Here is a 72,089-nt window from a genome sequence, read left to right as displayed (position 1 = left end):
AAAAGAATAGCCATGTGATGTCTCCTGCTCCTTTCCCCCACCTCACCTCTGAGTGGTGGAAAGTCACCTAGGGATATTTTGCTCAATAAACCTGGTCTTTTTAATTTGGCTTGATCTGGCTTACTGTGTCAGCAGAGAAATCTGTTATCAGGGTATGAAAACCTATTTTCTTGGTGGCAAGCCTGGGTAGAGTTGAGCATTACCCATTGGTCCCTCGGCATGGCGTGGGAAGCCACTCGTCTTTAATACCTACCCCAAACCTCCCCGCCATACCAGATCAACTCTTAGGCACAGGTAAGTCACTCATTCCCAAACCAAAAGCCTATAAGAGGTCCGGGATCTTTTCTGAGTCTAGACTTCCTCTGGGTTAAAGACCTCCAGAGTTCCTGCCACACTGCTGCAGCGCCCAACAACCCAGGCACGTTTCCAGAGCAGAGACAGTCTCTGTTCCACGTGGTCCTTTGTACAGGAGACATTCTGCACAGAGGCAGCTCCCACACCCACCCCCTCGGTCCTAGATAGACTATAGCACTGGTCACAGTCCTATAGCCTTCAGTCTCCAGAAAGAGGCTTATAAATGGGTAACTGCAGGTCCATGCCCGATCTTCAGTTACCCCTGGGGTGTTTGCTGCAAAATTTATCCAAATTGGGGCTGTCTCACACCATACCATGGCTTGAACTCCCTCATCGAGGATTTCGAGCTTTACACTCCCGTGCCTTCCCTGTTCAGCGTTTGTCTGCTCCACCCTCCCCCGCCCCATTCTCCATTTGTCTGTCTACCTGCCTCTCGTGTCTTCCCTCCCAGATGGCCTTCTGCTCTTTCACTCTCCCCATCTCCCGATAAACCTCTTGCACTAACTCTGTAGCTCCTGATGCATTCTTTTAATGGCACACCTGGCAGCGCCCACCAGAAGGTACCCAGTTTTCCTTTTTCAATGGATCCATTCTCTTTGCCTGTTTCTGCTGCTCTCCCACCCTAAACTGCGTAAATGTTCCATCCTTGGGTTTGTGTTCCCCTTTACAGCATCTGCTGATATGGCCCTCAGTAGGGTATGTATGGATCTGCGACTGAATCTAATTCCAAATTTTAGAGTCCAATTCTTCCTACATTACTTTCCACATGGATACATGTGTGCTCATCTGTCTCCTGCAGCCTACTGCACCCATGTGAACATTTCTCGTGCTTGCTCCCCTCTCTCAACAGCCTGGGAGACCCAGAGCTTAAACCCTAGCCCGCTGGATTCTCCACATGACTCTGGATCTTTTGGCCTGCAGACCCACACTCCCAAGTCTCTACAGCTCTACTTACTCACTCCTAAAAAATCTTTTATTCCTAAGATTCCTTGCATGCTATTCTATACTGTAAACTCTTATTTCAGGATTTATTTATAAGTTGCTAATCTGGCATGGTTTAAAAATCTATATAATTTGTAACAAAGTCTGTTTCCCCCAGAAAATTTTGTTTATTTTGCTGTTAGAGAAGTCCTGTCTTTCTATGTATGTATGGATCTGTGCCTGTCTGTTTTCATGTGGACATGGGAGCCACGCAGGATTACTTCAGGCTCAGTTGGGTGTGTGAGCGTATGTGGCCACTGCATGCTTGTTTCTGACTGGTCTCGGAGGCCTGAGTTTACCTGTTCCATGTGTCTTGGTAATAGCTCAGCAGTTACTATTACACCTAACTGCCGGGTCTCAGAATTTGCCTCTGTGATTCCTGGCCACTGAATCTGATGTAATGACAGAGATTCTTATGTCATTTGGGTATAAATAATATTAAAGTTATTTTATGCTCTTCTGTCTTGTTAAAAAAAAAAACAGCTAAGGAATTGGGTGTGGTTAAAATCTGTAACAAAAAGTTAACTTAAAATTTGTAACTCTAATTGTAACTGCTCTGGAAAAAAACACATGGTTTGCTACCACCATAAGCACGGCCATGTGGACAGCCACCATTTTGACTAAGGATGGAGAAGAGGGAGGTCATATGACTTCATAGCCATCTTGATTAAAGGTGACCACATGGAGTGGTCCCACCAAGGAGACAACAGGTCTCCAAGATATTTTGGATTAGAATGAATTTCTGTATGTTAATTCCTGTCCTGTCTGGAAAACAAGGTTTATAGAAATTGGATTTAAAACAATGCTGGTTTACTGAAGTATTAAAGCTGCACCTCATGCATTCACATACAGGGGCATATCTTGCTGGCAGCCAGATTCTGTAATGTAAGTGTAATCCATTTGGTGTTGATTTTAGAGACACTAAATTGTTTACACTGTTAAAATTTGGTTTTACCTTCTACAAATTATGGTTATGCTCTAAGTCTTTATTCTTGAAATAAAAATGTAGAACCACAGCTGAAAACCAGAGATTAAAGCATTCTCATCTCATGATGCAGTAAAATGGTGACCTAAGCAGCCTGGCAAAGGGTCTCTCCTCACCTAAGGTCTATTCAGGCTAACAGAGACTAATTTGAGAATGTATGTCTAACTTCCTTGCTTTTCAGAAATTGTTATGTTCTTAAGGCTAAACTTAACAGGGATAAAGTTATAAAATCCTAATCTTACAAGACATACAAGTTAACTGTCAGTCACCTCACAAAGGATAAACTTCTTTAATATGTTCATATTTAACTTATATATGTACTCAAAGTTAAGCCTAAGACAAGTAACTAAATAAACATTTTTAGTTTATTTTCATTCAGATATACCTAACATCCCCTTATAATGATCCTCTGATCCTCAAATGCTTCAGAGATCTAAGAATATGGCATTTAATAAGAAAGCTTTGCATGATAGAGACCTGCCAGCTCCTGGGAAATACCCCTATCTCCTCCAAGAAAGATGGATGGGAACAGAAGAACTTTTGGAGCCTGTTTTAAATATAGCAAAGCCAGTTATGGAGTGAAAAAAACTGACTTTCACCTCAACTGCTGCCAAGATCCTGTCCAGACTGTGGACAAACAGGACACTGGGGACTTGATTGCCCTGTTTTGCAAAGACAAGGAAGGCTGGTCTCCCCAAATTCCTACTCCACAGGAAAGTCTGTCAGATATTCTGGGCTTAGCAGCTGAAGACTGATACTGCTCTGGGACCTCTGTTCCCAACGACCATGGAGGAATGGGGGGTAGCTGTCTAGGTAACCAGTAACCCCCTGTTATTTTAATAAGCTGTTTCATTTCTGCTTCCATAGGTGAAATTTATCTTTCTCTGATTTCATGGTATTTGATGACTAGGGTACTGGTAGCTTTATCAGTTTAACAGCTCTCTCCCAACCCCCAAGACTACAACTCCAGCTCTAAGAGATGTGAGGCCCTCTTCTGGCCTCCATGAGCACCTGTGCTCACATGCAACATACTTACACACAGACACAGATAATAAACTGAATCTTAAAATACATAGTTTATTCTAAGAGAGACATGAGAGACCCTGGAGTAGGAAAATAGATTCAATTATGCTGAATTATATATTTCACTTTGGAAATTTTATATAAACTTTTATAATGACAAAACATGAGGAAGCCTTAAACTGATAAATATAATTACTTTTACCTTAAATTGATAAATATAATTACTTTTACCTTAAATTGATAAATATAATTACTTATTACTTTGATGGTAGCATCAGGTAGGTGGGCTACAGCAGAGCAGGGACCCACATCTGCAGGCTTTAGATAACAAGTTACACCATTGTCAACTCTAGGGTTGTAGAGCCAGAAAAGACAACTGCTTCCTAGAAGTCACTTCCCTTGCTCTCCCTCTAAAGGTTGCCCAGTGGCATGGCGTACCCAGAGTCTGACAGATCCTACCCTGCTTCTAGGAGTCTCCAACTTGAGAACTGTTCTCGTATGATTAAACTCAGCTATATTCAAGTTTGTCTAAAAGAAACAGCAAAGAAAAAAACAAGAATAACAAAGTGGGGTGGAGAGGGTGGGAAGAAAAGGGAAACTGAGGCGAGAGGAATGGGAGGCCTCGGGTATTTTGTGACTTTGTGAAGTAGACTATGCAAAACTCAGCACCTCTGAGCTCAGTTGTTTGCTCTGCAGAAGCAGTAAACAGTTTCATCCTTTGGAGGGGGCCCTTAGAGGTCATTAGAGGTCAGCTCAGCTTAAGGCTATATTCTAAGAGCTCTGTCTGGCAGTCACAAGGACGTTGAGTCAGATCCTGAGGTGGACAGTAAATGGTCATTAAGAGAGACTAAAGATAGCCCAAGACAATTCTGGCTCTTGATCTTCAGCATTTCCTCTCACCACAATCATGATGATTTGGTTTTCCAAGGTCAGTGTTCAGGCTCTTCTACCAAGCTGTGGCTTCCCCAGAGAGATTCAGCTCACAAGAAGATTTCTATAATCATATTGTTTTCAAAAATTAAAAAGAAGTGTTAAATAAAACTGAATTTGGCCCAAAAGAGCTTCCATACAAATGTAATCATGTCCTTGCTTGGCTCACTGCAACTTAACTCTGTATATAAATAAATATGGATCCTAACAGGAACTTGTCTGTCTAGCAGATGGCTGAGTCTCAGCCAATCACAGCAGCAAGGCTTCGGCAAACCAAAATTGAATAAAGCAGCCATCATATTTTAATTTTTATTTCATTGCTCATGTGTATGTATGTGCATGTGTGTGTGTGCATTCATGTGCACATGCATTTGGGTACCTGTAGAGGCTAGAAGAGGGCATTGGATTCCCCTTGGAGCTGGAGTTACAGCTAGTTATGAACCACCCAGTGTGGGTGTTAGGAATTGAATTCAGGTAACTAAGACAGAATTTGGTGCCAGGAATGGATATTGTGACAGGTCTAGCCATGATGGTTTTGTTTGTTTGTTTGTTTGTTTGAGTAATGCCAAAGACATTGGGACTTTAGATTGGGAATTTGGTTGAATGCTGTGAGTTGGGCTTAATAGGCCATTCTAGAAGGAGCTTGGAAGGAAATAGTGCTGAGAGCAATGTGGATTCTAGAGGCCAGCTTAAGAGGTTTCAAAGGGGAACAATATTAATAACTGAGCAAAAGAATATTCCTGTGAAATTTTGGCAAAGAATGTGGTTGCTTTTTGCCCTTGCCTGAAGAATCGGCTTGAGGCTAAGTTGAAGAGTTTTAGACTAATTTCACTGACAGAGGAGAATTCAAGACAGCCTCAGATTAACTCTATGGTGTGGTTATTAGTGATCACTCTTACGCAGATCTACAATGAAAAGGAGCAAGTAAGGCAAAAAGAAATATAAAATGTACAGTTTGAGGAAAAAATGAGCACCAGAAAATTTAATGTTGGAGCCAAGGCTTGTGCTGAAGGAGATGAGAGGCCTGATTCATAATGAAATAAAAGGATTGATGCCTTCAAGGCAAGACCTCACCCAGATAAGCTTCTAACTTATAAAAGGAAAAGGTCTCAGGCATTATCTCTTCCTATAAAGCAGCAAAATATCATTATATTACTTATGCAAATGTAATTCAAGGAGGGCCAATCTCCATCCCAAGCAGTCAGCTGGACCTAGCAGCAACGGCCACATAGCTATGTCTTTAGAATGATGAAAGATACAGGAATAAAGTGGCTGTGGCATCTTCCTCCATGATTAAGGCTGAGGCCAGCCGTGTGGCAGGAAAGTCCCTTCTTAGAGACCTGGGGATGCCATTGCATCGAGTTGTAAAAGCGAAGCCTGGAACGCACTGAACTCCCCAGGAGGTTGGAGATGCCAGAGTCTGTCTCCAGAAGACATGGAGACAGGAAGTGTAATCAGCCCAAGACAGAGAAGTGTGTTGCAGTCAGCAGCTGAAGAGGAAGAACCTTCTAAGCCCTTTGACATCAGACATGGAGCTACAGAATTTGTATTTTTCCCTGCGGGTTTCTCCCTCTTGCTTTGATCCAGTGATTCCTCACTATGTCTCCCTTCTTCCCTTTGAGAACAGTAATATATTTTCTGTGTCATTGTGTGTTGGAAGTATGTCATTTCCTTTTTGATTTTATAGGAGGTTATAATTAAGAGATTGACTTAAATCTCAGAAGAGACTTGGAATTTTCAGAGACTTTGAACTTTTAAACCGTGTTGAGACTGAAGGACTACAGGACTTCTGAAGTTCAACTCAACACATTTTGATTATGGTATGGCCAGGAGCCTATGAGGAGCAAGAAGTGGAATGTGGTGGTTTGAATTAGACTAGCCACTATAGGCTCATAGATTTGAATGCTTAGTCTTAGGTTGGTGGAATTGTTTGAGAAGGATTAGCAGGTGTGGCCTTGTCAGAGGAGGTGTGTCACTGGGAGTAGGCTTTGAGGTTTCAAAAGCCCACACCATTTCTAGTTAGCTCTTTCTCTCTCTCTGCCTCCTATTTTCAGATAAAGATGTAAGCTTTGAGAAGCTGCTCATGCCTGCCTGTTGACATGCTCCCTGCCACGATAGTCATGAATTCACCTTATGAAACTAAGCCCCAGACAAATTCTTTCTTCTATAAATTGCCCCGGGCATGATGTCTTATCATAGCAATAGAAAAAGATATTGGTCAAACTTACCCTTTCCTCCCTTCCATTCCCTGAAGGTGACTTCTCATTCTCTGTTTCTCTAAGCATTATCTAGCCATGGAGCTAGCCTAGAGTCTTACAAATCCTACACTGCTTCTAGGGGCTACCCAGTGTGAGAACTGTTCTTTGTCTCAGTTAAAGACAGTTATATTTAATTTACCTAAAGTTGATGTGTGTGTGTGCGCGTGTGTGCACGTGCACTATATGTGTATGAGTGCATATGCATATGCATGTATTTAGAGGTCAGAAGTTGATATGGGTGTCTTTCTCAATTACTCTCCACCTTGTTTTTTTAGATGGGTTCACTCACTGAGCCTGGCCAGAGATCATAGGTTTGCCTCATTGTCCAGTAAGCCTCTGGGATGTTTGTTTTCATATCCACAGCAGTGGGTTTGCAGACATGTTGCCATGCCTGGCTTTTTTGTGGGTTCTGGGGGTGCTCTTGGGTCTTCATGCTTGAGCAGCGAGCGCTTCACTCCCTGAGACATCTCATCAACACTCTAAAGTTTTTTTTTAATAGCAAGAAAGGGGTATAAAAGAAAAAGAAGGAAGAGATTGGGAAGCACAAGAAACCATCTGAGCAGGGGATGGGAGGTCTATGACAATGTGTATAGCTTGAACAAATATGTCATTTCCTCTTCAGAAGGTCAATTAGGGGTCATCCATCATTCCTTGACATTGTGCAGGTAACAGTGACTTTATTTTTGCAATAGCTATCCCTTTAGTGAAGCAATTGGTACCATTAATTTTGTAGTCAGAAACCAAGACCTTGTTAATAACTTCACAATATGCTCTTTTTTTTTTTTTTTTTTTGCTCTGGCAAAAAATAAAATATCTAAATCCTTTCCTATAATTACATGGATTAAATCACAAAATAATAGGTTGTGAAATGAATCATTGTCTCTGAGCGAGGACTTCTTTGTGGTGGCACAAATCTGTAATCCCAGGATTTGGGAAGACTGGAGCAGAAGGATACTGAATTTAACCCTAGCCTAGGTTACACAATGACTGGGAAGACAGACTAGACTGCTGTGTCCCAGCAGCTCCTCCTAAAAGTGGCCAGCTCCATCAGCAGTCTTGGGTTCAACTACAAGGAACAGATATTCCATTCCATTTCTTTTGAGACTGGCTCTCACTATGTAACCAGGCTAGCCTTGAACCCTCATCCTTCTGCCTTATCCTTGCCCCCTCCCAGTGGTGGGATTGCAGACATGATCCACTATGCCTGGATACTTCATTCCATTTAATAAACAAACAACAACAAAAACAGAGCCCAGGGTTGGGTAGATAGCTCAGTCTGCAAAATGTCTGTCACAAGGACCTGAGTTCAATCCTCAGAATCCACACTGAAAGAAGCTGCACATGTTTGTCCTTGGTTTTCCAATATGTCTGTATACACTAAGACTGTATTGCTGAAGACACCCCACCCTATAGCTGCAGAATATAGGGGAACCTATCTCAAACCAACCAGGAAAACCCCCTACTGCTGGTCAGCTGTCACAGCGCTTGGTGGGGGCGGTGCTATGAAGGATACTGGGAGAGAAAATACAGCAGTGGTCTTACCCAGCACTGGACTCTGCACTCTGCAATACTGACTTGCCAGGCAAGATACGCCCACTCACACAGTAGTGGCATGAATGTTATAAGGGTAACTAACAACTAATCACTTTCTGGTTGGATTTCAGACCTCCAGAGCAGGGAATTTCGTGCCTGGTTCTATAATCTTGGTCATGACCATGGTAATCATAGGCCCTAGGGTAGAACCCACCTGTTGTTATTTTCCTGAACGGTGATGATGTCAAATTATCTTCTAAACATTTATGTGTATACCAATAGACTGGGCTATTGTCAACCTTGGTCAGAGAAGCTTCTTTCCATGTGGGCAGCAGCCAATGCCGACATGTGCAAGCGGTCCAAGTGCTGGGAATAGGAGACTGAGTGCTCAGCCCTGAGTGGGACAATTTCATTGACATTCCCATCACCACCTGGGCTCAGAAAAAAAATCATAGAAGAAGAGGCAGAAAGACTGTAAGAACAGGGGGACAGGAAGGAATGTATGAAATACTGTCTTATGCACCTGACATGACTGTTGTCTGCACAAACTCACAGTAGCTGGGGTCACCTGCACAAGACCTGCTCAAGATCAGTCCTGCCAAAATTCTAGCATAGATGGGAAAGGCTCTCTCTAGGCTCCACCCCTTACAGGGGAGATATTGGCAGTTGATAGGTACTGGAGGAGGAAGAATCACCCACTTTTGGATGTGTGGCTACTGGTAGATTTCCATGCTTCAGGGGTGACCTCAAATCCACACATATATGGACAGTACTGATTGGACTTAGAGGGTTATAAAAATAAAAAGGGTATGAATTTTGGAGGGAGTCTTGTTGGAGGGAATTTGGGGGTCATTGGAGGGGGGAATGGAGACAGATACAATCATGCTTCACTGTTACACATGATTCTCAAGACAAAAATGTGTGTATATATTTAAAAATAGGTTTGGGCAAGTCAGGTGACTTAATGGGTAAAGGCAATTGCCCCCAAAACTGATGGCCTGAGTTTGATTCTCAGAACCCATATGGTAGAAGGAGAGAATTGACTCACACAAGTTGTTGTCTGATCTATACACACACACACACACACACACACACACACACACACACACACAGCAGAACCTGCTAAATAGAGCCTGTGGCAGCTGTTATATCTCTTCCAAACCTTGAGTGATGCTCCTGATTATTATGACTGCCTTGATTTTTCATTCTGGCTTGACAGCAGGTTTAAATGTCAGAGGAAAACAACAGATTGGAAGGTTGAATCACAACAGCTGAGGAGTGAGGAAAAAATATTAACAACTACAAAACCAAATCCCCACATCCCTGCCATGCCTCCTCTACCTCAATAGAGCAAAGCAGGTGTGGGGGTTTGTTTGGAAAACAACCCAAGAGCTGGGATCCCTGGCAGGAGACTGGGCAGGAGTGGGGTGGGCTGGGGGGATGGGAATAGATGGAGATGAACCCTGCCTGTGACATGCCCACAGCCATTACACTCTCTTCCAGGTTGCTCACGCAAGCTGAGGACCACTGTATATCAAATAATACCCAAGTCATGTTCATTTCCAGTGATAAGTTCACGTTTCACAGGTTTTTTAAGTGTTTCAGAGCAGGTTGTCCAGGTGAGGAGGGAAGCCAGAGTGTATGTAGTCAGTCTTTCTTATTGGACTTTCTTTGGGACCACTAGCCCCCAAATAATGACATGGATACTTATTATTAATTATGAAAGCTTGGCCTTTAGCTTAGGCTTGTTCCCAACTAGCTCTTATAACTTAAATTAACCTGTTTCTATTCATCTATGTTCTGCCACAGGGATTTTTATTTCTCCTTCATTCTATATGTCTGGCTTCCTCTATATCTAGCTAGTGTCTCCCACATGCCTAGATTCATCTCTAGTTCCTCTCTCTCTCTCCCAGGAAGTCCCGCCTATTCTCTCCTGCATAGCTATTGGCCATTCAGCTCTTTATTACATCAATCAGAAGGTGCCTTAGGCAGAGACACATCTTTACAGTGTACAAAAAGATTATCCCATAATAGGTGACCATGTGGCTTTGTGACGTTAGTAGCCTGCTGTGGCCAGAATGCTTTGTGTGCTGCTCATTGGAAAGAGTCCTCTGCTGTGTGGAGAAGGCTGAAGGCCGATACCTCACCGACCAACAAAGCATCAAGGAGTAACACAAGTATGACCTGGTCTCTACGGGGTGCTACCATCCATTATTCATTCTAATGAATTTAGAAACAGATATGTGGGGCAGTGGGCTGGATTCTCATGTGTCCTGTAGGAAGGTGTTTCAAAGCAACTCACACACATGCTACTGGCACACCAACAGATAAGGGAATGGTAGGAGTGATCTGGCTTATAAAGCAGCCTGGCTCCCACTGTGTAACTCTCTCTACCTCTGCAGGCACAGTAAGGGCCCACCCCACACCATCACCCAGCTTCTCTAGCATCAGCCCAGATACAGTCCTTTAGCCGCTGAGGCCACAGTGTCTGCAGTGCCCTCTTCCTGGGCTAACTGACACTAATATCTCATGGACAGCACTGTGAGACTCTAGCTAACAGACTTCTCACATAAGGAAGAGAGGGTGTTTCTACTTGTGGATGCTGGTGGCCTTGCATTCCTTCCCCATCCCCTTCCCTGCAGCCTCTTGAGGACTCAGTCTGACTATAGGCTCCTTATGAACCCTCCCAGACACCTATAAAAAGGGACCCCCAACTCTACCATGTGGGTCTGATTCCTCTTCAGAACCCCCTCCATGCTATTTATCTGTGGCTTTAGGCCTGAACTCCCCTCAGAGCCCTAGTCATGCTGCTGCCTGTCTGTCCATGGCTTCAGTCAATCTTCTAAATAGACCCCTTAACCTCAATAACCCTTCTCAGTGTTTCTTTTGAGCCCGACATCTAAGATCTTTCAGCCTGCACAATGGATGATCCCATTTCGTGTGTCTAGACACTTTCTCCTGTAAGTCACCTTCATCCATGCTGTAAAGGAGACAGATAAATTTGCACTGAATCGCTGCTTTGGTCTGTCCTTGGTGCCAAATCTATGGCAAATACACATTTGGTTGCATCTCCCAAGGAAAGTTAATGCAACAGTGAATGAAGGTTGAGAATGAGTGGCCAGAGGAAGGGCACGGGAGGACAAGAAGACGCTGTCATTTGCCTTTGGTTTTTCTGGATTGAGGACAGCACTGTGGACCCTCTAGCATAACACCGCAATTACTTTTGTAAGTTGCCGTCCATTATAAAACACCTTTTGATTAGAGTGCTGCTAAAACGTGTTAAGATGCAGGCTTTAACACCATGTAATTAATAGTTCAGAAGCCTGGGTGTTTAACAAAAGAAAAGAAGAGCAAGCTTGGTTTTTCTGGGCGACCCAAATGAGTCCATTGTTTGTAGCCAGTGGATGAAAGAGAAAAGGATGTGAGGTTCCAAGAGGTCAGAGGATAGATCCTGTGTTTGGAGCTTAAAGAAGAGAGATGACAACAGTCTACTGAGCAGCCTAGAGAGCTTCAGAGTGGGCAGGATGTCAGTGTCAGACATACTTACATAATTATGTACCAATTAAGAGAAGGTAAGTTAAATCCAGACAATGAGGCATATACTTGTAACCCAGCACTCCAGGCCAGCCTGGGATACACAGAGTTCAGGTCTATCTTGGGTTTGCGCAGTAAGATGCTGTCTCAGATTCACCCTCTGCTGCCACAACACACAAAAGAGACCATTAATCATTGTACACTGAGGTTCCTGCTGTTTGTTGCTCGTCGTGATGGCTAGCTATAATTGTCAGCTTGACACAGTCTACAGTCAACCTGGGAAGGGAGTCCTCAATGAGGGACTGTCTAGATCAGGCTGACCTGATCTAGGCAACGATGGTGGAGGATTGTCTTGATTATATTAAGTGAGGCGAGACCCACTGTGGGTAGCACCATTCCCTAGCCAGAGGACATGAAGCTGAGTGCAAATACACATGCAACCATTGCTTTGATCTGATCCTGAATGCCAAGTCGCCAGTCCTTTCATGCACATCCTCAGTGTCTTCCTCCACTGTGATAGACTATAACCTGGACCTATGAACTGAAATTCACTCTTTTTCCCATAAGTTGCTTTTGTCAGGATATTTTATCTCAGCAATATGGAAAAAATGAAGACACTTATCTGTGGGGAAAACAGGATCCTTGAAAGTGTCAGTGGTAGAAACAGCAAGGCTGGTGTTACCAATTGATACATATTTTGTTTATATGTGTATTAAGTCACCTCAATCAGTAAACTGCTCAAGTGGTAGGAGATGTGTTTCCATTATTTTTTTCTTTTGATAGTAGATGGAATCAACACCCTGTCTAAAGCCTAATCCTCCAAGACTCACAACCCAATAAAATTATAAAGGATGTTAAGTTTCTCATTGAGGCTGTTGGCTGATAAAGTAACTGTGCCCTATATGGTATATTTATGCCAGTTGCTGCTGCCTAAATGTTACCATCCTAATGCCACAGCCCTCCCCAAAGGAAGTCTAGGTAGATAGAACTGTTGCCCACAACGGGATTGACCAGATGTCTGCACCGGTAGCCAAGCTGCATGCAGAGCCAGGCCTCTGCCATGGCAGCCTGAGACTTGGCCCAGTGGAAGCCCTTGGCTCTTTACCTTCCCTGCCATCTTTCTTTCTCCCAGGCTTTATCTGTGAGTCTACAGTCCACATGGGATAAGACCAGCCCATGTTCTGATCACATAAACAACAAGATGGGGGCATGCTCAAAATTTTCTCAAGGTCACTGGTGCCCCTGGTAATGAAATCTGTTTCTCTGTTTAGAGATGTATCGGTTGTGGTCTTTGAATGTTTGTTTGGCTGGTTCCTTTGTTTGTTTATAAAGGTTTTGTGTTTCAATGATGGGCGTATGGACATGTGAGCCCAGGTGCCCACAAAAGCCAGAAGAGGGCGTCAGATCCCCTGGAGCTGGCTGCTGCCTGCAGCACTGAGCTGCCCAGCGGTCGTTTGGAAATAATCTTGGGTTATCTGAAGAGCAGGACGCTGTGAACTGACTAGCTATCTCTCCAGTCCCTTGAGTGATTATAGAAGGTTAATTGGGCCTGCTATTTTGTTGCAAGTTTTCAAGCCAGAGAAATATTTCTTTCACCCCAAGGACACACTTACAGATTTGCCTTTTGAAAAGCCTGAAGTGCTTTCTGTGAATTTAATGTTTGCAGCAGAGTTCACTGGAGGACTTTTTAAACACTGTAAGTTTCTATATTATATTAAAAATCTCCAATTTTTGTGACTAGAATCTTCAAGGGCTGGAGACAAGGAGAGATTTCATTTTCCTAAGCTTCCTGGTGATTCTGATGAGCACTCATTTGGGAGCACGGTGCTTTGAAGAGCCCTCTTCAGTACTTCCATCCTCCCCATCTCTCAGCTCTTCAAAAATGCCGATCAGTCAAAGACTGTGTTGTCTAAATGCTCCATGCATTATAATACCTTTCTCTGTGGGAGTCCTTCTTAAGCATTTGCCACGTGCAAGAATCTTCCGTTTTCAGAACAGTCAAGGGCTGGGGCATGGCTCAGTCAGTAACATGCTTGCCACACAAGCATGAGGACCCGAGTTCAAGCCACAGACCCCATCTGAGCAACGCTGAGCATGGCAGTGTGTTTGTAATTCATGAACTATGGTGGAAGACACAGTTGAATTCCTGGGACTTACTGGCTAGTCACCTTTGGCTATTTGGCAAACTCTGGGTCAGGAGAGACTCTGTCTCAAAAAAAAAAAAAAAAAAAAAAAAAAAAGGTGGGTACCTTCTGAGTATGACATCTGGCCTCCACAAGCATGCATACACATATATACATGTGCATTTTGTATGTGCGCACACACACACACACACACACACACACACACATACACACACACACACACCTGGACCCCGTTGATCCAACAAGGCCGATCTGATCACAGGCAGATGGCTTTCCAAGCTCCCTCCTTCCCAGCTCAGCCCTCTACCTCCTCGCTCTGCACTTCCCAAGTGCACTCTGCCCTGGCTTCTTGGTGGCATTGCCTCCAGCCTTTTCTGTCCTCTTGGGACCCTATTTCCATGGCCTTTGGGATACCATGACCTTTCATGAACACTCAAGAATTATCTCTCAAGAATTACCCTTCTCCTTTTCCCAGCTCACTCTTAGGGTTTTTTTTTTTTATTATTTGTTTGTTTTGTTTTGTTTTTGTTGCTGTTGTTGTTTTAAGTGCCTTTGCTTTTTATTTTTAACATTTTCAAGTACATTTAAAAGTAAAGAGAACGGTATAATTGAGACAGGAGTTAGTTCCCTTAGGCTGAGCCCATAGCGGGTCATGGGCTGTTTTCTTAGCACAAGTTACCCCTCTCGTGAACGGAAGAGTAACCCTTCCTCTCACTGGTCGGTGTTGGTTCAAGGGAGCATGTATAGGGTATGTGAACTCTTTGCTGGCTTGACCCATGATGTGGTCAAACACAACCAATTCCAATAAAGATCACTACAGTCTCCACCTTGTTCTCTCCATAGGATCCGTAAAACCCCACTGAGGTCGGACAAGGAGGTACAATTCCTCCCTGGACACCCCTCCCACTCTCCAGAGTTCTTCCTCACTTTTCTTAATGGATCTAGGTTTGTTCTGCCCACTCAAGAAAGGCTCCACACGTTATACTAAATGAATAACCATGCGACCCCGTGGGGGGAGATGATGACCCCTTAGACCACCATATTGTTAATCTCTATCTCATTTGTTTCCTCCCCAATGCCTGAATTGTTCTGAAACACTTCCCAGACATCCTTTCACTTGTGTTTAGTTTCATAATTGCTTATAAAATACGTGTGGGACTCTTTCAAAGTAAAACCTAACACAGTCTCATCTCATATCACCAAATACAACTGCTACAATCTCTTAGAACAGACTGTTTTCACCGTTTCCTCTGCGGTAGTTCTCTTTGGCAAGTGGAATTAAAATCTAATAAGGACCAGAGCCTGAGATTCACCATGTTCCCCTCCATCTATTCAGTTCTTATTATAGTATTTCCACTCTTCCTTGTATTTATTCTGAATTTCCCCAAAACCATCATGAGACCTACAGGCTGGTGAGGGCATCACTGGGGTCTCATAAGTCTCTAAGTCTCCTGGAAGTGATTGGCTCCATCTCCAGAGAGTTGTTCAGATAACAGTGGCATCTGAATTCTCCAGGGGAGCATGTCTGCTCTGCTCTGCCTTTGGTGACGATAACAGCCAGCCAGCCACTGAATTCAGTGGATGGCTCTTGTCACCTATGATTTTTATAATTATTCTCAATTAAGAAATTTCTTAATTTCTTACAGAATGGGTTTAGTCATATGACTACATAGGAAAAGTAGGTTGGTGCTGGAGGGATGGCTTAGGGGTGATGAGAGCTTGAGGTTCTTACAGAGGTCCTCAGTTCAGTTTCCCGTGCCCATGCTAAGAGGTTTATAATCACCTGTAGCTCCAGCTCCAGGGGACCTGACATCCCTATCTGACCTCTATAGCTAACTACATTCATGTGCACACACACACACACACACACACACACACACACACACCTAAAAATAAAATAAAACTTTTTATAAAAAAGAAAAAAGGATAGTTATTTTTATTTTCTTTTTTCTCAGAATTCAAATAGTAGAACAGTTTTCTGCTATTTTCTGAAGATTAAAAATGAACTTCAAAAATTGTCAATAATTTTAAGAGCTCAGGACTAAGCATGGCTGGCATTTATTAGTCCCCAAGATTGTCTGGATTAATGGACTCATCAATCTGCTCTGGCTTGTGGTATGTCTTCACATTGGCAGGAGGGTCATTCTGACATAACTCCAGGAGTCTTGGACAGTCTCCTTTACTTAGAATCTGACAAAGTGTTCCAGGACCACAGTTTCCTGCCCCATACTGAGGACCAGGCTGTTCTCCAGAGAACTATGAAAACAGGGAAGGCAGATGAATTTAGATCCAACGCTCCCAGTGCTGAGGACATTCATCAGCCACATCCATCTTGAATCTATACCTTCCAGCATTTGCAGAAGTCTCGTTTTGACCGCGTTGCAGTGACCCCTTGGTGAGCCCCCCCAAACACATGGGAGTCTCATAAAAACAGCACCGTCGGCACCCACACCTTTGTGACACTGCGCACATTCCCTCCTTGCTGCAGACTGTATCCCACTAGGAAAGAACCACAAGGGTAGTATGATTTAAGGTCACTTGGATCCATGAGGCTCTGTGCCAACTAGCTCTACAGTGGCATTGTTTTCTTACTGAGGACTCTTTTAAACTTTTGAGTGGGCGTAGGCATGTGCAAGGTCATGTGTGTGAGAGTTCGCCTGTGCATGTACAAGCCGGAAGACAGACTTGATCGTCATTCCTTAAGTGATTTCCATCTTTTTTTCCCCCCTGGACAGGGTCTCCCACTAGCCTGGAGCTCATCCAACATGCTGGGCCGGCTGGCCAATGAGCTCTAAAGATTCTGCTGTCTTTTCCTTCCCAGTGCTAGGATTGCCCGGATACACTGCTACTCCAAGTGTTTTGTTGTTTTTGTTTTTGTTTTATGTTTTTTTGTTTTTTAAACTTGGATCCTGGGGAATTGAACTGAAGCCCTTATGCTTGCAAGGCAAGCATTTTGCAACCCAGCTATCTCCTCAGCCTGGGATTACTTTTTTAAATTTTAATTCTGTTTTCTAAATTGAGTTTCTTAATGAAGACCCTCAATTCTCCTGTTTTGGTATCAGGGCCGCATATCACACAACTGGCTCTCTGGGTCTGCTAAACAGGAATCTGGAGGGAGAAGGGCTTGGGATCTGGGTCCCAACATTGGGTTTAGATCAGAACATCCCAATGAGCTGACCATGAAAGGATTACATGAGGAACACAGGCCCTTGGACTTCTAGTGGCAAGTAACAAAGTGAGTCACAGGTCCTGGCTGTCTTCCTGCATGAATAGCCTCATCCACTCATCACAGGTGTCTCACCAACAGGGCCTTATTCATATTGTCGTGAGCTGAAAACATTGGGGTGAATTGTCCTAGGCAACTGAGATGGTTGATCTCGAGTGACAAATTGCTGGGCACCTAGAATTTCCCATGGAACAAACCTCTAGGCGTGCCTGTGAGGCAGTTTCTACATTGAGTTGATTGAGGTGGGAAGACTCATCCCAAATGTGGGTGACACCATTCCATGGGCCAGCAACTCAAAACCGACATCCCTCTTGCTTTGTTTCTTGACCTCAGATGTGATGTGATCAGCCACCTCATGCTCTCACCATCATGCCTTCTTCCATAATGTTCTGTAACGCCTCAGAATTGTGAGCCAAAACAAACCCTTCCTTTCTTAGGTGGTTTTAGTCAGATATTTGTCACAACAAGCAGAAAAGCAACTCATAAAACAAGTTGTTCCTGAGTGGAGTTTGGGGACCATCTCCTTCAGTGTTGGTCGGCCCTTGTCTCATGACCCTACTACAGTGCCATCCAGGATAGCGGCATCTGCTCCCGGGCCCCAACACACATGACTGCAGATCCTCTTGATCTCATGACTGACATCCACAATCACGTCCAGAAGTTCAGTCGATAATCATGTCTTGGCCATCGGCTTTGATTTGCTCCAGAGGCTCTGCAAACCAGCACGCATTAGTTCCAGAGCTGAGGACAAATCTCCCTACTTCTTGCATCAACTCATCATTTACTGCCCCCTCTCTAAACCATGTGGAATCTACCAGATCTCTAGATTTAATAGAGAAGTGGCAAGGACTTCATTTCCTTTAGTTCGAATGTCTCTCAGTACTGTCAAATAAGGTCTTTACAAGGAAAACACAGAAGGGAACGATGATTCTTGTCTGAAATCATTCCTGAGCCTGTTGCTGTCCAGCTAGGGGAAAGAACATTCTAAAGAGACACTTGTGCTCTCCTTTAGGCAACAGACTACCTAAAGAGGGCCTCCAAGAAATTGGAATTCCCCAGGAATCTTAAGCTGTGAGAAGGAAAAGGCCTGGTGCTAGCCAGAAGTGGGACTGAGATGTAACACAATTCTGACAACTGGCAACCCGTGAAACAGACTGGAGCTGAGACAATGATGGGCTGGTGATGGGCAGGACCATACCTTGAGCTGGACTGCTTGATTCATACCTCTTGCCCTCTATTTAAACATAAACTTTAGGATTGGGCATGGTGGTGCACACCTTTAATTCCAGCACTTGGAAGTCAGAAGCAGGTGCAGATCTCTGCATTTGAAGCCAGCCTGGTCTACAGAGCAAGTTCCAGGACAGCCAGAGCTACACAGAGAAATCTTGTTTTTGAAGAAAAGAGGAAGAGGAAGAAGAAGAAAGAAGAAGAAGAAGAAGAAGAAGAAGAAGAAGAAGAAGAAGAAGAAGAAGAAGAAGAAGAAGAAGAAGAAGAAAAAGGAAAGGGGAGGAGGAGGAGGAACAAAACAAATAAACATAAACCTCACGTCAGGACCCTGAAGGTAGACTGGGGAGCAGGGGTGGGGTGGGGTGGGGAGGTGTCACCAGATCACTTTGTTTGTCTCTCTACTTGGGGTAGCCACAATGCAGAATCTTCTTTCTCTGCTCTTCAGTTCCTTGTCTCTTTAATTGTCCCCTTGGGAAATGATACAGAGTCTAGTTTGTTGGGACTGCGCATTCCCAGGCTATGACCCTAACAACTCCAGTAACATGCTCTGCCATTAGGTGGTCATGTGACTTTCATTATTCTACTTTGCTACTTAGAGGCATTTGACTTTCACCAACTTGCTCTGCTAGTCTGACAATTTGTTTTTTCATCTGAAAATCGAGACCAAGCAATTCACTTCACAGGCCTGTCTGTGAAGATAAGCTTACAAATCACCTAGTAAAAATGCCAGGCAGAGAAAAGGCACCCACCAATTATCAGTGCTCTCCCCTGACACCTAAAAGGCAGACAGCTCTCACAAATGAGAGAATGCGGACTCAAATGGGCAAAAGAATATCCCCAATTCCACATGGGAATGTACCTGCCTTGTGCAGGACATGAGAGGATGAAATAAGATTTATAAAATATCTAAACTGGGCCAGGCATGTAGAGTAATAACCTTTTTTAAAAAGGTTGATTTATTTTTATTTCATGAGTATGAATACTTTGCCTGTATTTATGTCTTTGTCACATGCATGCCTTGTGTCCAAGAAGACCAGAAGTGGATGTTAGACTCCATGGAACCAGAGTTACAGATAGTGTAGGTGCTGGGAATTGAACCTTGGTTGTCTGGAAGAGCAGCTAATTCTCTTAACTGTTGATCCATCTCTATAGCTCCACTTAGAGCCTTTTAAATCAAGCTGTTGGGCTTGGGATGTCACCCAACTAAGAGAGTACTTGCCTAGCATACACAAAGCCTAGATATGATCCCAGCACCACATAAACCAGAGAAGGTGGTGCATGCCTGCAATCCCAGCCCTCAGGAGGTGGAGGATGGAAGGTCAGAAGTTTAGGGTCATCCTCTGTTTCATAGCAGGTGCAAGGCCAGCCCAGGGCTACATAAGACCATATCAGAGTAAAATAAACTAAGATAACCAAATACTAAAGCTGTGTAAGGGCAAGCAATAACTTCTGTCTTTGTGTTCACTGGTATATTTCACATATCTGGAATAATGTCTGCTGTCTCATGGAAACACATATTTTTGGTAAAATAAATACTCATTTCCTATCTTCATCTGCAGTATTTCTTTTACCTTGGCCTAATATTAAGAAAAGTTTGCTTTCCAAACACCTTCCTATCTTATATGTATACTGAGCTTAATTTCATCAAGAAATAAAATTAATTTCATACAAGAACTTTTTCAAGCACACTTAGACATGGCTCCTGTCCAGTGTACTGACAGACTCATTCAATGGCAAATGCAAAACTCCATCCGGATTAAAACAAGAAATCTCAGGAGGGATGTGACTAAGCCTGTACAGGAAGGGGCTGGGAGGAAATTGGGTTTGTTTAGCGTCATTTAAAATGACATCTTTGCATGGACAACAGAAGGATCTAGAAATGAACGTCATGTTGAGACATAGCAGGTGGGAGGCAGAAAGGAGGGAGGACAAGAAAATTGGACACAGTGGGGACAGAGCTGCAGCTGCCACAAAGCAGATACTGTGGCGCAGGCTGGCACAGGGACAGAGCTAGGCTGTCAGAACACCAGCTAATGGCGGGCAGAAGAAATGGGCATCAAGCTGGTGCCAGTGATGGCAGGGAATGAAGAAGAAGGTGAATGGAAGCTGAGAGGCAGTTTACAAAGCGTGTGTGTGTGTGTGTGTGTGTGTGTGTGTGTGTGTGAGAGAGAGAGAGAGAGAGAGAGAGAGAGAGAGAGAGAGAGAGAGAGAGAGAATTTGTGTGTATAGGTACACATGGAGACCAGAAATCAATATCAGGTGTCTTTTTCTGTCACTCTCCACTTAATTTTTTGAGACAGGATTTGTCACTGATTCTGCTAGGTAGGTGGACCAGAGAGCCTCTGAGATCCTCCAGTCTCTATCTCCCTAACATTCAGAATACAGGTTCATGACACTTCATCTTACTTAAAAATGCAAACAAACAAAAAACTTTGTATGTTTCGGGAATTCAAACTCAGGTCCATAGACTTGCATGGAAAGTAGGAATTTACCTTTAGGTAGGTGAGCATGCTCTCAGCCCTGTTCACATGACCGTGCACACTCATCAGCAGCGGCATATCTTGCTGTGTGCTCAGTGGTGCAGGGCGTGGCACCCGGGCCTTCATCACCATGAAGCACTGTTGCGGAATACTTGTTTATGCTGTGCAAAGATGTGTCATTGAGGTTGGTTTAATAAAGAGCTGAATGGCTAATAGCCAGGCAGGAAAGATGGGCGGGATTTCCAGGGAGAGAGAGGAACTGGAGATGAATCTAGGTGTGTGGATTATGAAAGAGACACCCATGAGACTCTGAAGAAGTAGGGTATATGGTACAGAGCAGAGGTAACCGAGCCATGTGGCAGCATGTAGAGTAATAGAAACAGGCTAATTTGAGTTATTAGAGCTAACTGGGGACAAGCCTAGGCTAAAGGCCAAACTTTCATGATTCGTAGTAAGTCTTCAAGTCATTATCGGCAGGCTGGTGGCCCTAAGACAGCCTGACAAGAAAGCTTGCTACAATGCCATGAACAATTGACAGAGTGTGCTCTTCTTACTTCCTCAGCACGCTAATTCCCCTAGATACCTTAGAGGAACAGAGAAGTCATAGGTTATCGCACTGGTGAGATGCCCAACTCTAGGCAGCCTCTCAGGACCCCAGGCCCCTCAGGAAGCATGCACAGTGTCAGTAACAGGACCCACTGAGGAAAAGATCTGCTGTGCAGGTGAATGAAGAGGGGTGTGTCAAGTCTAGAGAGAAGAGCCAAGAAAGACCACTGTCATGAGCTCAGCACGGGACGGTACGTGATCGGTGGGAACCTTCAGCCCGTCAAAAGTTGAAAGAAAATGAAGCATGTGTATAACTGTCTAAACTAAGGCCTGCCTGGTGGAAGAGCCTCTCTTAGCTACATTAGCTACATTTGTATATTCATTTAGGAAGGAAACTTGCAGTGTCTGGATCAAAGAGCAGACCATTGGTCACAGCACTTGGTTCAGCTGCTCCGGGTTCCCAGTTCGTGTGCACCTGTAAGACACTGTGGTGGTTCATAGGGACTGTCACCCAGATAGGATCTAGTCTCACCTAACAGACAAGCCTCTGAGCATGCCTGTGAGGGAGTTAATTGAGATAGGGAAACCCACCCTAACTGTGGGTCGCACTATGCCATGGGCTAGGGTCCTGAGATGAATAAAAGAGAAAGTGAGCTGAGCACCAGCGTTCATCTCTGCTTCCTGACTGCAGATGCACTGTGCTTCTGCCGCCATGCCTTCGGGACATGCACTTGAGCCAAACAAACCCTTCCTTGAGTGGCTTTTGACAGGTATTTTATCATAGCTCCAAGACAAGGGACGAACACAGGAGCTCACCCAGGGAAGGAGCTCACACTTGAGACCCTAAGTTTATGCAGGCGACTATCACCTTCACCCCCCCCCTTTCCTGTATGGTACAGAGGGAAGCAAGGGTGAGAGAGATGGACAGTAGGTCTCTATCTTCCAGGATCCTGGCCATTAAGTCTTGCTTTAGTCCAGGATGCCAGGGTCCCCCACTAAGATGATTGAGCAGGTGTATTAAGATATAAATGGAGAGGGATTTCCTAGCAAGAAATGGCTGGCATGTTTGAATAGTTGACGTTATATTGATTTTTCTGTGCTCACACCTTTCTTGAAATATCTCAGTTCCTGTTGTGTTTGTACCACCTCGACTCTCCCACACTTGATTTTCTTTGCCATCCTCTGCTTGTTCTTACAAGGGACCTGAGTCTCTGCAAAGGCCCTTCCTGGAATTCCAAGGGCCTACGGGGTGCCAAAGAAATCATTCCATTTTTCTATCTTCCAAATCCTTAAGACTGTCTGATGTATGCTCTGCTAATTTGAACAGACAATGCCCTTCCTGAGTGTGGAGATGGGTGGTGTCTTTCCACTCTGAGGAAGAATAAACTAAAATCCTGAACAGGTAGACAGATCCTCAGCTATCACCCAGAACCAGATTTAGAACTGTTGAAAGGAACATGTGCAGACTTTGGCTCAGCTATGCGTAGAAGCATGGGTCTCCCTCTTAGGACTGCCCTCCAACAGGGATGCAAGGCCAGGAAGAAAATCTGAGACGTGAGGGTTCTTCAGCAGCAGCAGCAGCAGCAGCAGCAGCAGCAGCAGCAGCAGCCGCATAAAGTAATTGGGAGTAGTATTCCCCACGGTTTCTTTTCATACTGTCATTTTAGGGACGCAGTGCTGAGGAATGGTGTGAAAATTTAATGAAGCAACTGGGACTATTATCAAAGAATCAGTAGGCAGTGTGGATTATGCACAACTCCAGCATTCCTGAATGTGATTTCATCCTGATGGGTCAGAAGGCTCTCAGGGCTGGAGAGATGGCTCAGTGGTAAAGCACCGGCTGTATAAGCAGGAGAACCTGAGTTTGGATCCTCAGCACTCATGTAAAAGCTGGGTGTGGGAGCACACATCTATAACATCAGCCCTGGGAGGTGTCCACAGGAAGATCCACAGAATTTGCTGGCAACAAGCCTAGGTGAAAGACCCTGTCTCCAAAAGTAGAGTGGAAAGCAATTGAGGAAGACACCCAAAGTCAACCTCTGGGCTCCATTTGCACATGCATTAAGTGTGTGCCTGTATTCATATGTGTATATACTACATGCACATACCCATACACCACATACCCACACACATTCACACACACATATTACAATATACACATAGACACATATGCCACATACTTTCACACACATGCATATGTCACACACATACCCACACACACCAATATACACATCCACACATACATCACTTGCATATATACTCACACACACATGCATATACCACACACACACACACACACACACACACACACCATACACACACACACCACACACACCATTAATATACATATACATATGCCTCCTGCAAGTCCCAGCAGAACACTGTTGTTGTGAACACTATTATTATTGTGCAGCAAGAGCCAGGGAAAATAAATTCCCATTTTGTAGCTGGTTTGTTATCACCTGGACAGATGAAGTCATGAACTGCAACATTTAAATACTGACAAGACACAAGAAAACATCGTTTTAAATTTCTATAGGGAAAAGAAATATTTCTCATGGTAGCTGATTTTAAAATGATCTTCACTCTGACCAGGTTTCCTCTTACAAAAATGAAGCCTTGATCTTTCTATAGGCTGCTGTGGGATGTTCTGTATGTTGTGAATGTGTTGCTCTGATTGGTTGATAAATAAAAAGCTGATTGGCCAGTAGCCAGGCAGGATAAACAGACAAAGAGAATTCTAGGAAATGGAAGGCTGAGTCAGTAGATGCCAGCCTGCCATTCAGGGAGCAGCATGTAATAGCACACAGGTAAAGCCACAGAACACGTGGTAACATATAGATTAACAGAAATGGGCTGAGTTTAAATGTAAGAGCTAGTCAATGGTAGGCCTGAGCTAATGGCCGAGCAGTTTTAATTAATATAAGCTTCTGAGTGATTATTTTATAAGCGGCTGTGGGGTCTGTGGGGCTGGGTAGGACCAGAGAAAACTTCAGCTACAATAGGCCACAGGGGTAACTACTGACATTTGTGTTCACAGCAATACCATCAGTAGGGGACATGGTCTCAAGGGTGCCTGAAGTAGACAGATAATTCTGGAAATCGGTACATCCATGTACGCTTATAAGAGGATGTGTGCTTGAGTGTGGCATGCTTGTGTTGGTGTGTGTGTGTGTGTGTGTGTGTGTGTGTGTGTGTGTGTGTGTGCATCTGGAGGTCAGAGGACACCCTCAGGTGTCGTTCCTTAGGCACCAACCACCTTTTTCCTTTGAAACAAGGTCTCTCATTGGCCAGGACTTTGCCAAGCAGGCTAGGCCAGCAAGCTCAGCCCCACCTGGCTAAGCTTATGCCAGCATATCTTTCTTTAACATAGACTGGGGCTTGAACTCAGGTCCTCATGACTGTGTGGCAAATACTTTATCAACTGAGCTATCTCCCTAGCTCAGGAATGAACACATTTGACAAATAACATGGGTCAGTTAAATAGGGTAGGATAAAAGCAAAAGGTGTCCTATAGGCTGTTGTGAGAAACTACCCAGAGTTGCAGGTGGGGCTGTAATTAGCCAATGTCCTACCAAATTAGGCTCTGCAACCAAGACTAACCACCTGGGAATACAACAGAATGACATGGAATGTCAGGTTTGTGAGACTGTAATGTGAGACTTCAGCGGCTGCCCAGGAGTCCTTCCCTTCCCACAGATACCCAGGTGCTGACTGAGACAGTGTCGGTGAGTCCCTAGCTAACAGACTTCAAGCTCCAGGGTTTCTCACCTGCAGAGGAAGTTTAATCTAAGGAACTATTAGTGGCTGTACATCCTGGTCTGTACCCACTTCCCAGACTCCTGCCTGGCTTGCGCTGTGGACCTTCCCCCTCACACTCAGAAAATATAAACCCCACTTCTGACATAAGAGCTTTGATAACCTCTTTTCAGAGGCCCAGCCATGCTGTCTGTCTCTGGTTGTGGCCTGAACCTTCTTCAGAGCCCCGATATTGCTGTTGTCTATCTGTCTGTCCATGTCATTAATGACTCTTCTAATGAACTCCACACCCTCAAGAAACCACCCCAGTGTGCGCCTTCTGTGACTGGTCGGGTATATAATGTGACAGCCATTGTTTTAAATAATCCTTCTACCCACAAGGCATCTGGACACTGAGGACACAAAGGTAGAGAGCAGCTTGCCTGAGCCACACACTCAGAATGTGCCATGGATGACAGAGCCACAGGTGTCTCTTCTGCTGGCTCCTAGACTTGGTCTTTAGCTGCTCTCCTCAAATGTCCTTACGCTTAATCTCCAGGGACCACCTTCCCCACAAAACCTTGCTTCCAGCCTTCCTTTGAGTTCATGCTCCTCTGGCTGACTCCCACAATGTCACCAGCACCACGACCTTGCACTGCTAACTGGTGTGTGAGTAATTTCCATTCATAGGTGTTCCCTCGTGAGCCTGCTCCACCCTTGACTTCCACAGCCGGAGGCATCCGTCTGGTCCCATGGGGAAATAGCAGCTGCCAATGCTGTGAACATGTTCCCTGAGCACTGGCAGTAGACAGTCCTGTCACCCTCCCTCGCTGGAGCTCCCTCTCCTGTGATACCGAGTCCTGACACCCACAGGAGACATAAATGGGGCCTCCTGACAGGGACACTTCTTAGCCTCTGCCTTCTCAAGCTTCCACGCATGACCCAAGACAGGGACACGGAACCACGAACAAAGAGACTGGGAGGCTCAGCCTCCAACTTAGTGTGTTTATCACTTTTGTCGTTATTGTGACCCGATATGGGTCAAAAGCAACTCAAGAAAGGGTTTATTTTGACTCAAGCTTTCAGAGGATCCAGTCCATCATGGCAGGAAGGGTATGTGGCAGTTATGTGCCTGGTGGTAGGACCATGGGATGGGGGAGGGGCTTGTCATGGCAGCAGATGGGAACAGAATGACTTTCTCTGCTGACCTATTCCACCAACTCCTCCCCCAACCCCCTTTATAAAGGACTCACAGCTGTAAAAGTACCACAAGTGGGGAACTGAGTATTAAAAACTTTCAAACCCCAGCACGTAACAAATGTGTAACATGAATTGCTAAAAATCTTTTCATAAAAAGCCCAGAGCCAGATATTGGGGTAAATGCTGAAAGATTAGAGAGACAAAGGAACAAGCCACAGCCACCCCCTACCTCTAGGACTCCTCGGCCTGAAAAAACCTCTAGTTCCTGTCTCCTCACACCTTATATACCTTTCTCCACCCACCATATCACTTCCTTCCTATTGCTGGGATTGAAGGTGTGTGACTTCCCACATACTGGTATTAAAGGTGTGAGATCTCAAGTGCTGGGATTAAAGGTGTGTGTCATCCCTGCCTGGCTCTGTTTCTCTCCTAGATTGAGTCAAATTTATATAATCCCAGGTAGCTTTGAACTCAGAGATCAGGATGGATCTCTGCCTCCTGAGTGCTAGGATTAAAGGTGTGTGTGCCACCACTGCCTGACCTCTATGTTTGTTCTGTCCTCTGATCTTCAGGCAATGTTTATTAGGGTAGACAATATGTCATCACACAAATGACATAAAATTACTTTGAACTTTTCACACCTGAGATCGAATCTGTTTGCCTGTAATGTTACCAATTCCAGGGCTGTGCTGTAACAATGATTCTGTCATTGCTGGAATAAAATGGCCCGAGCCTGGTTCGGGTGCACATAGGAGATGGAATTGGGTCTGTTCCTTCCTGTGCACACTGTGTCCTTCTCTGTGTGTGCTCTTGATTCTCTGCTCCCAAATAGGACGCCTTTCTCCTCAACTTGTATGTGAAACTCAGGAGGTGAGTTTGGCTCTGTGTGGAATACCAGCACAAGTTCTTGTGCATTGTGGACCATGGGGGATAAGCACATGGGACCTGCCCTTTCCATGGTGTCGGCAACAGCTCCCAACGCTGGCCAGCGCCTGCAGATCTCTCAGCTTTCTCAGGTTTCTGCATCACGAGTGACAACAATGTGAGATTTGTCTTTATGGGCAGATCACTTGGAAGGAAGAATATTTAAGTGTCTCCATCTCCTACTATCCCTGCATATTTTCCTCAGAGAACTTCAGAGCATTCTGTCTGCCTGGGGTTCCCACAGAACAGCTGCTAAAGTCATCCTTCTCCTGTTCACCTCCCCCCCACACACACACACACAAACTCACCCAAGGGGTCCCCACGGTATCCATACGTGGCCCTGCCACTGGGCTCTGCTTCACCCACCCCTGGTCCTAATCACCAAACACACAGGATCAAGAGTGTGTGGAAAATGGGGGACCAGCAAAGCAGGTGGGCTGCCAGTCACAGCAGGGGCCCCAAATCACAGAGGCCTTTCATATCTCACTTGGTCACTGCAGAGTGGGTGGGAACAGGCTCAGATCCAGCACTTGGGGTCACAATGTCCCAATCTGCAATACAACAGACCTGGTACCAAGTTCGTAAGGAGCACTCAGAGGAGAGTTTCTGTTATGCAACTTGAGTCAGAGGCAAGGGCTCTGCTCCAAACCAATGGCCAAGGTTGAGTGACAGCCCCTGAGCGGGGACAGAGTAAGGCAAGTACTCACAACCAGCAGGCTAGACTCCCCAGGTTCTCTAGCTCTTCTCAGAAACCTTAGATGAACAATGGCTGGTGAGCTCAGGTTTCGAGCCACAACTTAGACATGGAGATGAAATCATGAGTTATACACAGGAAAATCGCTTGTACTCACACTTCCATAGTATATATGCCCATATAATTTATAGCTAACGGAAATAAAATTGTGTGAAACTGCCCCAGTCTCAGCTGATTTCTTCTCCTAGGGCTAGATATTTTATTTATTCACACAAGTTAAGTGATAACGTCTCAATGACATTTCGAGGTCTCTGTACCTTGAAAAAACATGATGCTCAGCCCAAGGGAACAGTTTAGAAGGTGACAAGGACCATATAGAAAGCAAGCTTTCCTACCTGTTAGTCCCTCAACAGCATCCTGAAGATACGAGATGGGAAATTCCAGAAAGGAACAATTGGTAAGCTGCACATGGCTTTAACTGTGACGTGCTTCCTGGCTGGTTATTGTTGCATCTCTTGTTGGGCCTCGTTTAGAAATCGGACTTTTTCATCACCATGAAGGGTGGAAAGCACAGTGCAGGCAGAATTCTGTACCGTGTGAGGTGGGGTATCCACTCAGGTCTTGGAACATACCCACCATGGATATGGCACCTAGCAAGCACTTGCCATCTTGAAGACTTACTTTACTTTTAATTGTGAGTCGGTGTGAGCATATGGCATGTGTGCTGGCAGGTCTAGAAGTGTGTCAGACCCCCTGGAGCTGGAATTGCGGTGGTTGTGAACCTCCTGAGGCGAGTGCCAGGAACTGAACTTGGCTCCTTGGGAAGAGCAGAGAGAACTCTTAACCTCTAAGTCATCTCTCCATTCTCGTGTTAGTTACCCTGTCTGTTTAAACAGAGTGCACTGTGAAAATCATGTCACTGACATAACATGAAGAGTATCTAGTTCTCAGGCCAGCCTGTTTTCTCTGTAGTTGTCCTCGGTGTGTAAGGGGGGTGGGGATAGGGGTAGGGGAGGGGTCTCTGTGCCGTTTCTGTCAGGATATCAGCTACACTGACTGCTGTTCTGTACATTCTTTTTAAAATCATGAATTACTTCTTTTATCTTATGTTTGTGTGAATGTGTGTGTGTGTGTGTGTGTGTGTGTGTGTGTATGCACACGTGCATGTGTGAGCACCTGTGTGTGCACACAGGACACTGCAGAGGCCAGAATAAGTGTTGGATCTCCTGGAACTGAGGTTACAGGTGGTTGTAATTTGCCCTATGGGTGCTAGGAACCAAACCTGGATCCTCTCAAGAGCAGTAAGTGCTCTTAACCACTGAGCCATCACTCCAGCCCTGTTCTGCATGTTCTTGAGCCAGCAGATAATGTGGATCCATAAACCGCACAGCTGACCAAGACTTGTCTACCAATAGAGGAAATCCAGTCTGGTCAGAATTCCTACGGATGCAATGACGTCAGCCTAAGAGAGTCCTGCTCCTGGGCTTACTGTGGATACAACATGATGCTGTTGTCTGGACTGGAAATGTCCCCACAGGGGTTAGTGGCTGAGTACTTCTCCCCTGCTGGTGATGTTGTTCTGGAAGAACCTTCAGGGAGTGGAACTTCACTGAAGAGTGGGTCACTGGTGCTTTGGGGTTCTATAGCCCAGCCCTGGGTCACTAGTGCTTTGGGGTTCTATAGCCCAGCCCCACTTCTTGTCTTCTCTGCTTACTGATCTGTTAGGATGTGAGGAGACCCGCTCGCACATTTCTGTCACCATGATCTCTGACACTACTTCTCCACCATGATGGTTTGTGTGTCCCCCTCAAACCACAAACCAGAACGCTTGCTTCTCAGGTATTGTATTACAGCAAGAGTAACTGATAGGCTTGCTGGGAGAGAGATGGTCACGTCTCTGGAGAATGGGACAGTTCCCTCTTCTTGGTGTAAAATGAGTAGTCACTGTATTATGGTGATATTTAATTTGTGCTGGAATGTGATTTTATTTGTATGTTAATAAATAAAGTTGCCTGGGAGTCAGAGCTAATAGCAAGCCAGGCGGTGGTGGTGCCTACCTTTAATCCGATCACATGGCAGGCAGAGTCTGTGTGTTCAAGGACATAGCCAACTTGGAGACACACACCTTTAATCTCAGTACCAACCATAGAGACCTGGAGGTCTGTATAGATAGATAGTGACAAGGAGGTCATGTGGTTGAGTTTACAACCAGTGAGAAGGCAGAACAGAAAGTCAATAAAAAGACAGACACACAGGAAGTAGGTCTCTTTCTCAGGGGAAGGATGGCAGCGGCAGCGGGTAATAAGAAGGTGGATTTAGTCTCAGGTCTTGGCTACTGCTCTGACCTCTTGGGCTTTTAACTCTGCATTTGGCTGTGTTTCTTATTTAATAAAACCATTCAGAATTACATCTACACTGTATTCCTGGGACATGTGACTCAGGATGCCCAGGGCATAGTGTAGGCTCTTCTATAGAACCAAGACATGTACAGTGAAGTGGCTGGGTGGTCTCAACAGTTACTATTGTATCTTGACACTTTGAGGGTTTTTTTTGTTTTGTTTTGTTTTTTGTTTTTTTACTTATGTACCTAAAACTATTGCATGGCAAATTTTACTAACACAAAACCTGAGGACTGTGGCATAGTACCTTTCCTTTAGCTTTCTGTGAGTCAGGAAATCAGAACAATGATTTTGTTAGAAGTGAGGGTGAAGTGAGTGTGAGCTTGCTCTGAGTGGAGCAAAGAGAGGGCTCACTTCCCATTTGGACGTTCTCTGGCCAAGTCAAGAAAAAGAGGTTTTATTTGAAGAGATTCTGTTTATTTCTGGGCCCCTTTCATTTTAGAAAGCTGAGGCTGCAGGCCCTGAGGGACAGTGTAACAGTTAAACATACCGCTTGCAAAGGGCCTGAGTTTAGTTCCCAGAGCCCACTCTGGGTGGCTCACAAACTGCCTGTAACTACAGCTCCAGGGGATCAGATGCTCTCTTCTGGCCTCTGTGAGCACCTACACACACACACACACACACACACACACACACACACACACACACACACACCATCTAAAAAGAAAAAAAAATGAAACTGCCTGCCATTGTGTAGTAAATGAAATGGTAGGAGGCTGTCTTTAGCAAACAATTGCATATCTTGCCTCACACAAAAATTTGGAAGTAATGAATTTCCACCAAGCTGAATTGGAAACACAGCTCTGTGGTTGAGCCTAGGGTGTGAGAGACTCCAAAAGCACAAAAAGGGATTCGGATTCCAATAGCACAAAAAAGGGAAAAAATGTTCCATAAAGTAAATCCTTTGAACAGAAGCAAAGACCCAGAGCCAAATATTAGGTGGAGCTCAGGGAATCCTGGGGAAGGGGTGGGGGGAAGATTGTAGGAGCCAGTGCGATCACAGTCACCACAGAAAAACCCACAGAACCAACTAACCTGGGCTCATCGGACTCAGAAGGACTGGACTGACAACCAGGGAGTCTGCATGGGACTGACCTAGGCTGTCTGCATATATGTCATAATTGTATAACTTGATCTTTTTGTGGGACTCCTAACTGTGGGAGCAGGGGCTGTCTCTGACTTTGTTGCCTGCTTGAGGGACCCTTTTCTCCAGCTGGATTGCCTCATCCAGCCTTAGTAGAAAAGGAGGTGCCTAGTCTCACTGCAACTTGATACACCATGGCCAACTGATATCCATAGGAGGCTTGCCCTTTTCTGAAGATAAATAGAGGAGGAAGAATGTATGGGATGGGGGTGGGCAGGGGACTGGGAGGAGAGGAGGGAGGGGAAGTGTTGGTTGGGATGCAAAAACAAAAAAAATAAACAACAAAAACTGTAAATCCTTTGGAAAATTATAAATTATTGTAGGAAAAACAAAATGTACTAAATGGGAAGGTTTACAATGTCACTGGGCACGTGCACACAAAGGTTGAGGAATGCTGTGCCATTTTAATTTCAGCTACATGTTCTTAAGAAACTTTTACCTTAAACACAACAGCCCAAAGGGAGCACCTTCTTGAATTAAGGGTGTGTTTATCCCTTCTGTTCTCAGCTCCTCAGCACAGAACTCCTAGAACAAGGCATCCCAGGGAATGTACCCATGGCAGGCTCAGGATTCTAAGACACAGCTGTTCCTGTCCCCACCTCTCAGGGTGCACTTGTACTGGCGACAGTGACATATCTTATTTGAGACAAATATCAGCAGTTAATACCAAGAAGGCAGTGGACTCCTGATGGCTTTAAAAGGCTGAAGGAGTTTTACATTGACTATCCCAGTTCCTTTGATGGGTGACGTCGCTCTGTATGCTGTGATTGTGTTGCTCTGATTGGTTGATAAAAAAGAAAAAAAAAAAAAAAAAAAAGCTGTTTGGCCAGTACCCAGGCAGGAAGTATAGGTGGGATAAGCAGACAAGGAGAATTCTGAGAAGAGGAAGGCTGAGTCAGGAGTCATCAGCCAGACACAGAGGAAGCAAGATGTGAAGTCAGAACTGAGAAAAGGTACATGGCTAAACATAAATAAGAATTATGTGTTAAGTGTAAGAGCTAGTCAGTAATAAGCTTGAGCTAATGGCCATACAGTCTGTAAATAATATAAGCCTCTGTGTGTTTATTTGGGTCCGAGCGGCTGCGGGACAGGCAGGTGAGAGAGATTTGTCTTGACTGCAGGCCAGGTGGGACACAGGAAAACTTCAGCTACAGTCCTTTGCATTCTTCTAACTTCTCAACATCTCCTTTCTCTTCGCCTGAAAGGTCCGTTGGGTCCATGTCCCAAGGCATATGACTTATAAGTATAAACATACCTGCTTTTCAGAAAACAGTGACTGTAGCTTAGAAATCCCATCTTCTTGTCTTTCCAAAGTCGGGCAGAATTTATCTGACCAGAAAAGCCCCTGCTTTTCTCCTCTTGGCTTCTGCTCAAATGCCTTTAGATTTATTCTAAGATCTTATTGCTGCAGAGAGACATCCCTGTGTCAGAGTTTGAATGTGCCGTGTCCCCCAAGGGTTAATGTGCTGGAAGCCTTTTCCCTATGTGTGCTATTCAGTGATAGGACCTTTAAGAGGCAGAGCCTAGTGAGAGGTGGTCATGTCCTGGGGACACTGCTCTAAGGAGTGGCCAATGCTGTCATGCTGGTGTTTATTCTCAAGAAAGCAGGTCTCTCCCTCACTCATGTTTGCCTCTGCATCAACTGAGCCAGCTCCTCAGTCTATGTGGTGACTTAGTACTGGCACCCTCCGTGTGCTTTCTTGTGGCTCGTGCTGTAGACTCCCACCCACATCAAAGTTGAGAAGCTGTGGGAATCAATACTTTCCTCCCTGAGGTATTAAACGAAAAGACACTTAACCCATGACCCACTGTCCCCGTGACTTACACTCTGACACCTCCCAGGACTCTGGCTGCACCACACCACACAGTAAACTCTCGGTGCCCTTTGCAAGTTTAGCCAAGCCCATGACACCTGCTGTCTCCTGTGAGAAGTCACTGTTCTGCCCTTACTCCTGTCTGTCTCTGGAGAGTAGCCCACCCTCTGAGAAGCCAGGCCAGCATGGCAAAGACCTGCTTCTGAGCAGCGGAGACCCAGTTTCAGAAACACTGGGAAGGTCATGTTGACACTAGAGGTCACCAGAGATGACCCAGTACAGTGGCTTTTGTGTGTGTTACACCAACCCCCCTCTCTCCATACAAAAGAGCTTCTTTGCTTTGAGCTAAGATGCAACTTTACACCATGAGCCATGAGGAAGGGCTTTGTTCTGAGTCAGGGACACACTGTTGGGAGGATAAGGCAGGAGTGGTCAGCATGGGGTTTAGGTGGTAGGGAGCAAGCTGCCTAATGTGAGGAGACCACATCCCTCAGTCACAGCGTGTGGCCAGCTCATCATCAGGTGAGGGGAATTACCTCTGGGTATGACCCAGGACAGCAAGATAGAGGCCCTCAGTGAACACCCGTCATCACACAGGGTCTTCCTGATTTTTCCTTCAATGGCCCTTCCTGATATCCCAGATACACCGATGCATTGTTACTATACAGTATCTTTAAAGCAGTATATAGACAATATATACTGCTATATAGACCTATATAGACAATGGACATAGAGGGGAACACCAGACATAGGAAAACATGAGATTGCAACCTGCCATGATTTTATTGATTTCAGCTTCTAAAGGTAGAATTCTCAGATTAACCTGACCTAATCTGTTTGTTGGGGGCATTTCACCGTGTTCTGTGCTTCATTGTGAGGTGGGCAGAAAGAGTGGTGTACTTTCCAGACCGATAGCTTCACTCTCTCACAAATTCTCTTCCTCACTGGTCATGATGGTCCCACATCATGGTAAGAAGGTAGAAACATATATGGTAACAGAATAGCATACTGATTTTCTCTTGGGTTTCTATGCCTCCTAGCTTGTTGTGGCAATTCTGAGTCCTTTAGTATAAAGAGAAATCAAAAAGAAAAAAATATTCCTTATCTTGGCTTAAGAAGTACAGGGAGATCGTAGCCTACAAGTATGTACAGGATATAAACATATTTATATGTTCTATGTACACAGTGGATGGAAACCTATTCATTATAAATAGAGTTAATTTAGACGCTACAAAAATAATCATTTTGGATAGGTACATGCAAGCCAGGACACTTAAACCTATTTATAAAATACATCTCTATAGATTTTTTGTTTGTTTTTAAATATAAATGTTGCTATTTAGCTGTCGGCAAAATGATTGGAATGCAAACCCAGAGTCCCCAGTTAAATATAAAATCTGCCTCCATCCACTGCAGCACACTGCTTTAAGTATTCATCCCTGGCGTGTGCTGTCCAGGTGACTGCGTCTCCTATGAATTACAGGTACACATCTCATTTGCCCAGGGATTAGACACCCACCCCGGGAGCCCAAAGTTCCAGGTTTTTAAAATATTGTTAACAGTAGATATTTCTTAAAATAACATCATCTTGGCTTTGACTTTCTTGTAAAAATGGACACAGTCAAGGCTCTGCCTGCCTCATGTCCGGGGTCTGGTAGCCCATGCTCAGTGGTTCGCAGAGCCGTCCTCATAGGGTGGTGACTGGGAGGCCACAAAGGGCTCGTTTTGCTTCTGATCCTCCTTCAGGCCGGCTGCCTGCTCGGTGATGGAGGAGAAGGAGAGCTGGTCGTGCTCCATGATGTGAATTTGATCTTCGTCCTTGTCTTTCTTCACGTAGAACATTTTCCTGAATTTCTTCAGCTCATGGAGTTCACAGAAGGTTTCCAGGACGACCAACATGGCGATGAGTCCGAGGAGAAGGTAGCCTGCGAGGCAGAAAGCACGCCATCAGCAAAGTCTGACCCAGTTACCACAAAGACCAGGGCAGAACGACTTACCCTCCTCCCGCGCCACGCACACAGAGTTCTCCAGCAGGTCCGCTGGCAGTTTATTTCGGGGAATGTTTGAAGTCCACGGCTTGGGGAGGGATGCAAGGGAGAGGGAAATGACTTAGCCATCAATGAACTTGGGTTAGTCACAAACGCAGGCAGAGGCCAAAGGTCACTGGATGCCACTGGATGCCACGTCTGCTACTCTCTGCTTTATCCCCTGAGACAGTCTCTCCCTGGATCTGGAGTTAGCCTGGCAGCCAGCAAGCCTCAGCGGTCCTTCTGTCTCCACCTCAGCTGGCACTAGGGCTGCTGATTTGCAGCCATGCCCTGCTTTTTATGTGGGGGCTGGGAATTCGAACTCAGGTCTTCGTGCTTGCTGCGCTCACTCTTACCTGCTGAGCCATCTCCCCAGGCCTGGCTTCATTTTTTTTTTCTAAGTATTAAACACTCTTTATTTGATATCATACAGAAACCACTTTAAATGCCTCTCAGCAATAAAAGGCAGCATCCTTGACACAGGGAATTCTAATTAAATCGGCATTGCCAAGAGTAGAGAGATGCCTCCTGATGTTTAACCGCTGACTGGAACAGGCCAGCGAACACAAACTGAAGCACAAGCATCTTCTGCTCGGTCCTGAGACAGTGAGAGAAGGTTCCCAGTGTCTAAACACCTTCGTATGCCCAGTTCCATAAGCCTAAGGCCATTCAATCGGTTTTGTGGTGACACCCCATCTTCGTAGAAAGTTGAATATGACTGATTAAGGGAGGGCAGTTTTTATGCAACTGGAATTGTTATTTTAAAAAAGACCATATCCACTTTACCACAAGTCAGTTTTACCTAAATCTGGACTGTCTGACACAAAACATTGTTAGCCATTCATGATCTGAGTTCTGGTGTATGAATTAAATTATGGTACCTACTAAAAGCCACGAGACATTTGTTTTGTAATAGATAAGGCAGGTGGTATTACATGCTAGTCACTTTTTTTCAGATAAGCCATTAGCTCTGCCCTTTCTCCCTTCCTCTTAATTCCAGCGAAGATCCTTTTTGTTCCAGGGATGTATTTTTGGGGATTCTCAAAATACTCCATCAGGGTATCTTCTCCCAGGGCGAGGCCTTTGTTCTTGTTGGCATCTGTGTGAAAGATTCCAGCAGCCTGACCTCTTTTCCACCCAAACAGCCATGGAGACTTGGTCCAGTCTTACGATTGCCTCCCTTTCCACAGTGTGGCACTGGGCACACTTCTCAACAAAAATCTTCTTGCCTTTCTCAACATCAGCCATTTTTAATTCGCTCCCTGCTACTCAACACCACTAATGCCACTCCTTAAGCTGGGCATCCTGCTCTCTCCTGGCTTCAATCTTTAGAAGAAGAAAGCAATCAATTGTTGCTAATGTGGCTTCGCTTAAGTCAAATGACTCACCATAGTCACCTAGTGGGACCCTCTCCTCCTCGGCCTTAGAATGAGAGAGTCACAAACAGTTTTTCACATTACATGAGCGTCTTTCTGAGCGCTCAATATTGTTGTCATAATTTCTGCTTCTCAAGCCTTCTACAACATCATTGTCAGGATCTAGGCATGGGGACAATTCCCTAGATAACTACAATTTTCTCATTGATGAAGGATAACTGCTATTTCTTGGAACTTGTGATGGGCAAACAGTGATTTTAAGTCAGTTTCAACATTTTTTTTTTTTTTGGTTTTGGTTTTTCGAGACAGGGTTTCTCTGTGTAGCTTTGGAGACCAGGCTGGCCTCGAACTCACAGAGATCCACCTGCCTCTGCCTCCCGAGTGCTGGGATTAAAGGCGTGCACCACCACCACCTGGCCTAAATCAGTTTTCAGAAAAATAAAAATAAAAAAAAAAAATAAAAAACTCACAGAAAGGGACCAGAAGGGAATGTCAGAAGTCCTCACTTCATGTCCCAGTAGTAAAACGTGAAAGGAAGATTTCCAGAAAATACACAGGTGAGGACATTTTAAATTTGCTCTGTAGGAGTGTGGACCCCGGATGTCCCAGGCAGATGAAGTTTTGATATCTCCAACTTTGACTGTTGGTAAGCCGGTGCCTCAGGGACTTCCGTGTGGTTGGCAGTAGCACTGCCAGCCAGGAGACAAAGCCACTCCCTCCTTGGTTACTATTTAGCCAGACTCTGGGATACTGCCAGAAGTGCCCGTGGGTGTTCAGGCAAGCTGTGGGATTTTATTTTATCTACACCTTCAGACCATTAATTCCTTGGATGCTCCAGTTCTGAACGCTCACAGCATAAAATCTATCCTGGCTGACTGCCTGGGAAACACAGTCCACACTGTAACAAGGGGCACAGGTTATGGAGGATTCAGTGCTTGGGAGAAAGCTGAGAGAGGATATAGTGGAGGGCAGTGTACACAGAGAAAAGTTGAACTGGAAAACACAAACGCAGGGATATTCTATTTCTCTAGTTCACAAAGGAATTAGAAAGCGAAGTGAAAATTAAAGAATTGCCTGCTAGCTTAAATGAGGGTTAAGGTGATGTCTATCTATACTGCTATCAAATTCACACAGCAAATGTCTAGAACTCCTTTGGCCAATGCCACCCAAAGAGGATGGGAACTCAGATACCAGTGACTGTGTGGACTTGTGTTCCATTTGGGGACCTCAGAGTTCTGTTCTGTAACTCACAAAAGAAGTGTGTTCAGGGTTGGGGATTTAGCTCAGTGGTAGAATGCTTGCCTAGCAAGCGCAAGGCCCTGGGTTCGATCCTCAAAAAAAAAAAAAAAAAAAAAAAAGAAGTGTGTTCATTTGGGGCCAGTAATCCTACTTCTTAGAAAGATCTCAAATATAAAAAACACAAAAAGATCTCTACACTGAGGCCATGTGTCATGCTACTGAATTAGAGGCAAATTAGATGGTCATCAAGTGAGGCAGGTGGGCTGTGGGGTGGTCCCCGAGTCACACACGGGCTCTAAAATAATAAAGAGCATGAAACCCTCCTTGAAGGACTCTTTGGCAAATACTGACGGTGCTCGGACTGGAGCCAGGAGCCATGGAAAGCACTGGGCATTTATGAGTGCAGGCTGTGTTCCCAGTGAGCCTACGGTTTCATGGAAATATTCAAATCCAGCCCAACCAACCACTTTGTGGGATTAAGAGAACAAGACAGGGCAAGGGCGCTGACTGCTCACGAAACCATGACTTCCTAGAAGCTGTGACTGGGCTGGGTCACAGGTAAGCGTCTAGAGAAGGCAGCAGCGGGAACTATGCTATGACAACTTGCTACACATCCAGAACACACAGAGGGCTCACAAAGAAAATACAGCTTCTTCCAGAGGGGTGGCTGAGTTTTTCCAGACTGTGCGCTATGTGCATGCAGGTGGGCTTGCTGGTGAATGCTCATGCAGAGGCACGTTCTACGTCTTCAATGGCTCTCGGGCTTATTTCTGAGACAGAGTCTCTTGCTGAACCTGGAGCTTGCAGTTTCAGCTAGACGGACCTGTCCAAGACCCTGGGATCCTCCTGTGTCTGTCCCCTCCAGCATGCCACCACAGCTGGCTTTTCATGTGGACGCTAAGGATCGGAACTCGGGAGTCCATGCTTGTGTGGCAGGCACTTTACCAGCTGAGGTTGATAAAATGTGTTGCCTACTTCATTTTCTACACATGAATTCTGAGAGTAATCGGTGACAGGTCACTTCAAAGTGGAGTGACAGGGACAAATGAGGCCGGTGACTACTTGGAGAAATTTCCTGGAAAATTAAAGAGCACGACGTCAGTGACAAGCTGAGGTCTCCTTTTCTTATGTGTAAAATATTTAACCGTGTTAAGCAAGTTACTGTAGTAAGAGGTGGCTACTAGGCCCGTTACACCATTTGAGAAGCTGATTGGAGGGAGGGAGAGGAAGAGGGCAGTCAAGAGCATCCTCACAGGTGGGAGGCCCTGAGTTGGATCCTCCAAGCCCTTGGGAAATGCTGGTGCCATGGCTTGTACTTGTAATCCCAGAGATGGTGAGATGGGAGGTGGAGACAGGTGGGTTCCCAGAGCTCCCTGGTCAGCCAGTCTTGGCTTCTTGATGAAATAACCAAGCCAAAGAATGACCCTGTCTCAAACGAAAAGAAGAAGGCCCCCGAGGAAGGGCTGGGGAGGCTGTCCTCCAACTTCCACAGGCACCGACAGCGACACCTGCACACCCCCCATGAAAACACACACAATGCAAGAAACTCAGCAGTGGCTTTAAGGTGCGCTGGAGCCATAGCTAAGCAGTGGGAGCTGTGATGGGAACGGTGAAGCGAAGTAGCTACAGGAAGTCAGGGGAGAAAGAAAACATATCCAAGGGAAAGCAAGGACTGTCAGTCCCTAGAGAAAGCAGAACATGGAAAGGACCGAACAGACATGCACGGTGCAGCCAGCCACGGGTACTCACATGTGATCCCGATCTTGTACAGCTCTCTGAACTTCTGGTTGTAGCCTTCCCCTGGCACGTAATCCCCCAGGCCGATGGTGCTCAGCGAGATGAAACAGAAGTAAAAGGATTCCAGGAAGTTCCAGTCATCCTCCAGCACAGAGAACACGGCGGCTGGGATGAAGAAGAAGCAGGACACGGTGACGAACCCCAGCAGCACCGCGTGGACGATGGCCACCACCTGCTTGGAGAAGCCCCAGCGGATGTGGAAGTAGAGGACGGGTCTGCGGGTGACGTGCACGGTGACACGCTGGACCACAGCTGTCAGGAAGAGGAGGGTGAACGGGATGCCGATGACAGAGTAGATGATGCAGAAAGCCTTGCCGCCATCCGACAAGGGCACCGTGTGGCCATAGCCTGTGGGGAGAAAAGGCTCCGTGAGGGCACAGGAAGCACAAAACAAGTTAGGAAACAACATGTCTCTGTGGGTCGTGAGGAAGAATCTGACCTGCTGTGAGCCTTCAGGGCCTCTGGCCTCTGGATGTCTGTTAACTTCAACAGGGTGACGACAGTCATTTGTGAGGCAAGAAGATTTGTGAATCATAAGAAAGTTAAAGGTAGGGACCCAGCAAACAAGAAAGGCTTCATTCAAACTGTTCCTGACCACCCCAAGAACTGGACATGCGTACTCCAACAAACAGAAAATCAATTACCTACAACAGCCAAAGAAAGATCCATCCTTTCGAATAACTCCTCTCTGGCCTTCGGCAGGAAGGAGCCCTGAACCCTAAGCTGCGGCTCTTGAACCACAGACGCATGCTCCCACCCTGTGGAGGGTAGTCTTTATTTTTATACTTACCGCTTGCTTTTTTTTTTTTAAGACTTAAAAATATATTATGAGCAAAACCTGTGAATGTCTGTGTACATGAATGCAGGTAAACCTGCAGAGGCTAGAAGAGAGCCACCCGAGGTGAGAGTTGGGAACCAAACTCTAGCCCTCAAAGCTCTGAGCCATCTCCAGCCCCTACTCTTACTTTTAATGAATCGACAGTTTCATGACTGCTGTTCTGTCTCATGTCCATTTCATTGTTCAAGATACAAAGAACCTGGGCATCATGTTCTGAGACACCCCTAAGATCCCGTCTGGTAACATTTGGAGTGTCCAGCCATTTTTCATGAAATCCAACCCACTCCTCTCATGCAGAGGTCTCTGGCTTAGGACACACTACAGGGCTGAACAGGAAGGTGAGTATGCTAAGGGACAACACCCACATCACCTCAGACCACTCAGGAAAACTCATGCCAGGACACCCCACTCATCAGGGCTGACCCCCCCCCCACTCCCCACGGATCCTTATTAGTGTCTATCTACAAGCTGCACTACGCTCCTATCGGAACCCGATGACTCACGGAATGTTTGGGAAGGACTAACTAACAAATAAAGGTGTGTGAGGAAAAGCAGCCTGATAAGAGTAAGGGGGATGGGGTGGAGCAGACACAGTAAAGACCCAGAAAGTAAAACCTCAGTGAGTCATGGACTGAGTAATTCTTTCCAAACCTCTTAGCCATTCTCTAGTTTAAGAGCACAGTCAGCTACACACGGTTCCCCTCTTGCCATTTCCAGACATTCAAAGACCTCATGAGTCCCCCACCCCCACCAAACCAACACGTTAGGACTGGTGATTGTTGGTAATAATATGTGTCTGGTTTTCTTTCCTCGAAATCATTATCAAAAAACCTATCAGGGAACAAATGAGAGAACTCAGCCAGGAAGGAGAGGCTCTCTGGACCATGTTTGAAATCCCACACAGGCTTCCTCCTGAAACAGCAAATGTGTCTGAACAAGTCCGTTCAAGAGAGAGCCAGGTAAGTGTATTTTTTTAAAAAAAAAAAATGAAATTAGGTTCTGAAAAAATGACGTTAGTGTAATTGAAAAGGGTTTCAAAGTGTGGTCTTAGGAATTTATCTTGCTTAAAAATAACAATTCTAAAACCCTTCAGTTGCAGATTCAAATTGTTTCATTCTCAAGAATCTGATGTTGTTAAAACAAAAACAAAAACAACTCTCTTGGGGCTCAAGAGATGACTTAGATGTTCTCAGCTCTTGAGGACATGAGTTCAGATCCTCAGAGCCCATATAGAAAGCCAGGAACAGGAGGATGACTGAGGCTTGCAGGCAGACAAACTCCATATTCAGTGAGAGGGAATGAGACAGAGTGATAGAGCAGGACACTCCTGTCCTCCTCTGGCCTCTGTACCCGGTGAGTAAACACACCCCCCCACACATGCACACACCCCTTGATTGTCCTGACTGCCTGCCCCTAAGGTGTACAGTTCATGAGCCACAGATCATCTTCTGGAGCCGTGTGCAAACGAACACACCCCTCCACAGAGTCATGTTTCTGTGACATTCCCAAAGCAGAGCTTCTCAAAAGTGGCACATGTCCCCAAATGGTTAAGAACCACAACTCTGAGCACCAATTCCTGAATCCATCTGGTCCCCACGCAGCCAAGAGCTCCTAGAATACTGAGGCTAATTTTGAGCTTGACATTTGGAGAGTTGGGGCTTCCAGACCGCATGAAGGACGCCAACAGTATGCCACATTAAGGCAGCATACGGAAAAGGGAAGAGTTGGGTGTTTCTCTTGATGGAAAAGAATGAGACCAGTTGTAAGTCAAGCAAACCAGCACCACACAGGCTGCAGACCTGGCAGAAGCTAGAGTTTTCATTAGGTATTCAGGGGACATGTTCCAATAATCAGAGATAACTAGACATGGATTCTGGAGATGGATTTTTATTGAGCCATAGCAAAGCAGAAATCCAGGAGTGGAGTTATGAGCTTGTGACTTGGAGTGTGAGGCAGTGAGAGCATCCACAGGCTAAGATAGCTAAGCAGAGATTTCCAGGGATGGAAATGATTGGCAGGGCGTTTATAGAGGAAAGAAAGTGATCTGAGGCGGGGGATAAAAACTTGTATGTTTGTGAATGTGTCCCTTTTTAGGGGGTATTTCTATGAGTTAGCTGTTTTGAAAATATTACATGGGACGGGAGAGATGGCTCTGTGGGGTTATGAGTACTTGCTGTTCTTGCTGAGGACCCCGGTTCTGTTCCTAGCACCCACATGATGGTTCACAACTGCCTGTGACTCCAGTTCCAGTGCCCTCTTCCAGCATCCACAGACACTGCATGCATGTGGTACACATACACACACTCTCACACACCTAAAAGTAAATATATAAACAGACACTTGGGGGAAAAAAAGAAACCATGACACATCTATGTCACACAGCATACGTCTTCTGTCCCATCTGCTCCAGAAAATGATGTGATTTAGATTTCTGTGGGGAGGGGGGTAGAAAAGCAAACACATTTCTGGTGACCTAGGCACTGGAGAGATGGCTCAGGTGGTAGCATAGCTCTACAAGCATGAAGACCTGTGCTCCGTTCTTAGAGCCCATGGAAACAAGTCAGGTACTGCAGGGCACACCTGGAATCCCAGGGCTGGGGTTTGAACTGGCAAACCACGGACCAGTGAGAAACCTTGTCTTAAAGACAAGGTGGACGATACCTGAGGAACAATAACCAAGTTTGCCCTTTACCCTACACACACACACACACACACACACACACACACACAGAGAGAGAGAGAGAGAGAGAGAGAGAGAGAGAGAGAGAGAGAGCACCTGCTATGATTTTTACTCTCAAACTTTGCTACCTCTTTTAATCATAAGTCAACTAAATCTCATTTACTATGATGCTATTTTCAAACTGTAAGCATGATCACCACACGGTGCCAGATCTGGCTGCAGAAAGACATTTTTATGTCTGTAATAGAATCTGGCTAAGATACTAAAAATTACAAGCATGGGACCCTGACCCAGGGCCATTTTTTACCCCCTTTGATGTTTATATAAATCACCAGATAGTAGAAAGTGTGAGGGTTAATTTTAATTATCAGCTTGACACAATCTAGTCACCTGAGAAGCGAGTCTCAGTTAAGGATTGTCTAAGTCAGGTTGGCCTGTGGGCATGTCTAGGAGGGACTGTCTTGATTACATTGATGGATGTGGAAAGACCCAGCCTGAGAGTGGGCGGCGCCATTCCCCAGTCAGGGATCCTGAACTGTTTAAGGGTGGAGAAATCAAGCTAAGCACTGGCGTGTATGTTTGCTGCTCTCTGCTCTTGACTGTGGACATAACGTAACTAGGGGTTTCAGATTCCTGCTCCAGTGATGAACTGTCATGGAGTCGGAATCATGAGCCTCCAAACCCTTCCTCCCTTGAGTTTCTTTTGTCAGGGTATTTCATCACAACGGGAAATGGAACTAAGATACAGATTCTGTCTCCAAACAACAGCAAACGAGTTAGATTCCTAGGAAGAGAGCTCTAAACTGGGTTCTTAAATTCCAGTCTTCTGCTCCTTAGCTGCTATGTCGGGTCACAGCTCTGCACCTGTGAGCCTTGGAAAGGCATATGCCACAGGTGGTCATACAAACGACAGCCTTCTACAACATCAGGCTTCCCATTTGGGTACCGCGGCTACACCGGCCCCAATGCTGTGCTGGCCTATCTCTAATCCGAGGCTGTATTACAGAACCGTCTGCTTTCTCATGACTGCAGTGGAATCTCTGAAAGAAGCAACCTGTGAGCAATGTGGGCTCTCAGTTTGAAAGGGCACAGTCCACCAAGGTGGGGCAGGCATGATGACCAGCAGGACCAGCTCCTGTCTGCACTGCTGGTGATGAAGTGTCACATCTTTGAGAATCAGGGAGCCGGGAGCCTGGGGCAAGAAGCAGGTAGACTAGGGCAGGAAACCGGGAGCCTAAGGAAGGAAACAGGGAGCCTAGAACAGGAAGAAGGGGACTAGGGCAGGAAGCAGGGAGCCTGGGGCAGGAATCAGGGAGCCTAAGGCAGGAAGCAGGGAGCCTAAGGAAGGAAACAGGGAGCCTAAGGCAGGAAACAGGGAACCTAGGACAGGAAGAAGGGGACCAGGGCAGGAAGCAGAGAGCCTGAGAATGGAAGCAAAGAATCTGGGGCAAGAGGCAGGGAACCTAGGGAGGCAGGGAGCCTGGGACAGGATGCAGGGAGCTGGAGCAGGAAGCAGAGACCCTGGGACAGGAAGCAGGGAGCTGGGGCAGGAAGCAGGGCTGGACTAAAACCCTTAAGGCTTGCCCTCCAGTGACTCACTTCCTCCAGGTGGGACAGACTCTCTCAGTAAGTACCCACCATCTTAGGACCACATAGGCAGACACATGAGACTGTGGAACATTTCACACAAAACCCTCAGATCATGCTGACATGGGTCTGCTGGCATTTAAATCCCCTTCAAGGCATAGCAGAGAACGTTTGTGGGCCTCACATGCCACAACAAAGCAAGTCACAGATCTAGAATTTTCTCACTTGTACAGATGCCTCTGAGAGAGGTGTAGCTCAGCAGGTGTCATGACTATCCTTGTTTCTTTTCAATAACTAGCAAGATATGGAACAATGTATGCCTTCACTATTGTTAGCATGGTGCTCGCTGGGGAAGGAAGCCCCAGAAGCAGCTCCGGGCACTGAAAGCCACCCTGACAGAGACACACTTCAGTGGCCTCTTGTCTCATCCTCTGTGAAACTGACCGAGTTTACAACCCTGGACCCTGCTTGTTTCCTTTTTCTTTAGAACGGTGTGTCCCTACGAGGGCACGGAAGGAACAGGTCCTTCTCTGAAGCCTCCAGGCTTCCAGCCTACAGTTGGCAGAACACTGGCCTGAGAACCAAGGGTTCGGACATCTAAGAGCAGGAGGTGTCCCAGCACAAGGAGGCAGAGAGAATTAATCTTGTGTTCAGTATGGGCCCTGGACACCCGAGACACAGCCAGACACAGCGGTGGGCAGATCTCCTTAGCTTAACCCTATGCTACCTCCTCCAGAAACACACTCCCAAACAGACCCCAAACCATGTTCAACGGCTCCTCCACAGTGCTGAGGTACAGGTGCACGCCTACCTTTGCATGTGAGCACCAGGGTTCTGAACCCAGGCCTTCATGTTTGTGCTGAAAACCCTCTTAGACACCGAATGCCCCCCACACACACACCAAGTCCCCACCTTGGCTATGTTAGTAACAGGACTTGGCTGAGGGTGAAGAAACATCAAAGAAGCCAATAGAAACAACAGATAAAGGTTCCCTGGAAGCCCGAGATCATGAACTAGGCCTGCTGAGCTACTAACTCAAGTCCTCCACCTGCCACTTCCCCCAGGTCCCCTCCGGCTTTAACATAATCACCCTGGAGCCATCACTACCCTGAGGTTTCAAAATTATTATCCGGTAAAGGTTTCCTAGACCTGCACTTTCAGAAGAGGGTGCACAGTCCCTGCCGCAGGCGTTCCCCCAGGCATGCTCAGACAACTCAAGATTTAATCTTTCCTCCCCTGGGAACCACTAAGTAGCATATGCTGGGAAGGCAGACTCCAACGGCAGCTCAAAATGCCGAGTGACAAGGAGGTGCTGCTTTCTTGAAGATTTATTTTATCTTTGTGTGTGTGAGTGTGCGCCTGTATGCAGCTATGTGCACATGTGCGCAGTGCACATGGGTGCCCAAAGAGTGTGTCAGATCCCATGGAGGTGGAGATAGAGATGGTTGTGAGCCATCCAATGGGGATTCTGGGAACTAAACTGGGTCCTCTGGAAGAGCAGCCCGTGCGCTTAACAGTGGGGCTGCCACCCCAGCCCAGACACTGTTTCCTTGATGCTGCATTTGGGATGTGCCCCCAGCCACAGAAAACCCACGAATAATCAAGAGAGCTCCCACTTGGCCCCAAGCCCTGACGCTAGAACAGAAGGCGAAGTGGTCCTCAGCCCTCATACAGTGTGAAGGGATGGGGACCCTGAGATACCCTCTGGAGCAAACCCAATCTGCCCACCGCCATGCCATTCCTGAGACTCACAATTGTGCTTTGTCAATATCCTTAGTGGCTACAGGAGGAGAGCAAGGTGCCCACTGAGACTTTCTGGAACCTTCTGAGACTTTCTGGAACCTTCACACCTGTGGAAGCAGAAGTTTCTAGATGTTCCCTGTGAAGCCGTATGACGCGGCTTCTTAGTGCATGCAGACATCCTGAGGATAAAGTGGAATGACCCATGTGCTGTATGTACTGAGCTCGCGTGCATACGGGAAACACCACAGTACTGTTTGGCGGTTGCTGGAAGAAGCCGCGCTGTGAACTGTCCCCACAACAAGCACACTCGTTCAGGGCAGCCATGCAGCTTCTCGGTAGACCACAAAGAAGCCACCTGCGTACCCCAGTCTACTCTCCGCGCACAGTTTAATTCCCGCCACATCTTCTAAGATACCGTCCTCTGTAGTGATGACTAGGGATTACTAAAGCAGTCCCTGAGAGTAACTAACACTGAATTCTGAATTCTTAAAATTAATCACACAGGCTGGCAGGTGAAAAAATAATAATAAAGGCATTTAATCAGCTGCAGGTGAAGTCAACAGAAAAGACTGTTTATGTGGAGACTTTGAATTCCTTTGCAGCTGACCACCGGGGACACCGCACCCCGTTTTCCTGTTTCAGGTACAAACTTTCAGGACTGCTGAGCCCAGTCAACCCAGAATGAACAGCTAATGACTCTCCTCTATGAACCACTCTTGTGGGCACTGCTGACATCTCCTCCATGCGGGGCCCCACCCTCTGATCAATAGCCCGCGCAGAGCTCGCGTTTCTTTCCCTTTCCAAAGGCTGTGAAGATGCTCTGGGGGCTGGGGAGAACGCTCAGCCACTGAAGTGTTTGCCATGGGAGCATTAGGACCTGAATTCCACCCCCAGCACCCACACAGGTCCACCAGAAAACATAGGCCCTGGGGAGGCTGACGGTGGATCCGTGGGTCTTGCTAGTCACCCACCCGCTCCCTGCCATGATGCTCCCTTGCCTCATCAGAGGCCTAAAGCAAGGCCAGTGGACCACTAAACCAAAATAGGCCTCTCCTCCTTGAAAGCTGTTTGTCTCGAGTGTTCTGCTCCAGTAATGGAAGACAAGAGGCACCAGAGCAAACAACATCCTTTTCTTCCAGTTAGAAAGGACTCTTTAGCTGAAGGTGAGCAAATGGGACGGCATTTCCTCCCACGAACTCTTTTCTCACCCTGGATACCCGGGACAGTGTCATCTCCCTAAAATGTGCCGTTCTGTGTGGAAATACTTTTCTCCCACGTGGTGGGCCTGCCTGCTTAGTAAACTCATGAACTTTTCCTGTATTAATCCGCCCATCGCGGTGGGGCTGTGTCTCAGCCACAGACTTACGTGTGTTTTCCTGTCCCACCTTTTGGTGACTCGGGTGGGACTTTCTGAGACATTCCACTTGCCCCAGAGGAACCAGAAGATGATGGCTCCGTGCCAGGCACCTTGATGCAGGACCTTTGCACACCATGTCACCATTACCAGAGTGCCCCTTGCTCATTCACACACACTTGCTCATCCACTTTAAGATTTGGCCAAAGTCAACACGGAGAACGTAAAACACGTAAAATCCCCACGTCACCCCCTGGCCCCCGTGTGACCCCTGTATCACCTTCACCTCCTTATTCCAGCTTCTTTCAAGTGCTTACTTAATATGAATTTTTTTTTTCACTTGTTTACGTTGATTGTGGTTATTCTTCTGTTTTAAAATGTATGTTCCAGGGCGAGAATGTCGGTTCTGATGGTTTTAGGGTGCCTCTCAATGCTCCAAAGCCCTCCTGGTGCCAAGCAGTACTTTATGCTAGCATGCTAGTATGAGTTAAATTGAGTTTCATTTGTGGAGTGCTTAGTATCGATTGTCAACTTGGCAGGATCTAGGATCACCTAGGAGACAAACCTCTGGCCACATCTCCAAGGAAGGGAACTGAGGAGGGAAAACCCACGTTGAATATAGGCAGCATCATTCCATGGGCTGGGGTCCTGGGCTGAATGAAAAGGAGGAAGTGAGCTGGGCACCAACGTTCATCTCTCCGCTTCCTGGCTGTGGACACCATGTGACCACCTGCCTCAGCTCTTGCCTCTGTGCCTTCCCCGCCATGATGGACTGTACCCCCAAACTGTGAGCTAGAGTTAACCCTCCCTTAAGCTGTTTTTGTAAGGTGTTTAATCACAGCAGTGAGAAAAATAACTAATACAATTAGACAGAAGTAAGTTTTATACATTAGTTGCTAACAAAAAACCTCAACTATTAGTTTGATGCCCCAAGGATGTGTTATTAACTTGCCATGTGTAAACTCACAATGTCAGACTGCAGGGTTATGATGTCCTACCAGCGGCTTAAAACCCCTGTCTTCACTCAACCAACCAAAAGCACAAAACACAGCAAAAAAGATGACCTTGGTGGGAAGCTGTAGGTTTCCTTCAGATGAGGGTGTGTCTTCTGTTTATATCTACATTTTAAAAAAATAATTTATTTTTATTTAATGTGTATGAGTGGTTGCCTGCATGTATGTATCTGGAGCATGTGTGTGCAGCCCTATTTCCATATTCTTAACCCAAGAAGCAGAGATCAACTGGCAGGGGTGACCTCAAAACATCTAAGTGACTTGAATGCACAATAAATAACAGTTTCCCTATAGTTAAGCTGATTTGTTTTCTGAGATGTATTATGTTTACTATACCCCAGGACTGTTGCTATGCAACAGGCAAACTATACATATAATATTTATATGCAAATTATTATCATTTTACATTCTCAAACTGATAATCATTACCCACAGATACTGAAGTAGCTCCTGGAAAGGAAATGCAATGTGGATGCTAACTGACCTTAGCTACCACGAGAATCTCACATTTAAGGTTGACCACACCATGACAAAGACACCAGGAACTGCTTGTATCTCAACACTCTTTGATCTTTCTGAGTTGATCCAAGGGGACAAACAAGCCTCGTGTACCAACCAGGGTCACAATGCACCCATTGAGTTCTGGAAACAAACAACTATTTCTTTGACTATTGTTCTTTTTAAAGTCAGTTTCTTTCTTTCTTTGACTATTGTTCTTTTTAAAGTCTATTTTTTACTTTTTATTTATTGTGTTTCTCTCTCTCTCTCTCTCTCTCTCTCTCTCTCTCTCTGTGTGTGTGTGTGTGTGTGTGTGTGTGTGTGTGTGTGTGTGCACGTGTAGGTGAGAGGACAACTTTCAGGAGTCAATTTTCTTTGTCCATCATGTGGGCGGACCTTGAAGATTGACCTCAGGTCATCACGCTTGGCAGCAAATGCCTTTGCCCACTGCACCATCTCACTGGCCCTTTGACAATTGTTCTGTCTGAACAAAACACACACTCTGTGCTCCTCAGCCTTAGTGTGTGTACTGGTTAGGTTTCTCTGTTGCTGTGATGAAACTCATGACCCACAGCCACTTGGGGAGGCAGGTATGGGTTTATTCGCTTGCAGGTTCCAGTCCATCACCTATGGAAACTAAGGCAGGAACCTGGAGGCAAGAACTGACTCCCCATTCAATCATTAACCAAGAGAGCACCCTACAGACTTTCCAACAGGTCAATCTTATGGAGGTAAATCCTAGGGTGACGTCCATTTCCTCTTCCCAGGTGACTCTAGCTTGGGTCAAGTTGACAAAAACTAATGGGCATGGTGGGTGGCATCAGCAAAATGGACAGCTCAACCAGGTAGCCATTTAGGTCTCCCCAGCTTTTTATGATGTGGTTCAAAGGAAGCATAGAACACAGCCCTTGGTAGCAAGTGTCCCTGGTGGGCACTCTGAGGCCAGAGGCTCTGCTGTATCACACCTCCTGGGTACAGCAACCCCAGGAGCCCAGGCTCTACTTCACACTGCTATTCTATCTGTCAGCTGTTTTCCATGACAGCAAATAGTGATAGAAGCAACTTAGGAGGAGGAGGAAAGATTTGCTGTGGCTGTGTGTGTGTGTGTGTGTGTGTGTGTGTGTGTGTGTGTGTGTGTTCCAATTGTCCCTGCTGCTTTGGGCCTGCGCATCACAGCAAACTCACTGGGTAGAGCAGGCTGTCCACCTTGTGGACAGGAGGAGAGGGGGCTTGCCCTCTCTGCCTGCTCCCCTTCCATCTCAGAGTGTGCATCTAGAATGTTCTTACAGATCCTTATGTTGAAGGCTTCTTTCCCCAGAGTGGCACTTTTGGGAGGTGGTGGGGTGCTGAAGAGGTAGAGCCTCAGGGGCGACTTCCGGGTCATGGGGAAGGGTGCCTTTAAAGAGGAGAGTGCCTCACTGGTTGAGTTTTCCAGTGTTCAATCCCCAGGGCCCACACTGAAAGGAGAGAACCAATCCCCAAAAGTTGTCTTCTGATCCCCACATGCATGCCTCAGCATGTAACTCCCACCCAATAAACAAACAAACAAATGTAATTAGAAAACAAACAATTGTCAAAAAAGTAATTGTTACCAAAACTCAACAGATGTATTTTAACTCTGATTGATACCAAGGCTTCTTTGTGCCCTTGGAATGTTCTCGACTCAAAGCACAGCTACCACCAAACTTTGCTGACTCAGAGCCCCCAGACCGTTGGGGCATATGCATTTGAGTCCTCACTGTCCTCTAATGTCTCACAGAAGACAAGCGTATCTTCTGGACTTAGCTTTCCCATCTATAGATCGGAATCACAAAATGCTGCCCAACCTTCCACACACAGATGCTAGAGAATACGGAAGTCCTGGCGGCCAGAGCCACCTGTCACTGCACAGCCGTGGGAAGGTAAACACCCATTCTGTCCCTTCTTATCTTGGCTGCCTCTGCCACTCACCTGCTCACCTGTCTTTACAACTTCTCACCCCCAGTTAATAATAAATGGATCAAGGGGCCCCCACTTCCTGAGGACACAGACCTGTGCTAATGTCCCATTTCTTGCTCTCCTCCGGCACAGAACAAGGTTCCCTTCCTGAACTGCCAGCATTTTCTATTCCCTCCTTTAAGACCTGCTACGCCCCAACCAGAAAATCACTCACTTACAAACAGAACATGCCACGCTAGAAATAATTAAAAATGGCTCCTTCTCAGGCTAATTCTAAACTCTGAATGACTGTGACATTTTACAGATGATTAGTGGAGATTTTAGACAAATTAGAGCTGTGATTTGACTTTTTAAGCAGAGAACACTCACTTGACTCTAAGACTACAAATCACCTCTCAGAAAACTGGCCACGGAAAGACAGTAACGCAGCCCAACGGTCCTGGACTCAGTGAGATTTCCCAACAGTCCCAGATCCAGTGACATTTCTTGAAACCCTGAGACATTTGTATGGAGATGCCAGCATTTCCCAAACACAGTATGTTAGTCTGGTTTATTTAGATGTGCTGACCTACATGGACACACCCGGAGGACAAGCTCCATGACACACTCTGACAGAACGCTCTTCTAAAAATACACACACACACAAGCACACATGGATGCACGCACACAGACTCCTGCTGGAGGATTTCTAGGGAAGACAGTGGAGGTTCAAGAGAAAGGGTTTGCACCCACAGGCGTACCTGCACACACATAAAGGACAGCTGGCTGCTGGAGAGTAACCCGGTAGTTAAGAGTGCTAGTCCCGCAGTCACAAAGAGCAGAGTTCGGATCACTGCACCACATCACAAGCCAGGCATTCCCCAGATGCCTGCAATCCCATTTCTGAATGGGGGTGGAGACAGAAGGGTCATCTGGGCTTGCTGGCTTTTGCTCTAGCCTAGACACAAGCTCCAGGTTCAGGAAGAGACCCTGCCTCAGAGGACTAGGTGGAGAGTGATGGAAGAGGACACTGATGTCCTCCCTGGGCTCTGCACTCGAGCTCAGGCATGTTCACCTGCACATCCATATGTCCATATACACCCACATGCACATAAATAAATATAAACATAAAGAACACATGGAATACACACACATACACACACACAAAAAATAAATAAATAAATAAAAAAACCTTGTTTCATTCTTGTTGGAAGAGGCACTCATTAAATCCATCTAATACAGGAACAGGTTCTTTAAAAATATTTATTTACTTATTCATTCATTCATTCATTCATTCATTGTGTGTGTATGTGTGTGTGTGTATACACCAGCATGATGTATGTGAGTGAACATGTGTGTCAAGGTGCACATAGATAGGCTATAAAATAACTCTGTATAGTCAGTTTTCTCCTTCTGCTTGACATGGGAAAGAGCTCGTGTGTCAGGCCTGGGTGGCCAGGGCCTGTACCCTCACTGACCCATCTTGCTGCCCCAGGACTAGGTTTCTGAGGCTCACAGGAGGAGCTGCTGTTGCCTGAACACCATCTTCCCCTAGCCCAAGTTCTTCAGGACCACAGTGGCTGCTGTCCTACACTGAGCCGACAACACACGGAACTACCAAGGTAAGCTGGGCACCTCGGAAGGCCCAGGAGCAACCAAGACAGAGCTACAGGCAGACTGGAGACCAAGGAAAAGTCCACAGCCCTTCTAGGAAGGGAGACGTTCTCCTGGATAGTGTCTTTAGTGAAATGATGGCTAAGAGCTGGGGCACGGAACTGGAGAAATGGCTCAGCTGTCGAGAGATGGCTGCTTTTCCAGAGGACCAGGGTTCGATTCCCACCACCCAATGCTGCTGGAGGGCTGGTGTGCAGAAGAGAGACTCAGACCACCTGGAGCTACGGGTGATTGTGAGTCCCCTTCACCTTACGTTTTGAGTCAGGGTCTCACTGAAATGGGAGCTCACAGACTGAGGAGACTGGTTTGCCTGCAAGCCTCAGGGGTCCTCCTGTCTCCTCCTCCACAGATCTGGAACTACACACCACACCACCACAACCCAACTCTTATGTGGCTGTGGGGATCCACACTCACGCCTTCATGCCTGCACAACAGGTACATTGCCCACTGAGCAGTCCTGATCTCTCCCAGCCACCATTTGAATCCTGCAAAGGAGAAGGAGGAACCCATCAGATTCTAAAGCCCCTCCCCTCCCCACCGTCATGTTTCCATGAGAACCTCAGCCTGATAAAGAACGGCCTCACCTTCCACATGCCACTTCTGGTACAGAGCACAGGCCATGCTCAATTCCCTCTGGCTTTGAGTCTTCACTGCTGGCTGGCCTTGGCACCTGTCACTCAGGCGAGGCATCATGGGTGGAACCTAGCCAAGCCCTGACCCTTGGAGCCTTAGTTCTCAGCCTTTCTCCTATGGGCTAAGCAAACTTGAGGGAGCCAGTGAGTAGTTCCCTCACAGTCACACCCTGTCCTTCTCAGTACCACTTGCTTGGTGACAAAGGACTACAGTATGACATCTGCTAACCACTGTCCCTGTCAGAGTTAATGCTTATAATACAGGATAAGCGAGACAGGCTAAGACGGTTGAGGCAACTCATGGCCGTCTTCTTTTCATGAACACTGCACTGGTGTGGCCAGGGGAGCATCATTGCCACAGACTGGGGGTGCAATGTTTAGCCGCCTCTGACTGATCGGTGAGCGTGAGACTGACCACAGTCCCAGTGAGCCTGTGGGCAGTCCCAGGCTCACCACCTGATTTGCAGCATGAGCTGTGTCAAGTTTCTACAGTTCTCCAATGGCTTAGAGGTCGTCTGACCAAGCAGACCACATCCCAGTGTCACTCACTGGAGGTCAGAGTGTGTCTGAACTTGGCAGTAACAGAGGGATATTTTAGGTTCAATGTCAGGTCTCTAGAGAGTCAAAAGTCTTAGCCGGATGGTGGCTCACACTTGTAATATCAGCACTCAGGAAGAATTTGTTACCAGTTCAAGGCCAGCTTGGGATACACAGCCAAACCTTGTCTCAAAATGTACTACCCCTCCCCCGCAGCCCCACAAAGCCAACCAGGTCTGCTCAATCTCACTTTGCATTTTAAACACTTCTGTGGACCAGTCTGGTCATGAACTATGGAAATGTGTGCTTGTTGTACATGTTAGTTCAATATGATACTCATTTCTTGAGTCCACGCCTTTCAAATAAAGGAACAAGAAGGAAAATGAGACTTTGCAAGTGTGATCCTGTGTGTGGCATTAAAAATCCCATCTTCTGAAGAAGCTGGCAGATCACAAATGTGAAGGTCACTGATGGGGGTTCGGCACAAGGCGGCGTGAATTCCACACCACTTCTGTGGAAGTGGGGCTGGACCTGCATTTGTGACATCGGGTGTCCTGAGAAACAGTGAAACTAACAAGTCACTAGAGAAAAGCCAGTCACCCTAGCTCTGAGTCTAGGAAAATACCTAGAATTGTATTTAGAATACTCTGCTTCAGGGTGGCTCAGTTGGTAAAGGGCTTGCCACACAAGCATGAGGACCTGAGTTCGATCCCCAGAACCCACATAAAACAGCAGCAATGCAGGAGTGGTGGCATATGTCTCCTCAGTGTAAGGGAGGTGGAGACCGCAGGACCCCGGGGCTTGTCTAGCTGAAATGTTGAACTCCGGGTCACTGAGAGACCCTGTCTCAAAAAACTAAGTGTGGAGTATTGAAGAAGACAGCCAACATCAACCTCTGATCTCCACTAGCACATGTACATATATATATATGCATGCATATACACACACATACACACACGCACACACACACACAAGCACACACACATCAATATCCTGATGATACACGACACCCTACCCCCCAAGAACAAGTATGTACTTAACCCAGACACACATAAAGAGTGCCATGTCTTTACGGAAGGGAACAGTAGGGCTCACCTAAGAGCTGAATTGTCACTGGATTTTGTTATGATCTCACTACAGTGTCGAGGTTTTACTAGGACAATTATGAGCATAGCAATTGGATGACTACCCATTGGACCCACACCAACTGTGTACAAGTATCATCTGTGACTCATCCTGGAACATATACTAGTTTACACCCTTGAGAGCTTCCCCATCACCCCAGAGCTGAATGCATAAGAATCTGGGGTAGTGGATCTAACTTCCCACCAAGTCCTGCACAGAACACCCAAAGTACAGGTTTTGAATAGCCATGGCGGGGTGAGAGAATTCAGAATGAGGTGGTACGTTATTCTGTATTCCCTGCACCGTACAGTCCCAAAGGAGGTGAACTCCTGTCTTCAGCAAACACGAAGGCTGCATGCAGCCCTTGTGCTATCAATAGTGACCTCAGAGGGGTGGCCCAGGACAAGCTCCCTCACCTATGGTTTCCTGGGGCCTGCACAACTAACCATCCTGGCAGGAAGGAAGATATCCTAAAAATACATTGTGTCCTTCCCTTTGCCTATCAGACAATTAAAACAATGGACCCTGAGAGACGGGAATTTCCCCAGGAATCTCAGGCTAACAAGAGGAAAAGGCTGAAGCCTGGTGCCAGCCAGGTGGGGCATTTGTCTCCCAGGAAGAAATCTTGCACAGTTGTGACCGCCTGTCAGACCACCTGGAGGTGCACACTGGGACCCAGACAGTGATGGATTAGCGATGGGGGAGACAACACTTGACCAGATCTGCTTCATGGTGCATCCTCTGGCCCTCTATTGAAGTCTAAACCACATGTCAGGACCCTAAAGATGGACTTGGGGGGGGGGGTCACTGGTCACTAAATCTCCCTTTTTGCATGCTTTTCATGACTCCTTGTCTTTTTAATTGGTCTGCTGAGGTCAGGTGGCCAAGCCTAACTCATTGAGGAGCTACCAGGGCCAAGTCTGTGACCCTAACAAATCCAGTGACATCATGACGTTCTGTTTGCATTCACCCAGGATTCTCTCATGGAAGCTCTGCCCACAGTTCGGCTCCTCCATCCTGCCTCGCTGCCCTCCCATCTGGGGCCTCTGAGCACGGCCTCTTCAGAGCAAAGCCCCTTGTTTAGTACTGCAGAAGCCAGGTTGGCCTGATTTAGCCTTTTCTATCCTTGGCTAGCATGTAGGCCAGGCCGCATGTCAGCTAACGGTGAAGACTCCTGCTGCCCGTGACTCAAGGACCAGCCCTTCTTTACTCTCGGGCACCTGGGTGCTGCTGGCTGCAGTTGCTGCAGGTCGTTTTGAAATCTGAACTTGGGCAAGGCTGGCACTTTCACTTCCTGTGGACAGCCTCATGCCTGCCTCTGGACATGCGCACTGAGCGGATGTCCTTGACAAATCTGCCTTCCTTTTCAGCACCACCAGCCCAAGCTCACCCACATCAGTGGATCTAACACCTTTCCTTCCTCAAGACAGTACTCAGACCACTGCCATCCACATCAAATCCTATAGAGTCCCACCCACGTTGCCAGGAGCCTCATATATCCTGCCTCTGCATCCTTTTCCCACTGAGGAGAGTGTCATGGGGGCTCTCTGAGCTTACATGATTGTCCCTATACTGTGAACACAATAGAAAACACTCAACTCAGGAAATAGGCCTGTGTGATCTAGATGGTGCAGTGACCTCTGGAGAGACCACTGATTAAAGATGACCCAGCACCCATCCTTACCCCAGTCCCCAGCTGGTTGCCTTCAGACCTCCTGTCCCTGCATTTGGCCTCTCTAGGGTCCTTCATTATGTCTGAGCACAAAGATTACCTTAAAATATGGCATGAAGGGCTGGGGATGTGGCTCAGTCATCAGAGTGCTTGCCTGGCGTGTGAGGAGCCCTGAGTTCCATCCTCAGCATCCCACAAACTGAGTGTGTGGCTTGTGCCTGTGACCCCAGCACTCAGGAGGCAGAGGCAGGAGGAGCAAGAATCCAAGGTCACTCTTGGCTACAGGTTCAAGGCCAGCCTAGGACATCTGAAACTCTGTTTCAAAAAATACTAAATTAAACTAAATAAGTAATAACAATAAACTAAAATCGGTTCGTGACTTTCGCTCTTTGTGACATAAGGCTGGACTTTTCTAGCAGTATCGACCAGACTGACTCATGATGATGTGACTTCACGGTGCCCTTCCCATGGTGAAGGATGACTCTGGTCTTTGTCAGTAACACTCAGAAGGGACAGGTCAGATGACAGAAGAGACTGCAGTCACAGACTGCACCATCCTGGAAGGCAGCTAAGAGCCTGTGCACAGCAGAGGACAAGTCCAAACAGTGCACAGACTTGTTCTGAGTGACAGGGAGAGGAGGCATCCTCAGGTCATCCTGCCTCAGCTCCCCTCTGCCTCCAGAAGGACAAGGGCAAGCTCATGTCACCTTCCATGCGTGCTATGGCTAGACATTTGCTTTTTGGCCTACTCTTTTCAGTTTTTCAGTCTCTTTTTGTCTTCGTGGTTTTGGCTGCTAAGATTCAACTGCTTTGCCATGGCAGGAGGTGAGCTGGAGCAGTGTGGCTGACATATGGCTCATCCACACAGCACGCCCTTCCCTTCTACAGGGGACCCTGCCATCCCATGCCCACCAGGAGGCCCATCTGGTGGAGCTGGCTGCTTCACTGGTCCCTTCCAGTCTGGGTGGAGGGTGGATGGCGAAGGGGCCCTTCACTCAGCTCGGGGCCTCCGGGAGCCAACTCAGCAGTGACATGTAGGCAGGCAGCTTGGGAACAGCCTCTCCTGTGTCTTTAATTAACTTAATCCACCTAGCCATGTTCTTTAAATAATTGAGTGCCTTGGTAACCGGTATTCAAACACTTGAAGAATTTTGGTTACAAGAATGCTGGAACCTTTTAATTTTGGTTTAAGACATTTCACTTCCCTGTTGTTATTCCCAAGCTGAGGCTGCACCAGGAAGAGTGGGGAGGGAACAAGAAAGCAAGCCTAAGGGGTGGAAGGCAGCAGTTTTCAGAAGACAGTCCTTCCAAACCTCGAAGGGGCAAATGCAATGGCCTCTGGAAGGGGGAGTGAGTGGGGCTCAGGGTAGAGTGCTTGCCTAGTGTATGTGATGTGAGGTCCTGGGTTCAGCCCCGGGTAGTGCAAGAGGGGAAGAGGGCAGGGGAAATGGAAAGGAGAGGTGGAGGGGAAGAGAGAGACTCACAGAGAGAAGGTGCAGGAGTGGGAGGAGGAGAAAGGAGAGATGGGGAGAGAGAAAGAGGAAAACAAAAGACAGGAGGTACAGGAGAGAGGGAGGGAGGGAGGGAGGGAGGGGGGAGAGAGAGGAAGGGAGGGGGGAAAGAGAGAGGGAGAGAGAGAACAGAGACACAGAAATGAGATAGATGGAAAGAAAAGAGAAAGAGGCAGAAAGGAGTGACTAGGAGAAAGGAGAGAGAGACAAGAGAGAAGATAAGAGGAGAGACAGAATGGAGAGAGGGGAGTGGGAGAGAGAGAGAGAGAGAGAGAGAGAGAGGATGTACAAGTAAGCAAGCCCTGGTTGACTTCACTGTCACTGGGGCATTTTTCTGAAAGGTGGTGATTTTTTTCCTGTCCACTGAAAATCATAAGACAGTGATCACGTTTGTTTGAAAATTATACCCTCTAAAATGGTTGACTCTGTTGGGAAAAAAACCTTAATGTTTATATTTTGGCTCCTAAAAGCAAGCCACCTAGATAGGCCCCATGGTACCTTTCATGTTATCCAAAAAGTGTGCTGAATGTATTTATTTGTTAGCATTGTGTCAGCTGTGTGCACATCACATTTTATAACATACATTTTATGAGCTATCAAACATTAAGTACCCCCTGTTGAATCTATAAAACACAATGTTCTATTTCTTCAGCTTCTTGCATAGCTTTATACACTATTAAATTAGAAACAGAGGCAAAGTTTAGATACTCTTCATTAGCACAGCAATTGAAGTATTTAAAACTACTTAGAAGCTGTCCATCATGGCGACAACTTACCCTGGAGAGTCAGTCACACGCTCCATCTGAACTCTCTCTCTTCCTCCTCCTCCTTGTCTATTTCCCCTCAATGGTGAAAGTCAAATCCATTTCTCAAAAGCCATGCCAGGTTAACTGGAAACCACAGCAGGCAGTCTCCCACACTTCAAAGGGTAACCCTCACTGTACCCCCATCATAGCTGAATCTACTTATGCAACCCATCCTACAAGGACCCCAAGTTCAATAGTCTATGGCTGGATACCAGGCCGTATCCCAGTCAGTATTACCATCATTCTCCTCTGTCCTTTTAGACTTGCTAGGGAAAATCCACCAGGGCTCCCCACCGCACTCAGAGCAAACAAGGATGGTGCTGTAATCTGTCTCTCTCCTGATTCTGGAGCCTCACTTGGCCCTGCTTATAATGGTGTTTTGGCCAAGCTACCAAGTGCAGGTAGACAGCTAAACATCTGGGAAGGGTATGAAGCAGGGTTAGGCTGAAAGGACAAACACCTTGGCAGAACCCACTGGTAAGAAGACCTGAGTCCTGTGTGCCATGCCCAGAACCTACCTCAAAGAGGACCTGAGCCCTGTGTGACATGCTCAGAATCCACCAGTAAGAGGACTTGAGTCCTGTGTGCCATGCTCAGAACCCACTGGTAAGAGAACCTGAGTTCTGTGTGCCATGCTCAGAACTCACCTCAAAGAGGACCTGAGCCCTGTGTGCCATGCTCAGAACCCACCAGTAAGAGGACTTGAGTCCTGTGTGCCATGCTCAGAAATGTATAACCTCTTTCAGCTGCACTACAAACCTAACCAGAGTCACAAGAAACTTCAAGAGACTCCAACAGAACAAGAAGAATGTACAGAGGCCATGAAATCATCAATACAAAAGACACATCGCAATTGGAGCCACCAACCTTGTCTCCACAGAATAACCCCACACTTCTCTTCTTTCTGAGACAGTGTCTTATGTAGCTCAGGCTGGCCCCAGACTCATCAAATTCCTCTTGCCTCTGCCTCCTGAGTGCTGGAATTACAGGCGTATGACAGCACACTGTCTGTGCAGTGCTGAGGACTGAACCCAGGACTTTGTGCATGCTAGGCAAACACTCTACCAACTGATGCACATCTCAGGTGTGACCCATTGGCTGCATTCAGAGACAGTCTGAGAGGCCTTGTGTGAGTTTGTCTTTCTCTCCACTGAATTCACCAGCTGACATGTGTGAATCTGCAGAGCTGTGTCGGTAACTCTTCTCATTGCTACGGCAGAGTACATGGCTAAAGCAACTGAAGAAAGGGTCCATTTGGGCTCCATGTGTGGGTGCAGACCATCATGGCGGGAAGGCATGGCAACAGGAGTGTGAGGCAGCTGGTAATAGTGTATCGCTGGTCAGGAAGCAGAGGGATGCAAGCTGGGGCCCAGCTCACCTTCTCCTTTTTATTCAGTCTAGGATTCCAGCCCACGGGATGGTGCCACCCATGTTTAGGGTGTGTCTTCCCATCTCAATTAACCCCGTCTAGAAACTCCATTACAGACACACCCAGAGACTTGTCTCCTAGGTGACTCCAGATGTGGTGCTGACAATCCTAACCATCAAAGGAGCATTCTGAGGGCTTGCAGCCCTATAGACTAGGTAACTAGGAATCACAAACTGCCCAGGGTCCAGCAGATGAAAGCAAAGCAAACTGCAAAGCATGGCTAATGTCCAGCCAGAGCCAGTTGACCTCGTCAACGTAGCGAGAGTCAGTTTTGCAAGTTAAAGCACAGCAGCGTGGTAACACTAGAAAATAGCGGAAAATCTTGCCAGCTCAATTCCCCACCCTGAGAGAATCCCACAGCCCTTTCAGGAGCATATACATACACCCTGAAGCTCCCCTTTCCCCTGGCCCTTCTGTAGACCTCCGGTCAGGGTCACATCCCAGCAGCAGCCTACCGACAAAGTGGCCACCAACTGCAAGGACACGGTCGTAGAATCAACGGGGAAGGTCAGAGCCTAGCTGAGTCCAGGACAGAGGAGAGGTGCAGGAGAGCAGAGGACTCCTACACTGTGTGCTCACTGAGGGAGGCCACCTCACCTCCTGCTGGACACAGACCATGTAAACCCTGCTTCCACTCTGCAAGGGTCTGACTAATTGTTGTGACAATTGACTCTGATTGTCAACTTGATAGGATCTAAAACGCCCTGGGAGACAAACCTCTGAGCATGCTTGTGAGAGAGTTAGACTGGTTAACTGAGATGGAAAAAAACCCCGAATGTCCAAACAGCATCCTGTGGGCTGGGGCAGTGGAGGGCACCACAGTGAGAAAGCAGTTAAGCACCAGCAGCCGTCTCTCGGTACTTCCTCACTACAGACACCGTGTGACCAGCTGTCTCACGTTCCTGCCCGTCAGACCTTTCCAGAAGACTGTGTGCCTTCGGACACTTGTCTTTCCTTAACTCACCTCGGTCGGATACTTTGCTGCAGCAATGGGAAAAGCCACTGATGCAGTGGGCCATTTACGGGTGCCACTTGAAAATAAGATCCAGCAGACAGCCACTCTACCCATGCCAAGGGGAACATCTGAGGTCAACTGTGTGTCTGTCGTGAAGCCAGCCTTGTGGTAGGAGGTGCCTCTTGAAATACTTTCTTTTGGAATAGGTCGAAAGAACTGACTGAGGGTAACTCTACCAGCTCTGGCCTGGAGAGCGTCAACTGTGTCCTGCAGATTACAGACCCTCTCCCCAACACCACGGTCCAAGTTGCAGACACTCTCCCTTTCCACAGAGTGTCCTGAGGGCCTCATTGTTCTCACTGGGCTAACAGCACAGCCCGGGGGAAGATTCTATTCCTAACATAATTCGAAGTTCTGTTATTAAAAGCAAAGGCGCAGTTTCTTGAAATCCACGGCCATTTGGTTGTAACAGTATGTTCCAAGTTCTATAAATAGGCACGAGAACAGCAAGTTTTGAGATTAAGGGTAAAAAAACTCTGAGATATTGAGATACCGAAGATCTTATGTAGTACGAATGGGGTGGGTTTACATAATTAAGCATAAACATTTGTTCTCCTCTACCAATGCTGGCTAGAAGCTCTCACAGAATTTCTTATATACTCGTGTGTGTGAGGGTGTGTGTGTGTGTGTATGCACCTCTGTGCAAGTGCATGCCCATGGGGCACAGGAGGCCGGAGGAGGATGTCGGGTGTCCTGCTCTATCCTGAGACAGGTCTCTTACTGGACCCGAGGCTGGGCTGACAAACAGCGAGTACCAGAGACCTTCCTGGCTTTGCCTCCTGCAGAGCTGAGGGTGACAGTGTGGGCTGCTGATTTGAGTGCTGGAGGCCTGAATTCAGGTCCTCAAGCTTGCACAGCCAGACCCCCACCCCCAATCGCACACTGTTCTTAAGCAGGAGCATGATGACGTGTGTTTTTTGGTGCAAGGGCATCCGTATCTATATTTGGCTCTGCAAGAGTGATGTCCCGTTTGAGTACAGTGCACAGGGCTTGTAAGAGCGAAGATTTAGGGGGAAAATGTTTCTGTTTTCTTTTCTCTGCTTTCCTTCCACAGTGCCAGGATTACAGGTGTGATTCCCACACCCTGGAAACTGGTGTTTCTTCTGTTCCTGTGTCTGACCCCTCCCACCTCTCTCTCTCTCTATAAAAAAAAAAAAAAAAAAGACAAAAGACCCTGCTTCTTTGCTAAGGCTTCAGTTGCATAAGAACATAGACTGATGCTCTAAAACAGAAATTTACTTTCTACTCCATCACAGCCCCAAAGGCTGGATAGTCCACCATCAAGGTGCTAGCGGGTTGAGCTTTGTCTGAGGCTTCTCTGGCTGGCAGGTGCCACTTTCTGGCTGGATCCTCGTTTTTCCACTTATCACTCTTTCCAGTCCTCTCTCTCTACACCCAGGCCCTGCTGGAGGTTTCCAGGTTAGGACTTGAGCACAGGAGCTTGTGGAGACACAGTGAGGCCTGCAACAACCTTGAGCAGCCATCGGCTAAGAGAGATTGAGCTCCTCATCAGCCGGTTGGTTTTCAGTCCCTACCTCTGTACTGTGAGACGGTGCTAGGAGAGTGATGTGGGTCCACAGCCCGGCCGCACTCTTTAGAATTTCGCTTCAGTTTTGTGGGTTGTGATCTGTCTGTCTTTCCACTGCCCATCTCCTGCCATCTCCTGCCGCTGTGCCTCCCCACTTTGGTCCCCGTGGGCTCACAAAACCACACAATCCAATGGATGAAAACGGAGACCTGGGCTGGCAAGATGACTCAGCTGTTCTTGCAGAGGACCCAAGTTCACTCCCCAGCACCCATGTCAAGCAGAGGGGTCACACAACCACCTAGAACTCCTGCTCCAGACAATCACACAGCCTCTTCTGGCCTCAGATGACACCTGCATTCATGTGTGCACAGTTATACATAAACATACACATCATTTAAAATAAATCTAAAAAAGAGAAACAAAAACCAACAGGTCCTCCAGAAGGGCCGAAGCTTATACTCTGCCTCCAGGGATTACAGCCCCACAATGACTGATAGAGACTTCCTTATTGATTTTTTTGCTTTCTTTCTTGTTCTAGATCAAATATATACTGTCCTTTGATTTGGCCTGGTTTTGTTGAGACAAGATCTGATGTAGCTGAGGCTAGCTCTGTACTCCTGATCCTCTACTTCTGAAGTGCTGGGATGACCAGCATGTACCACAATGGTCTGCACTCATTTTTGATAAATAACCCCAATGTGAAGCACGGTTTTGTTGCCCTTCAGAAAGAATGGGGCTGTGTCACAGACTCTGTGACATCTTACAATAACTACTGGTTTCCAAGCAGGCTTGCTGGGGGTCAGTGTCTTAGAGGTGACATATAATTTAACAGCCCCAGGAGATATGCAGAGTCTGTCTGTGCAAAGGGGCACTCACAGAGCTCACAGACTCTCAGGGCTCCTTCCAGAACATTCAGACAACTAACAGGTGTCTGGAACTTGCACTGTAAAGACTTAGAGAACAGCTGGTTTAGGGTGTGTGGCCCTGTGGTTTCCACAACAACCATTCAACTCTTCCAGACCGCTGCCATAAAGAACACAGAAGTGACAGGTGTGGCTGAGGTCAATAGACGTCTTACACACTATGGAACGGAGATTGGCGTCAACTTTTATTGTGTTGGGAAAACTTAACTTCTGCTATTTTCCCTAATTGTTTGAAAGGATGAAGACCCTGCTTCAGGACTCCTGACACTGTGGGTGTAGCTATGATTCAGGTGCTAATGGTCCATGTCTGTTGCAGACTTCTCATAAACACTGCCTGAGGGTAATGATACATTTCCCCTACCGACAACACCCCTTTTAAAAAAATAACCACCAGTGCTCAGGTGGTTGTTCCCCTGACTAATGCAATGCCCAGGTCACCACACCCCAAACAATTCTTTCTTCTTGGACACTTCTTTTGTTTTGATTTGTGTGTGTGTGTGTGTGTGTGTGAGAGAGAGAGAGAGAGAGAGAGAGAGAGAGAGAGAGAGAGAGAGAGAGAGAGAGAGTCTTCCTCTGTAGTCCAAGCTGACTATGAACTCTCGGCAATCCTTCTGCCTCAGCTTCTCTAATACTGGGAATATAAATGTGAACCACCGCACCTGGCTTTCCTGGCTTTAGATGAGTTTTAAAGCTTTTCTTCACAAGCAGGCAAAGGCACTCATCTGCAGATAGCAGAACAGACTCTCATGTGGACCACACATTGCTGAAGAAACAAAAGGTAGAGACATCGTAGACACTGTCTGAATCCAAATACTGCATTTACCAGACATCCGTCCTCATGCTGTGGCCACGCCTGCAGGGGTGCAAGAGAAAGCAAGCCCATGGTCCACCAGCAGCATACATTGCTCTTAGGAATGAATGGCAGCTAAGCCTGGTGTGCAGGACTTCCACCCCAGCTACCCCAGAGGTTGAGACATGTGATTTCAAGTTCAACGCCTGCCTGCCTGGGCTAAAGAGAGAGCCTGAGCAGCCTAGAGAGATTCCATCTCAAAAAAAAAAAAATGTGAGAAGGTCCAGGGATGCGGCTTAGTGCTTCCCTAACAAATGTGATGCCCAACTGGGGTTTCGGACCCAGCAGTACAGCAAAACAAAACAATGACAGACAGAAGAGAGTGAGGGAAGGTGGGAGAGAGGGGGCTAAGAATGGATGACATGGCTGACAGTGACAGACACACTAGCAGGGTTACCCCTTACTCCCCAGAACCCAAATGTTATTTCTTGTATTGAAGGTGCATGGGGCTGCGGTATAGACGGTGCATGGGGCTGCGGTATAGACGGTGCATGGGGCTGCGGTATAGAAGGTGCATGGGGCTGAGGTATAGACAGTGCATGGGACTGCGGTATAGACAGTGCACGGGGCTGCGGTATAGACGGTGCATGGGGCTGCAGTTTAGAATGCATGGGTGCTGTGGCCTCTTTCCCTTGTGTGCCTCCTTTCCTCGGAAAAGCCTGGCACAGGTCCACCCTTTTCTCTGTTCTCACAGGGCTTCAGATGTTGTTCTGAAGTCTCAGCTGAAACAAGGTTGATCACATCTGGGGCTGGTCCCTCACATTTGTAGAAAGAGCAGAGTGGGAAGGCTATGGCTCTCTTCTCTTCAGTCTTCTCCCAAGTAGGCCTGCTCTGAAGGGACCCTCGTTCCAGGAGAGCCCACCCTGTACACAGAAGGTGGAAATATCCATATGCATTGCTGCTGTGGCGCTTAAGTGGACAGAAAGTAAGTGTGCATGCCTCTCCGTGTCTGGTGTCTCAGCCAAGAGCCTTGCAGTGAGGGAAAGCAACCATCTTGCTTCCTCTACCAGGCATTCAATCCTTTAAGGATAACATGGTGCCCTGTGATTACTGAAGCCTTCCATCCAAGCACTAACCAGGCCCCACCCTGCTTAGCTTCCGAGAAGAGGCGCATTCAGAGTATGGCCGTAGACCAGTGAGGAATTAGGCTATCCTGAAACTTCTTCTAAATGGACCAGGAAGACGTCACCCATTTCCTTCCATTGATGAAAGTTGGTGCTGGGAGGGCGAGCAGACTCCGATAAAAAGCACTTGTTAGCCTATGCTACAAAAATGGCAGCCAGCAAGGGCATCTTTATGGGTTTTACTATTGTTCCGATTCACTTGGAAGTGAGAGACAAGGTCTCACCCACTACCTAATCTAAACTAGCCTCAAAATCCCAGTAATCCACCTGCCTCAGTTTCCCCAGTGCTAAGACTAGAAATATACACCAACAAGCCCAGCAGAAAGACAGCTTTGTGAAGCCTATCATTACCATGCCAGACAAGAGTTTACTGTTAAAGGCACGTGACTAATTCCTGCCCGAGACAGGGGTAACTCTGGTGCACCAGAGCTCCTGCTTCTCTTGCAGAAAACAGTTTCTTAGCAATGAAACCTATCAGCTTTAATCTTAGCGCTGTCTGTATTTCTGCCACAAAACCATTTTGGAAACCATAAGGGCTATCAAATGTGTCTTCTGATGGCATCAGCTCAAAACCGAGAGAGGAGGGACTTTGCCTTACAGTAGTGTGTTCATAAGGAGATCTCACTGATCAGCTGGTTTTACAAACCAAGAGTCTCCCCTTTTGTCTGGCTTATCCCTAAATGCCCCTTGCTCTCATTTCTTAAATGAACCCTTGTTCCACCTCCAGAGTTCAGACTTTCTTTCTCAGGAATAACAATGCAATCCGAATACCAATAATCAAACACACACACACACACACACACACACACACACACACACACAACTAGTCCAGGTGTTATAATGCTTCCTAATCATAGGGGCCGTGTTGCACATTAGACAATTACCTCCCAGAAGAAAGAGTCTGACCTAGTTTTTGACATATAATTCAGGGTACATAAGATACCCCGATTATACAAGAACTTCTACACTACCTGCAAACCCCACCCAGGAAAAGCACACTTTCTTTTCCTTATGACACTTCTTATCCTTGCCCTGTTCCCAGGCCCCATAGAAGCAGTCTTCATTTTCAAAGTGCTCACCCAGCATTGTGCACCAGTTGTGAACTTTCTGTAAATATGCATGTCTATGGAGAATGAGGGATTTATACTCTGGCACAAACAGAATTCAAAAAGACCTGACTGACTCACCTGAGGAACTGAGTGATGTTGAGATAAAACTTGGACTGTGGGCAGCAGGGGAGGAGCAGACTTTCCTTTGGAAAGTGAGCCAACAGGTTTGTCTTGTTTGGGCATCCGTTTAACACAGTTTTAAAATACCACAATGCAGTCTAGCACTCTCCCTGGGTTTGTAGCGAGTGCAGTAACTCATCCTAGATTTCTGAACAATAAATTTACCTGATCTGGCTGGAAAGTGTGTGTTTACTCATTATTGGGTCATTAATAAAATAATTTACTGGCCACAGCCCACAGGAGGTTGCGAAGGGCCAGCCGGAGAGGCAGTGGAGGGTGAAGAAGGGCTGGAGTAGCCCAGGTGATGTTGACTCACTTGGAAAGGTGGGGCAGGGGCATAACACGCTGTTCCTGGCAAGAACTCTCAAGGCCCAGATTCCAGAGTGTCCCTGGGCACTGTGTGACCTTGTGCCTGCCAAAAGGGACCATTTCAAAGATTGGATCTCATGCTTAAGAAGGGACAGTACCGAGGCCCTCCAACAGTCCCTCTAGCAGTCCACGCACCTATTCATGTCCTCGGTAGCATGGCTAGCCTCCACTGACGAAACCTGGCCTTTCTTCCTCTAGTCTAACTGGTGCTCCCCGCGGGGCATGGACGTTCAGCTGGATTTCTAAGCCTCCTGCAGAAAGTGGAGCCTCAAAGTAAGTGGGGAGCCGAACACACCTGAAGTTGAAGTGATTGCTGAGTCAGGAAGCCCCACAGTGTGGGGTCCAGGTCACGTCAAAGCCCCTTCCCCACTCCCACCAGCCTCCTACTCTGAAACCCCATAGGCCTGTCTGCTCAGAGGTCACCTGCAAAAAGCACAGTGATGTCACCACTGTCCCCAAAACAGATCCAAAGAAGCTGAAATAGGTCTACAGTAGGGAAGTGGGTGTCCCCATCACAAAGGTGACCCATCCAAGTGTCATTGCTAGATTCCTCAGCCTGGGGTCTCTAGGATGGAGCCAGCAAGGGGACGAACACTCCTTGAACACTCTCAGTCACCCTAGCCCTGCCGCTCAGTTTCCAGGACAGGATGTCAGGGACCCACCCGCCCCATCAACTCAGGGTCCTCCGCAAGTAGGGGAGCAGCGAATGAGGCCCCTGCAGCAGCTAGGTCCAGGGTGTTAGAGACTACTCCCGAAGAGTTACAGCTGCAACACCCACGTAGTGCTCCGAGGTCACCTCGCTGGCTGCCACTGCGGGCCACCGCAGGATGCGCCCAGGGGAGGCCTGGGGTCGCCGGGGACAGCGCAAGGTGGCAGCAGTGGCCCTACCTGTGGTGGAGAGCACCGTGCTGGCGAAGAAGAGCGCCGAGGTGAAGTCCCAGTTCCAATTGCCAGAGGCGTTGCTGAGCACCGACACTCCATAATTGCTGGCCTCCAGCACGCGGCCCAGGAACTGCTCCAGCTGCGGCTCCGACAGACACTCGTGCTCCTCCAGGAAGCGCCGCTTCAGCTTGCGCAGCTCCTGGCGCAGCAGGTCCTCGTAAGGCAGCTCCACGGACGAGAAGACCACGGCGCCGAACACCAGGTAGAGCAAGTAGCCCAGCACCAGGAAGCCGAAGCACCAGGCCGAGCGGTGCCGCTCCACCAGGCGCACGCACGAGCTGCCGGCCAGGGACTGCAGCATCTTCCCAGCGCCCGCGGCCCCGCGCCTCCCGCCGCCGCCGCCGCTCCCTTTCCTGGTTCCCTGCAAATTGAAGAGGCCAGATGATGTGGCGGTGACGTGGTTGCCGGCTCAGGTAGCGGAGCCGGCAGAGCGCGCGCACCCACTTGGCGGGAGCTGTTAACTGCCCGCGCCCCCTACCTGGCTTCCTAAACCGGAAAGTGCAGTTTTGGTGGCGCTAGACTCTGGCCTGAGGCTGCCTGGCTCGCTCTTCCCCTCCCCAGTGCAGGCAGCAGGCACTGAGCCGTGTGTGTGTGTGTGTGTGTGTGTGTGTGTGTGTGTGTGTGTGTGTGTGTGTGTGTGTGTGTGACTTCTGAGCAACAGTGCTTGTCCACCCTATCCTGGTTAGTTTTGTCCCCCAGGCAGTCCTCCTGATTAAAGCCGCGGTCGCTAAATACCAAGGGTACAGATAGATACTGTCTTCCTCTGTCTTGTTGGCTGGACCGCTGAGCCATTTGCTGCCCAGACTATTGAAAATTCAGGAACCTCACTATAAAAAGCAATTTGAAACCTCTTCCGACCCTCAACCTCCACCTGTAACAGAAAGGATCTCTCTGAGGGTGAAGGAGAAGTCTAAAACTTTAAAACACAGCCTCTGGATTCTAGTTTTAACAATGCCCCCAATTCCGGGCACTCCATGGCCAGGGGACAGAAATGAAAATGTGAACTAGTACTGATACTCTAGTACTGATAGTGCTTCAAGGGTCACAAAAGGGTGTGTGTGTGTGACCTGACTCTGACACTTCCTACAGAAAGATAGTCCTATACATAGGACTCACCGTAACTGTATCTTACCCATATATGCCATATCATACATTATACTTACTATCTGAGAGTTTCTATTGCTGTGAAGAGACACCATGACCACAGCAACTCATAAAGAAGACCATTTAACTGGGGCTGGCTGACAATTGAGGGGTTTAGTCCATTTTCATCATGACGGGAGCATGGTGGCAGGCAGGCAGATGTGCTGGAGGAGGAGCCGAGAGTTCTACATATGGATCAGCAAGCAGCAGGAAGACAAACAGACACTGGCCCTGGCTTGAGCATTTGAAACCTCAAAGTGACACACTTCCTCCCACAAGGCCACGCCTCCTCTCACAAGGCCACGCCTCCTCCCACAAGGCCACGCCTCCTCCCACAAGGCCACGCCTCCTAATAGTGCCACTGCCATTGAGTCTATGAGGGCCATTCTTATTCAAACCACCATTCTCAGTTTGAAGATGTGTCCATGTCATTATGAACACATAGAGTCAAGAATTACGGGCATTCTAAAGGCTGCTTTACAGGAGGGTAGAAGGCGGGAAGACAGCTTAGCTGGTGATGCGCTTGAATCCTCAGTTTTGAAGTCAGATCCTCACAACACATGTAAAAAAAAACCTCAAGTCAAAAGAGCAAGCACTTGTAACCCAGCACTGAGGGGACAGAAACAGTGGGGTCCCTGGGGTTGCTCGTCAGCCAGCTTTGCTAGCTCAGGTTCATGGAGAGAAGTAATAAAAACACCTGACACAGATCTTGAAGCCGTGCTTGCAGGTTCTGACAGCCTTCTTATTAAAGGTAGAGTTGGGTCCCCTGTGTGTGAGACTGAGTGACTTGAGACTATTCCAACTGGCAAACTTCCTTAGAGGAGACACTGGGTGACTTTTAAGGAAGGGTCATACAAACTGCAGCTGCCGACCTTGACCCTTGGAACAAACATTCCTCCAGTCAGGGAGCCTGAGCCATGGTAGGAAATCCACAATTCACACATCGGTGTTCTAGGTGGCAAGCTGTTCGAGTCCAACTTCCTGACCATTTCAGTGAAACAGTAGTTTATCCCCAGCATCCAGGGGACCTATTATATGTACGTGTCCCCTGAACCAGATACATCTTCCCTCTGGACTCTGCCTGAGAGGTTCTTGTTTTAAATCACTGAGTCTTGTGTTAACTTGTTACACTCTAATAAACAACTAGAGGAAGCTGCATCTGGGCTGGGCTTTAAAGCTCATTGTTAGAAGTTTTCTTTTAGATGAGCAGTGCATGCTTCTAATCCCAGTGCTGGGGAGGTGGAGACAGACAGATCCCTGGCAGTTTCTGGCCAGTCAATCCGATCTACTTGGTGAGTTCCAGCTCAGTGAGAGACCCTGCCTCAAAAAAACAAGGTGATGGACGCCTAATAAAAGACACGCAAGGTTGTTCTGTTTGTCTTCCACATGTACACACACACACACACACACACACACACACACACACACACACGAGAGAGAGAGAGAGAGAGAGAGAGAGAGAGAGAGAGAGAGAGAGAGAGAGAGAGAGAGAAAGAAAGAAGTTTCTAAGTCTCTTTTCCTTAGTTGCTCATGGGTCCTCATTGTCATTGCTGTGACAAATACTCTGGAGAAACACCTTCAAGGGAGGGAATGTTTCTCAGGCTCATCATTTCTGTGTTCAAGCCCTGTTTCTTGTTCATTCCTTAACATTAAGCCTGTTCTCAGGCAGTGGCCATCGGCAGCCCAGGGTTTTGACCCTTGAGGATGGGAGACAGCAAATTGATGACAGCCTCACTGGAGACAGGAGTCCTAGATTGGGATAGTTACGTGGGTGTGCTCATGTGGAGGACAGAGGATGGGGGGGAGGGGGGACGCTGGTCCTCTCCTTCCACCACATGGGATCTGGGGACTCAACTCAGGTCGCCAGGTTTGGCCACAAGCACCTTTCCTCACTGAACCATCCCACTTGTCCAAAAGGACATTTTTTAAAGAGATCTTTTGGATCAGTGAAGTTGAGAGATTTGGTTGTCCAAGGAAAGCTGAATGATATTCTTCAGACTGAAGAGCATTGTCTCCTGGGTGCTGGGATTGACAGAAAGAAACAGAGTACACACAAAAAAAAATGTCATTTAAGTTGGCCAACGTGAGCAAATGCGTTTTCTTAGAGAGAAAATCAACAGTGGAAGAGAAAACTAATCACACTGTGATGAGGAGCTTGTGACATGTCTAGAGGCAACTCAGATTATTACACTGGGAAGCAAGACATGCAAATTAAAAGGAGGAGGCGTGTTAGATGGGAATACGAAAAAGAAGGAGTTGCTGAGGAGGTACAGAATGTCAGCTATTAAGTGTAAGTGCTCAGTGGAACAAATTTAACCTTTGCTATATAGCCCAGGCTGGCCTTGAACTCAGGATCCTTCTGCCTCCATCTCTCCAA

At 46.9% G+C, this 72,089-nt stretch overlaps 1 protein-coding gene and 1 pseudogene across 1 annotated transcript; both read right to left on the bottom strand.

Annotated features, from left to right (window-relative positions):
• Nucleotides 1-33,893: 33,893 nt before the first annotated feature.
• Nucleotides 33,894-69,171, bottom strand: Kcnk1 (potassium two pore domain channel subfamily K member 1). The gene is made up of 4 exons (XM_028889787.2): nt 69,048-69,171; nt 68,516-68,930; nt 39,526-39,921; nt 33,894-35,059 (listed from the first exon to the last, which is right to left on the bottom strand). Exons 2-4 carry the CDS (start codon nt 68,868-68,870, stop codon nt 34,800-34,802), a joined length of 1,011 nt encoding a protein of 336 aa, XP_028745620.1. The 5' UTR covers nt 68,871-68,930; nt 69,048-69,171; the 3' UTR covers nt 33,894-34,799.
• Nucleotides 35,087-36,857, bottom strand: LOC114707140 (annotated as a pseudogene).
• Nucleotides 69,172-72,089: the final 2,918 nt, after the last annotated feature.

This window comes from Peromyscus leucopus, chromosome 5, assembly GCF_004664715.2.
Source record: "Peromyscus leucopus breed LL Stock chromosome 5, UCI_PerLeu_2.1, whole genome shotgun sequence".
NCBI lineage: Eukaryota > Metazoa > Chordata > Mammalia > Rodentia > Cricetidae > Peromyscus > Peromyscus leucopus.
The sequence above is the reverse complement of the archived record's forward strand: the minus strand, read 5'-3'. Positions and strand labels throughout refer to the sequence as shown.

What these genes read in the sequence shown, in the direction of transcription:
- Kcnk1 (XM_028889787.2), bottom strand. Translation starts at nt 68,870, where the DNA reads ATGCTGCAGTCCCTGGCCGGCAGCTCGTGCGTGCGCCTGGTGGAGCGG. An exon ending in CACGGTGCTCTCCACCACAG is followed by an intron (nt 39,922 to 68,515) that starts GTAGGGCCACTG and finishes TTCTCCCCACAG; the next exon opens with GCTATGGCCACACGGTGCCC. An exon ending in GTACAAGATCGGGATCACAT is followed by an intron (nt 35,060 to 39,525) that starts GTGAGTACCCGT and finishes TCTGCCTCGCAG; the next exon opens with GCTACCTTCTCCTCGGACTC.